Source organism: Mytilus edulis, chromosome 13, assembly GCF_963676685.1.
Source record: "Mytilus edulis chromosome 13, xbMytEdul2.2, whole genome shotgun sequence".
Lineage (NCBI taxonomy): Eukaryota > Metazoa > Mollusca > Bivalvia > Mytilida > Mytilidae > Mytilus > Mytilus edulis.
Genome location: NC_092356.1, coordinates 63,769,639 through 63,841,727, shown reverse-complemented (window position 1 = coordinate 63,841,727; position 72,089 = coordinate 63,769,639). Strand labels below are relative to the sequence as shown.

The window sequence follows — 72,089 nt, the reverse complement described above, 5'->3', positions numbered from 1 at the left end:
ATTTTAATTTAAAAATCCAATACAACGTGACAGCTGGGAACAGTATATCTAACAATATACATGTTCATGGTCACAGTCTAAATTTTCTTTATAAATGATAAATGATGATAATGCATGTGAGATGCTTTTAAAGTGTAAAGTTTACTGCAATTTCGAGGGGTTATTTGTTTTTTCTCAATTTTGAAGGGTCAGTAGCTGAAAGTTTCATTCTTTTTTTTTCACTAATAATGCAAAGTATATATACCTTAATGTAAGTAAATCATATGATATATAGGTGGCATTCTTTGGGCCAATCTACCCCCTCCTGTTTGATAACTTGGAAACGGTCGAGCTCCCCACCCCTAAACCATATGAGGGGGCAGATCCAGGATTTTAGGTTAGGAGGGGCGCAAGCTTAAATTTTCGCTGAGCAGAGCGAGGCTAAAAAAAAATGAGGTAAAATTCTCGGAATATTCTTTATTAAGCTGAGAACAACCCATGCTTTGCAAATTTAAGGGGGGTGCATGCCCGCAACCCTCCCCCGTCTGAGTCTGCCCCTGCGTATATTCAAGTATAGGACAATATAATAAATAAAAAATGAAATATAGGGGGAGTCCCTGGAGTTACCCCACCCCTCCTGTTTGAGAACTTGGAAACGGTCGAGATCCACACCCCTTAACCATATATATTCATGTTTGTGACAATATGAAAAATCAAATGAAATATAGGAAGAGTTGCGAGGGGTCACCCCACCCCTCCTGTTTTAGAATTTAAAAATGGTCGAGATCCCCATCCCTAAACCATATATATTCATGCATGGGGCAATATAACAAATCAGATGAAAGATAGGGGGAGTCCCTGAGGTCACTGTTCACCCTCCTGTTTGAGAACTTGGAAATGGTCAAGATCCTTACCCCTAAACCATATATACTCATGTATGGGACAATGATAACAAATCAAATGAAATATAGGGGAAGTCCCTGTGGTCATCCCAACCCTCCTGTTTGAGAACTTGGAAACGGTCGAGATCCCCACACCAAAACAATACATATTCATGTATGGATCAATATAACTAATTAAATGAAATATAGGGGGAGTCCCTTGGGTCACCCTACCCCTTCTGTTTGAGAACTTGGAAACCAATGAGATCCCCACCCCTAAACCATATATATTCATGTATGGGACAATATAACAAATAAAATGAAATGTAGGGGAAGTCCCTAGGGTCACCCTACCCCCAGTGGCGGATCCAGAAAATTTTATAAGTGGGGCCCACTAACTGACCTAAGAGGGGCCCGCTCCAGTCACGCTTCAGTGATTCCATATATAAGCAACCAAATTTTTTCCAAAAAAGGGGGGGCCGGGCCCCCTGCCCCCTAAATCCTCTGCCTACCCCTACCTGTTTGAGAACTTGAAAACCGTTGAGATCCCCACCCCTAAATTATATATATTCATATGTATGGGACAAAATAACAAATCATTTACATTTACTATGGGCAGGTCAGTCAGACCTCACCTTTGATCCCTGTTGAAGTGAACATTTGTCTGATTCGTGTCTCATAACTTTTGTACTATAGAACACAAACTCAGTTTTCTTTCCAGGGAAACCAGTCCATTTATACTATTACATGTTCATACTAAGTCAAATTGAACTTCTAGCAGTCAAATAAAACCAAGGTTAACTACCAAGTAGAACAACTGCAATCATTGGGAACTTGTACCACTGCAGATTCACCATAAAAAATATACATTGATACCGTATATGCATTGCTTTTGAAACCTTGATAACATATAAATTATTTGCCTTAATAAATAAATCATTAGATAAACATGAATGTACTATATATGAATGTTTAATGTTGAGGCAACATTGCCACAGTTTTCATAATTACGGTTGCCTTGGTTTTTGGTTAACTGCCTTCAGCGCTTACAGCGCTTTGATTGTTGACTTTGGAGGATTGGTATTTCAACAGACAGTCGGGTTTCAAGTGGATACTAATTTTGCATTCGTACTAGACGATTTGTTTTTCTACTAGTATGAAACAAAATTTATCCAGAACCCTCTAAAAGAAAAAGAAAAAGAAAACAATTATCTTAGAAAATTGCGGATGGTGTCATTATACTTGAGGGATTCCGCAGGAAATTGAATACAATGCCATTTAAATAATTAGATAATCACAGGCCTTGATATAACACTATTGAAGACTATTTTGTGGTTGCATGGAACCTTTTTCATAATGGTACAAAGAGATTATGTTTTGTAGATATTTCATCTGCAAAATTGCTCGCACGAGTAACGATATTTATTTTAAATGCAGTGAAACATATCAACTATTGTGTAGTTTGCTTCCCAAATATTTGTTCTTGAAATTATCTGGTGGTCTTTTTTTCTAAAAAAAATGCATTCAATTTGTATCCTCCAATCTTGATTTTTTAGTCTATCTACATTTTACTAAATAAAGGCAACAGTAGTATACCGCTGTTCAAAAGTCATATATCGATTGAGACAAAAACAAATCCGGGTTACAAACTAAAACCGAAGGAATTACATGAATTATCAGAGAAAAACAATGAAACAAGAGAAACAATGAAAAGAACAAAAAACAAACGACCATGCAACACACACAGAAATTAACTATTAGATAACAACTGCCATTTACTAAAACTAGTATTTTTATGGGCGTTATATACTATAACTTGAGTGTACTGTATACATGCGCTTGATGACTAGTTTTGTTTTACTGTTCGTCCTTCTATAATTGTTATTTCACCGGTCGAGACCAAAGGGGAGGAAGGTTATACCAAGGCTTCTGACGTTAGTTTGTCTTTACAGGTTGCACTTTGTAAATACCGCGCCTATTTCTGGCAGATATAGAATATTCATATATATAGTTAATTTTCTTTACATACTTGTTCCCAGTTATGATCTCTATGTTACCACTGAGTATACATATGCATATTGTTTATATTCAAATCTGTGGTAATCCTACAGTTAAGGTAGGGGTAGCTAAGAAATTTAGTGTTAGTTTATACTCTTAGAAGTTCGGAGTATTAACGTTGAAAATATGCTGCATAGCCCTACCTTTTGACCTTTGAAAAAAAATAGTATTGCGTATCAACTTTCCATTCTAAGATATGATTTTTTTCAAAACTTTTTAGTAAAAGTAGTACAGTTTTAACCGTAAAAGGAGATTCTATGGGAAATTGCATTGTCAATATTTACAGAAATGCAACCTTCACTTGTTAATTTTATTTACATTACCCTACCACGATATGACATGGGATAGACACGAATTTTACCCCAGACCGTATGATTTCCAGATAAAGCTCAACGAGTCATTTGTAAAAGCTGTAAGCAAATTTCTACCAAAACCTGAGACACAGCCTATTTACTGAATCTTGACCTTAAATTGATGAGGATTACACCTTATGTAACACGAAAAGGTCATGGATAGGTACATTTATTCCGATAAATGAAAGATAACACGCTTTTATAAAGGAAGTACACACTTTCACAGACTTTTAACTGCATGTCAATGTCTACTTCAGGTAAGAAATTTTTATATAAAATCAACCTTACACTTCGGGAATTTTTTTTTCGTTGCAACAAATGTATAGACAGAATATGCACAACATATGTTCTTAAAGGAAAGGGCCTTCTAAGAACTGTAAGTGTTTCCCTTTGAAGTGTGTACTCACTCTATCCTAGTGCAACTTTAACATGGAAGACATAGGTAATTAAATACAAATGCTCCAATGAAAACATTAAGATACAAAAGTGTAAAATAATACATCAGATCACGAAGTAGACTTAAATGACAGATACATAAGTTTATCACAGTTGTATAATGGATGAGGACGCATTGCATTTGCGCTGTGTCAATTATTGAAAAATACAGTATTTCATTTACGCCAAAAGGATATATTTCATTTGCGTCAAAATAAAATTCTGCTTTGATAACAATTAAGGTAAAATATAACAAAAATGTTTGAATAAAAGGTGTATCTTGAATACTATAAATAGCGTAGGGGATTTCCTCTGAATAAGTAAGTGAGCGCATATTCATCTCTCATACTGCGATTCACTGAAAGTTATTTTATAGTGTTCACATCTATTAGATGATTGGATGGACCTTCGGAAACAAATATTAGAAGCATTATGTCTGTATGTTTTATGACCAGACATACAAGATATCTGATGTATTTAAAAACGCATATAAATCGTGTAGATGGATAAAAAAAATGAAAAGCCAGAATTACAATAGATTTGGACAGCAATAGATTGCATGAAAATATAACGCTTGAGACTAGTAAGAAGTACTATCTCAGCAATACAAACAATAATCAGTGTTATATGTTTTCAATTTGGTTTCGGTTTTAACGATGAATCATATCAAATCAAACCAAATATATTTTATTGTCAATTAAAGACGCCCATTACAGTCAGATTAATTACAAGTTAAATTTGGTACAAATGATTACAAAATGATTACAATTGTTTGAATACAATTAAATCAATGATTACAACGAAGAGAAAAAAAAAACACACTAATGTATATTAATAAAATGTATCATGTTTCAACTTTGACAAATACAGTGTTCCTTAAAAATATAGGAAACTGAATTTAAATATTCTGGTTTTTCCCCTGGTGCTTTTTATGCTCACTTGATTAAAAATGTGACTATCTTTATTGGACATTAGCCAAATAAATGATAGAATGTGTTTTATTATGCGTTCTAAACTATGTTGTAACATTTCTTTAAAATCTTTTTATATATTTATCTTATAATCATGCTATTTACCTGAATAATCTGCTTGATATATATTAATTCACGAGTTTCGTCATGTTTTAGGACATCACACCCCATATACCTATTATAATTTACAGATTTTATTCAGAGATTAAGGAATGGTGAAAACATACTCATCGCAGAAGGTTATCTTTTCGAATTTGGTCGAAGAGGATACCTGAAATATGGTGCTAATACACCGGAAGTAGTCGTCGAAAATCCAGAACTAGTTAAGTGATGCACGAGGAGTTTGTTCATGCAGGATCCGATGTTGTTGAAGCTTTCACTGTAGGTTCAGCCATTTTGTTTTGCTTGTTTCTTTTTTTACTGTCACCCATATCTGTTATCTCCCAATTGATACGATATTCCCGTGCTTGCATTTCCTATCATGATTTTCGTGATAGAGGGTTGCTGCTCACAAGGAAGCTATTAATTAAACCAAGAGTTTCAAATGGTGAAGTTGAAATCATTCCTTCGTAAATTTTACGGACGCCATCACGATTTGGTTGACCGTTATGGAATAACCGTTGCACAAATGATATCGGATATGTTCCTTACGTCGTAACTACAACCCCCTTCCCTTTCATGAATGTGACCTACCGAATTAGACTATTTACCGGATTTGTTATCACATAAGCAACACGACGGGTACCACATGTGGAGCAGGATCTGTTACCCCTCTGGAGCGCCTGAGATCACCCCTAGTTTTTGGTGGGGTTCGTGTTGTTTATTCTTTAGTTTTCTATGTTGTGTCATGTGTACTATTGTTTGTCTGGTTTTTTTTTCATTTTTAGCCATGGCGTTGTCAGTTTATTTATAAGATTTATGAGTTCGACTGTCCCTTGGGTATCTTTCGTCCCTCTTCAATATGACACATATCAAACTCCTTGTGAATGACTTATATTAAACTTAGTTTAGAGGATTTGAAAATCACAGTAAAGGAAAAGTAAAAATATCTGAAAAGCTATGCTGTATAATCGTATATTCTATATTAAATATCATAGCGTGAGAAATTTTCAACTGTCAAACTTCCGAAAAGAAGTGTTTTGATTAAAATGCATCTGTTTATTGTCTTTAGATGTTAAAAAATCTTACTTTGTTTAGTTCTAGCCTTTTTCATACGCCTTTACTATCCATGCAACAAACATTGCGAGCACCTTTTATAATCATTAATTTATCATTGATAAAAACAAATACATGTAATATGCTTAATATTGCAACAGTATTATGGTCACAGAGAAAAACTAAAAATAATAGGAAGAGAAGATGACTTGGAAAAGCTTAATAAAACTGCCCTACGGATATCTAGGAAAGTAGCAAGAAAACACAATAAGCTGTTTGCATTTGGATTGTGTAATTCTACTGTGTTTGTACCGGGAGATGAAAAGGCTAATGCTAAAGTCAGAGATATGTTTAAGGTAAACTGATATGTTTAATATAAAAAAATTGCTTATATCTTTGCTACAAAATACCTTATATATCTTAGTTTACTATATATGACAGTGGATAAGTATATATATTGACTGTAACGCTGAAAATGACTTAAAAATTATTGTTCAGTCTTCTTGGAGCTGCTAAAATCACAATGACCGTTTCAGATCAAAATTAATAACTATTTACCACAGTAAATATGAAAAATAATGACTGAAACGTTGAAAATTACTTAAAAATAATACTTTTCAGTCTTTTTAGAGTTGATTAGATCAAAATGATCGTTTCAAATCAAAACTGGTTTACTAGTGTAAATAATTAAATGGGCCACCTTCTCCTGATTTTTTTAATAACCTATTTGTTTATTTTCTTTGGTTACATCTTCTGACATCAGACTCGGACTTCTCTTGAACTGAATTTTAATGTGCGTATTGTTATGCGTTTACTTTTCTACATTGGTTAAAGTATAGGGGGAGGGTTGAGATCTCACGAACATGTTTAACCCCGCCGCATTTTTGCGCCTGTCCCAAGTCAGGAGCCTCTGACCTTTGTTAGTCTTGTATTATTTTAATTTTAGTTTCTTGTGTACAATTTGGAAATTAGTATGGCGTTCATTATCACTGAACTAGTATATATTTGTTTAGGGGCCAGCTGAAGGACGCCTCCGGGTGCGGGAATTTCTCGCTACATTGAAGACCTGTTGGTGACCTTCTGCTGTTGTTTTTTATTTGGTCGGGTTGTTGTCTCTTTGACACATTCCCCATTTCCATTCTCAATTTTAGTTCTAGTTATGAATATTTTTCATATTTAACATATGCATTTACAACAGGAACAAATAGAATGGGCCGTAGAGGAAGGCGTTGATTATATCATAGGAGAAACTTTCAATGCACTTGGTGAAGCAATGCTTGCATTGGAATGCATTAAAGAGTATGGAAAAGGTATTGTTAATAATCAAATAAAATAATCTTTCTGCAACTCGCGAAATATATAATCTATTTAGTATTTGGTACTGAATAAGAATGTGTCAAAATATACATTATTTTTAATCGAAGTCAAGTTCTCTAGATGAACCGTAACATAATTGATCTTGCTATATCTTTAAGCCTGTCGTATTAGTATGCTGTTACTGTCTTAAGAGTTTCAAGAACTATTTGATGGTTAAAAGTGTTGTTGTTTTTAATTCGATCTAGGGAAACCAGCAGTTATAACAATCGCTGCATATTTCCCGGATATAACCACAGACGATGTACCTATACCAGAGGCATGCAAAATTCTAGAAGAAAACGGAGCGGCTGTTGTAGGCCTTAATTGTGCAAGAGGTCCGGAAACAATGCTTCCTTTACTAAGAGAAATACGAAAAACATGTAAAGTAAGTAATCTGGCACTTCATTAGCTACTGACATTCATTATATATAGTTAATATAATCCGCTCTATGTGAGCTATTATATTTCTGTTGCACGATTCTTCTTGTTCTTGTTCTTCTTTACCGTGAAGGTACACGTAACTGTTGCTTCATTCATCCTGTCACCCCTTTTTATATTTAATGGATCAACATTTATCTGGGTCAACATAATTTCATCATCCAATCAAATTCTGCCTTAAATTGAGGAGTTACAAATCTAAAGTTTTATACAATAAATACAAACATCAGAAATATCTAAATTATATTGAGAACAAATGAGACTACAACGTTTCAAAACAATAAATGCATACCAATTTAACAAATGATGACACAGTGTTCAGATACAAGTAACATTTTGTTTTGTTTATAGTTGTACGCGTTACAGTTTATTCATGTTCCCTAGATATACGCGAAAATATTTGTTCTTACAGCTAATCACAGGAGAAAACATTTCATCCCTTGCATTCATTTGAAAAATCTAAGTCTAAAAAAAACAAATTGAGAAGAAAACGTTTAAAAAAACAAGTGCATTCCAAAATCAAGTCCTTTAAGCAGCAGGGTAATGGGATGCTATCTATAATCTAATGGTCCAATCGACTGTGCTATGAATGTGTCGCCATAATGTCGTGCTATGAATGTGTCGCCATAATGTCGTGCTATGAATGTGTCGCCATAATGTCGTGCTATGAATGTGTCGCCATAATGTTAAAATATTCGATTTCCAGGATGCTTTTCTCAATTTGTAGAGAGAAATCAGATGTCAGTTAGTTGTTATGATATTGTATGCAAATCTGTCCTTCAAATGTTTAACCTTTTATTACTGTACAACTTATTTAATTGGAGTTAAGTTCATATTCTACCACAGTGACTGTATTAAGTGCCATGATTTTATAAAAATGTTTAAAAGGATTAAACTGTCGTTGTTAAAAATCGAATTGCACGAAATTTATTGATAGAAATTGTTTCTCTAATTAATTCAAGAAGATATACAGACAATTGTTTTCCTTTTTTTCGTATCTCTGAATAAAGTTGTATTCATTCTATTTGACGTTTTGTGGAATGTTCGCCCTTGTCCATGACGTCACAATAGAAAATGTAGAGAAGAACAAGAAAATTTGACGTTATAATAGAATCTTGACCAATGAAAAACTGAGATCAAACGAATCACACACTTATTTAATAAAAATATTTACACGTCGGAAAATGATAAACGGGTTAGAATTAGAGAAGTGGATGTAACTTGTAGGAAATAAAAACCTGCTTTATTTGTTCAACTAGTACTCCAAGCAGACGTGTTCATTGCGCATAGGGTATACAGATTATTTCACATACGTGATAAAACGGTTACGTGTATCGCTAGGGTACGTTTATTGTTAGTTATGCTTAACGTTAGGGTACTTGAAGAAATTGTTTCGCATGCCTATAGAGCACATGTACACAATCATTTCATTATGATACTCTTCAAATGTATTAAAGGGTCCAATTGCTGCTTTGCCGGTTCCGTTCCGTTGTACTGATGAATACAGAACATTTCAGTCCCTGAAAGATCCCAAAACAGGTAAGACCATACAAAGAAAGAGGCGTGGTACATTTTTGTTGTATTTTAAACTATTTACCTAATAATTTCATTTTGGATGTAACGCGTCTTCTGATTGGCTGACGTTGTTTTGTTTATCAGCCAATAGACGAAATTTTATCATGTGAGCGTGACTTCAACTACGTGTTTTCATGGTTTACTTTGATTTTAAATTATATTAGTATTAAAATTATGATTGTAATATTTTTTTTCTGTCTATTCGAAATAACATAAAAAAGAGTTGCAAACTTAAAAATAACCTGCTTCGCGTGTTATTCAGTGAGCACTACATTTTTTATGTTATTCCTTCTTAGACAGAAAAAAAATAGTACAGTCATTCCTTAAGGTGGCTTGGGAATTTCCGTATAATTTCACGCATAAATTACCATGCACACGAATAGTATGTGTAGTAAATTCACTATTATTTTTTTAAGTATTTTGATTGATTAAAAACGTTAAGCCTCGGTCACACCTTAACGGATAGCTCGAACGGACGCCTAACGGATAACTCTGCTTCAATCCGTTCATATCCGTTAGACGTCCGTTCTTATTTGTTAAACGTCCGTCCATATCCGTTGCAGTCCGTTTAGCGTACATTTTATCCGTCGACGTCCGTTCTGTCCGGTGAGCATGTTCAAAACTTTAAACGGACGTCCAACGGATAAAAAGTCCGTTGAACGTCCGTTAAGCGTCCGTTTTGTACGATACTCCTCCGTTTCGTTTCCGTTTGTTCTCCGTTACGTGTCCGTTATACATCTGTTGAAGGTCTGTCAGATAAATTCACCAACGGACGTCTACTGGACGTTTAACGGATAAAAAAAATCCGGCACTTCTGATAGAAACTTCGAATAGGCCCGAGCCACATAACACAAAAACTGTTCCAAAATGACTGAAATTGAATATGTTAAATTTTCACTCTTTGACTGTCGATGCTCCATGTCTCTCTTCGTGTGCAGCTCATGCGATTCTGTCAGTTTTTATGTTAACATATAAAAAACTGTCGAACTAGTAAATAACATGGTTCAATTCACAATGCTAGAAAATCCACTGTCAGATTGTGATTTAAAGAAAGAGTAATATTCAAATGTATACACATAGGTGTTGAACAATTAATAAATAGCCTCCCACCATTTATACGATTTTGAAATCATTTCCTTACATGACCTTAGAAATACAGTTTATTAACGTTCGTGGTTTGAGTGAATGGTCAGAAATACAGCACAGTGTCGTTGAACTGTCACAGTAAATTATAGAGTTTAAATAGTCTGAGATTCACAGACCGTTCACAAACAATCCTGCTTGAAAAAAATATTCAATGGTAGTGTCGTCTTTATGTTCTTAAGTAGATATAGGAAGATGTGGTGTGAGTGCCAATGAGACAACTCTCCATACAAATAACAATTTAAAAAGTAAACCATTATAGGTTATAGTACGGCCTTCAACACGGAGCCTTAGCTCACACCGAACAACAAGCTATAAAGGGCCCCAAAATTACTAGTGTAAAACCGTTCAAACGGGTAAACCAACGGTCTAATCTATATAAACAAAACGAGAAACGAGAAACACGTATATATTACATAAACAAACGACAACTACTGTACATCAGATTCCTGACTTAGGACAGGTGCAAACATTTGCAGCGGGATTAAACGTTTTAATGGATCCAAACCTTCTCCCTTTTTCTGAAACAATAGCATAACATCACAACAAAGAAAAACATACGATAAAATATCAATTGGCCTTTCTCAATTTCATTTAATTAGTTAGGGAGGCTTTTATATTTTTTAATCAGAAATTAGAATATATATGAAGGACTCAAAAGTATGGTGGGTTCCAAATCTATGGCAGATTCTTAATCTATGGTAAATGTGACGTTACAAACGCCAAACAACTCAAATCTATGGCAGATTTTTGTTTTCTCAAAATCTATAGCAGATCTTTAAATTGCGTCACATTAGAAAAACGCAATATTACGTTTTTGCGGCCACAAACGATTACATATTTTTTGTTACCATCACAATGTTGTTTAACATTATGGAATGTTTATTTCACACATGTTTATAGACATGTTACGTACATGTCCACTTGTTTAAGACAAGTCAATGGTCTTATATGTGCTGCATTGTTTTCTATTTGCACAAATATTTCCATTGACTTGGAAACAACAAAAATCCACTATAGATTAGGAAGTTAAAAAACTTGCCATATATTAGGATTGTAAAAAATCTGCATTAGACTTGGGACGGCATGACGTCACATTTGCCATAGATTAGGAATCTGCCATAGATTACGAACCCACCATAGATTTGAGTCCTACATATATAAAGCCGAGTAATAGAAAGACTTTAAATGAACTATGAACGATATTTGAACTAGGAATTATATAATAATACTCCTATTGCTTTTATACAGTTTGCAATTACATTGATCTGGTACATTTATATGTTATGAGACAAAACAAATTAATAATTTCTTAGTTGCTAGACATAGAAGGGAATATTGTTACGCTGTTATTACTCCAAATTTCATTGGAACCGTTTTATATGAAAGTGAAACGAAATAAATATGTATTGCAACTAGGAACTTTGTTAATGTATGCACCCTTAACCATGTGAGCAAAACCTGAAATGCTATTTCATGCACGATGACAAATCTTAAAAGGAAATGCATTTCTAACACAAATGATAGACCTCTAAAATTAACTTTGTATACATAGAAAATGTGAAAACAAAACATTACTAGAAATCAAAACCGAAAAATATACTCCTTCTACGAAAACTAAATTAATATCTGAAATTTATCGGTACATTATTATGTTAAATTTGTTATATAACAGTGTAGCGGGTGAACGTTTGTGATATTGTGTTATTTATTTGCAGGTAAACATCTTTACTTAAATGATTTAGAGAGTGTCAGATGTAATTCTGCCGACATACGTCACTTTGCTCATGAGGCCAAACAGATAGGTGTGCAATACATAGGTTTATGCTGTGGAAACTTTGCCTCCTACTTTCGTGAACTAGCAGACGTTTATGGAAGAACGCCCCCTGCATCCCATTATTCACCGGATATGTCTATGAACTCCGTTTTTGGGGATGAGGAAACAGGAGTAACTAATTCCCTAGCTGCTAAGATGAAGGAATTCACGCTAGGTATCAAGAAATAATTGGAAACCAAAGTGTTTCGTCGTTGTTTTTTTTTTTTTTTTTAGAAAAGAATGATTTATATTGGGTGTTCAAATATAACACTATCGACAATATTGATGAGAAGACAGTGAATCAATTGTCTGAAATTAAGACACTAATTCATGGTTTTATGTTAAGGCTAACTAAGTTAACGTTCTTATATGTGTCGGTATACATCTTTAAAAGTGGTGTTCTATGTGAATAGCGCCTGATTGGTGTAAAGTGACGTCGTCATCATGTAAAACGTCAATTTTGTATTTACGTTTTTCACTACCAACTAGCCATGGCGTTGTCAGTTTGTTTTAGACTTACGAGTTTGACTGTCCCTTTGGTATCTTTCGTCCCTCTTTGAGTAATAGATTGTATGAAAAAAATTGTATGACCATATGATTTTATTTTATTATTAAAACAGAAATTAAAGCACAAAACATGATTAAATATTTATCGACAAATACAATAACGTGTTTGCCGATTACATGTACTTTCTATACAACCTTTCACTATTATGGCAAGAATTCAACCAGAAATTATTCAGAAAATAAAAGAGAAAAAGTACATTATCTGCCCTTTTGTGAGTTATACTAGTTCAGGAGCCAACGTTGTGTGAAAAAGTTACCAAAATGTATGACCAAGTTAATTGCTATTAAATATTTTTCCTGAATATATTTTTGATCACTTAGTTCTCCACTGACATGGGTGTACTGATACACTCACAAAATAAACTGTAATTACTATAGAAGAGGAGTTGGCCCACCCCATAGATTCTAAGCTTAAAACAAATAACAAAAACTAATACACAAAGAACCATCTTAATACTTAAAAATATGTTTTAAGCCCAATGTCCATCAATAAACATACAATTTAACATAATTATGTTATAATCTTAAATGTCAATCATTGGAAGACGTGCGTTATTCATTCCATGTTTGAAATTACTAGACTGTTTATTATCGTCCTGAACTGTTCCTGTTGTTGTTGTATGAAATCTTCAATGAAGTACAGCAACTGATATTAAGTGCGAGACGGCATTTAACCGTATCATTGGACCCGAGCGCGACAATCGAGGTTCGGAGTACCATGGCACCTCATCATTGACATTGACAAAATTAGAGAACCCTTGTAAATGTGAAATGCGAAATGAACAGGAGTAGTCTACCCTTGATAAAAGTAGCGAAAGTTTTGCATGAGTAAGACATGAATCATAGGACGTAAGCGATTGAAGATGTTACCTTACATTAAGAGTAGCACATTTTAAACGGGGATTAACTGCTAGATACAAATATATATTTTTGTTTTTGTTTTGTTCAGCCATTAATGAAAATGAAAGTGAAATAATGATATAATTATTCGCTTTTTGCACCCAGTTTAGTTCAATTTTGTCAGAATATTATATGAAATATCGGTGGTGAATTATTCACTTGTAAGAGATTCAACCTCACTGAATCTGTATTCATGTGACATTCAAATAAACACCTTAGCCAAAGATTGGTTAAAAGAAAAAGACTGTCAACAGTGAAAGTAAAACAAAGCTGGACCATTTCGTTGACTGATTCAATTCACAGTCATTATTATATAAGTAAAATGACAACAACCTAAAACATGAAATCTCATAGATGATAAACAAAATCTAATTGCACGCGGTAATTGTCTTCATTTTTGTGTTTATGTTTATATCATGCTATCTGACCTTCTGCCGTCTTCGAAGGTCATTTAGATAATTAATTGGATGCTTCAAGACAATAACAAACCAAAAACATTGAAAGCTAATTTATTTATTATCGAGTAAAATTGAGAATGGAAATGTGGAATGTGTCAAAGAGACAACAACCCGACCATAGACAAAACAACAGCAGAAGGTCACCAACAGGTCTTCAATGTAGCGAGAAATTCCTGCACCCGGAGACGTCCTTCAGATGGCTTCAGTACATGCATTGGTAAAAGTTTGTTTCAGACTTATTGTAATATACGTTTTTGTATATCATAAATCAAATTTTAAAAATGTGAGTCAAATCAGTGAACATGAAAGGGAAAGATAACACCTATTTTAAGTCTCAATCTGCTATTTATTTGATTTAGGAAATTCATGTGGTGCGGTAGCGATCCTTGAAATCCCATATTGAACTTGCTATAAAACATACTAAATCATGACATTTAAAAAAGATAAATCACAAAAAATACTGAATTCCGAGGAAATTCAATCGGAAAGTCCCTAATCACATGGCAAAAATCAAATGGCAAAAACATCAAACGAATGGACAACAACTGTCATATTCCTGACGCGGTATAAATGTAGAAAATGGTGGATTAAACCTGGTTGTATAGCGCTAAACCTTTCACTTGTACTGTACGCCAGTCTCACCAAATTCCGTTATATTCATAACAATGCGTGAACTAAACAGACATACTAATTAAAATAATAAAAATATGGGTACAACAGTCATCTCTGTGTTATAATCTTAAAACAAACAATCATTTACCAGAAAGCACAACAGCATCTATCAAATAAAAAAAAACCTACATTCATTGATTCGCGCGTCTGACGTCAGAAAATGTAAACGTCGCATAGGGGAAAAAAAAGAGTGACATTTAAATCTTTCCATCTGACAACAGTCTTGAGTAATATTTCTAAATTACAAATACAAAAATGGCTTGTTTATTAAGGTTATGATAACCATGTATAACATTTATATAGATATATTTAGCTTTCAAGTTATGTCATTCATTAATTAAATAGAAATATTTCGTTAGTTCAAAGATATACAAAAGCCAGATCAGATTCACAGAAAGCACATTTAATCGGCAAAAAAGTTATTAAATATGTCGTTATCAGACTCAAATCCAAGCAAATGACATTACTTAAGGTCACTTTATGTATTTTTTTTTAAAATCCTGTAATAAAATTGTATATGTGAAAGACCCGACTTTAAATAAAGATGGCTTTACTTTATAAAAATCTAGATAAATAGTGCAAATATGCAATTGACGAAAGTAATGTGGGAGTGTTTGTGTTTTGTATTTTATATATCATGATTGCAATACATTTCTATTAAAGTTCCTTGCTTGTTCTGAATTGTACTTATGTACTTATTTTACTTCAACATTGAAATCTTGTTCATTCAGATTAATAACCGTATACAGGATGACAAAAAAATCATAGAATACGAATAAAGAAATACACAATTCTTATTTTTATTCGGTTCACATATAATAATACAAACATAAGCTCTTGAAATTTTTGTACCGAAAATAAATAACAAATACATAGCATTAAAACACAGAACATGCAGAAATATAAGCAGTAATTATTATTTCAAATTCATATAAAACACAATTTTTTTATTCATTTATATATTTATTTATAAATTTATCATCAAATAACATTGTATATTATGATTTCTATTTTTAAAAGTAAATGATTGTGTCCTGCACAGCTTCTTCTATTGACTGATTTGACTGTAGTGAAATAGAATGTTGTAAAGAAGGACCACTTCTATACGAACCAATACTATGGGTATAGCGATTTGAACTACACACACTCATTGTACTTCTGCCTGAGAAACTTGTATATGAACCGATCGATCCGTCTGCCTTTAGAGAAAGATAAAGATCCGTCGCTTAGTCTGCCTTTAGCGAAAAACAAAGATCCATCACTCAGTCTGCCTTTTGAGAAAGAGGACTTCTCATGTAGTTTTTGTCTTGTACCAAAAGTAGTCGAACCTGTGATGTTCGAGAGAAACAATTCACATCTGTCGTCATACGGGTATCCATTGTAGACGGACAAGGTGTCAATTTCAAGATCTGTTTCAACGAATGGAAAATTATGTGTACAATACAACGGATCGTTTGTAGATAATATGCTTTGTCGACTTATAACTGAACAGTGCTCACTTGTTGGTGTTTTTGTAGGAGGTCTGTTTGAAATATCTTTGGATTTTTTTTTCTCAATGGATATATTTATGTCCTCTGGGACTATTTGTAGTTCTTGCGATTCTGGTATAGGTTCCAGAGATCGTGGTCTCTCTGTTGATATTTGTATTGCTTTCCATAATAATAGTATTGATTTTCTATGTTTCTTTAGAAAAATACCCAATGAGATCGGATTGAGAATAGGTAGAATAATCCAAGAATAATGGTATATATGTTTTTGATTGGTCAAGATGTAACTGTTAGTTAACCAATTACCAATGCATATATCCATTATTACAACATAGCTATATGGCAGTGCCATAAACACAATGTGGTATAGAAGAGAGTAGATAGCTTGTTGCAGAAGTTTTCGTGTTACGCTTTGTTGAGATTTGTGTATACTATTTGTTGTTTCCAAACATTGACCTATCATATTTTGTCTTTTATAGACTACTTTTAAAGTATACAAAACAAGCAAAGTAGTGAGAATCACAAAGCTTAACATTGGTAGTCCAATTATGGCTACTTGCAAAGAGTATAATGTAGCATATCTTGAAAAATCTGGTATTTCCAATGTGATCATTAGTAGAAAGATACAGGAAGCAACTAAAACGATTGGAAACGGCAACCACTGTCGGATCTTTGATCTCCTAACCTTTAGGTTGTTATTTGGAATTTCGATTTTCTTAAGGACGAAATATCGGGCAGTGGATAATGATAGTGACAGCCAGATGTATAGTCCACGGAACAGGGAATCAAATGGTTCTGTAAAAGTTAAAATTATATATTAAAGAGTGACATTTAGATAGTTGAATTACAATTATATCCCTGCGTTACTTTATATACCCGCTGTGAAATTTTTCATATCTTAAATATTGTTGTTGTTAATTTATTATAAAACTACCAGAAATTTGTTTTAATACGACTAGTGGCATATCTATCCAGCCGGCTAGAGGTGTTAGCTTACATGTTTATGTAAACGTTTTAAGTTTCATTTTTATTTTCTGTCTAAATGTTTCTTTTCTCTACGTTTACACTAACAAGGAAAATCACAATAATACTGAACTCCAAAGAAAATTGAAAATGGAAGTCTTCAATCAAATGGCAAAATCAAATGTTACAGCTGTTATATTCTAGATTTGTTACAGGCATCCTTTTTATGTAGAACATGGTGGATTGAACCTTAAGTTATGCTTTTGTGTTTCATTTTGCCCTTTGACACATCATGCATGCTCCAATGTTTCTGCAATTGGATGTTTTAACTCTGATATATTGATTTTAGATCATAAATACATTGAAAAAGAAGATAGTAATACAACAATAAAAAAATTCATATTGTGTCTTGTTGTGTCATGTGTACTATTGTTTGTCTGTTTGTCTTTTTCATTTTTAGCCATGGCGTTGTCATTTTATTTTAGATTTATGAGTTTGACTGTCCCTTTGGTATCTTTCGTCCCTCTTTCATATAAATATAGATGTAGTTAGTGTTTAAATCGTTTGAATACAGTTTATTCTCTTTTTTAAGCACGAACATTTGTTTTTGTAACACTGAAAAGGTCGGGTATACAATAAAGAAAAGAAAGATTACTTACCAAAAATAAAGTACCATTGTAGTGCTGTGTTATCATCGTCGCAAACCAGCACAAATATAAACTTTACAAGCGTAACCAACGCTTGGCCTATCTGTGTACTACAAGTCAGTAACAGTGTAACGTCGGTACGTTTGTCAGTACCCTTACGGGATATGTGGATAAAAGCTGCATTAAATATGACACCGATAACCTGTAGAATAACTATCGTTATATATATAGATATATTGTTGATAGGTGTTGGAATTACAACGGATACGTTTGAAAAGTTTGCCATGTCTGTTCGTCTTAAAACAAACATTGACTTTTATACCGCCACTATCAATATGGTGCTAATTGAACAACGTGCCTTCTTGTTGTTAATTTCAAAAAAAGTCTCTCATTTGCTAAAAGGTCATTTGTTTATATTGTTTATAATAATATAAGATATGAAATTTACAAAACTAATGTTCAGTGTAAGATAACTTGCAACTCTTGCTTTCACCATTTCTGATTGAATTTTGTTCAAACAAGTTTTATATTTATTGAAATATTTAAAAAGCCTTGATTAAATATCTAATATTTAAGTTAATAGTTCTATATACACATAAGATGAAGTATAATGCCCAATGGGTCGACTATCCAGTAGAAAGTAAACAACGAAAATACAAACAATTACAGATCACTTTACGGCTTTCAACAACATCCCAAACCTTATAATGAGGGATTGATTTGATTGATTCAAGACTGTTTCTAGTGGTTGGAACTTTATCAATTTGATATTGTATTTGTATTTATCTAAATATTGGTGAATCAAACTTTTAAATTTCTTAGGCTTGCAGAAGCGGTGTTGATGATCTTGTGTTCTTTAAACAAAAGTATGATCCGGTTTGAAGTGCACATTGAATACTACACATCGGTTTTGTTCCTGTTAAAAGACATATGAGGCTTTGGCTTTTTATAGTTATGTCATAGGAAAAATAATTCTGTTCACTGGTCACCAATGATTGTGGTTTGTTCATACAAAAAGCAAGTACGATCATATAAATCGATTACCTTATTGGATATTGCAAGTATCAACAGCTCGATACCGTGCGAAGTTTTTATAGCTCATTCGTTGTAGTTGCTCAGGCAAAACACTCTATATGGTGACAAACATTTGATTTTTGTTTTCAAAATCAATATGTATAATCCTGATAATTTGTATAGCTATCGTCAGTTAATTTAGGATTGTCACACGTATCTATAATACGTCACATTCAAAGCAAGAAACTTCTTAAATGTTAATGACAGAAAAGTAAATGTCAAAAGTTGGCCTTTGATTCACCTTTATATTTCACAATGTTACAGATAATCCTAAGCATGAGATCAAACAATTCATATTATGCTGTTGAAAGGTTCTTTATATTAAACATATTATCACACGTATCAAAACGTGAGTTAAAACGCGTGTCGTCATTGAGCTGTACTCATTTTCGGTAGGACACTAGTAATGTCGGAAAAGAAGGCCAATAGATACCAGAGAGACAGTCATACTCATAGATCGAAAATAAACTGACAACGCTATGACTAAAAAGAAAAAGACAGACAGACCAATAATAGAACACAAGACACAACATAAAAAGCTAGCTAGATGATTAATATGGATGATAATCTAATTGACCAATCAATAACATCAATCGTATTTTATAAATACAACGTAAGTATCAAGTTAAATTATCATCCATATCGACAGACACATTTAGTTTATACGAAAGTTGTCACAATATATGGTAAATATTGTATTGTGTGACAATCCTAAATAAGCCGACAAAGACAGTCATTTTGAGACTTACTAAACGGAAGTTATATTTTAGTATAACATATTTGGTGGCGGGAGCTCGGGTGTTCAAAGTACAGGTGAGCAGAGCATTAAAATTCACAGAGGTACTTGCGAAAAAAATTTAACAGTTGAAGATTTCTTATCGCTGGGCTGAATATTTGACGAAGCTACGGGTTACCCGATGGAGGAGTTTTTCGTAAAGTTGATATATAAAAGTCAACGATCTTTCTTTTGGAGGCGTCGGATCATTATGATGTGAAATAAATATTATCAATCTATATTTATTTTCAAATTAAAATAAACTTGAATGAAACACAAACTAAAACGCCGAAACATATTTTATTGTTCTGAAATATGGACATTCGTGCATATCAAATATTTACAAATAAGACTGTGTATGTGTGGGTCCAATATTTTTAAACTAATACATTCAACTGCAGTGTTCAGCACTGCACTATTTGGATTTAAGTTTTCATGATCCCGTCAGTGCCATCGTTTATATCATTACCCTAGTAATTCTCTTCTCCTCAGACCAACACGTGTTTGGGTAAATGATAGTAAAAATCAGTCAAATAAGATCTATCATAGTTTAGTCATGATTTCTCCAATGTCGATTAGAGAAAGGTCTGGCTTACATTCATAGTCACTACAATGGCCGGAATTTTTGTTTACCTCATTTAAACTGCACAAGATACACAGTATTTGCAGTTTTTCAGTTAACAATTCAAACTGCGGCTACTTCGTACAATTGGAATGACTGTAAACAATCTAGGTATGCACCTTTTGCTTGCAAGTCAACAATAGTTTGTATCAACAAAAAGTGCTTAAGCCTGCTGACGGAAGAGTATGGCTTTGAAGAGAATTCAGCATTCAACAGATAGTTTTTTTTTTAAAATGCGGAAAGTCATTGACGAGGGTATCGATGGAGATCGTGGATAGTTGATGATTTCAATTGTTTCCAATATTTATGGAAAAGATTTTAAAGATTTTGTCAAATTTAAGATATTTTAAAGTTAAAACAAATGAAACTCTTTTAATGATCATTTTTCTAGATACTGTATAAGTTCGCATCGGCCTATCTTGTTAGCACGACAGTCTGTGACCCCAATTTTTAAGATGACTGAAACAATCTTCTTTTGTTTTGAAACAGTATCATTGGTGGAGAAAACCCGCTTTATTCTGATGGTCTATATGAAGGTAACGATCTTAGTGCATCGATTTAGATGATGACTCGTAATATCTACCAGTTAATTTAATTCCAACCTTTAATTATGTAGTAACATATATTTATAACTTCTTTTTTTTTTTTATAAAATTGTGTACAATATGCAAAGAATTCGCAATTTATGAATATTAAATTTTCCTTACAATAATTAATTAAACAAATAAAGGCAAAAGTTGTATACCGCTGTTATACGAACCAATAATATGTCTAGACAAAGTATAGATGTAAAATAATGAAAACTCTCGTGCACAAATCATGCACATGTAAGGGACACATGCTATGTGTATAAAATAAAGAGGTGTGAACCTGTTTTATTGCCATATTAAAATATATGTTCAAAAGAAAAATGTTTTGTTAAAATTGATCAAAGGCATAGGAATGAGAGAAGAAGGTATTCTGTTAGCGATTCAGTTAAACTACATCTTCTATTATATAGCCAGTTATCGCTTTTTTCGATTTTCTACTCTTGGAAAATATGTCGAAACCTACCAGAATTTATACATCAAGAAGTGTGCATGATTTTCGTTAAGAGACATTAGCATAGTTATATAGAATATCGACAATGGATTAAAATATGATTTTATTTTTGTTTGAAACATTATAATATTGGAACTGTGAAGTAATATATTGTTTCGAGCAGTCAATTCTGTTTAATTTGTAAACCTATGCTCAATACATCGCTTATATATTATTTACATTCAATTCAGTAATTTAACCTCAATTGAAAACGTATTAATTTCTAGTAAACGTTCACATAGGTTGGGCATGTGCTTAGCATGTTGAGTTATTCAAACGGTAAGAATTTCAACATTGAAAATGTAAAACAAGGGAACTATATATATGGAGATGTGGTATGAGTACCAATAAAACAACTGCCTAGAATAAAAATTTTGTCAACGTATCAACCAACAAATCTGTTTTATACATGTAAAACTGAGACTTTTATCTATATCTTGTCTTAGTCACGAACACAAAAAGACTTAAACAATCCACATTTCACGATTCCACATCCATGTTCGTTACTAATGTTATACTGTGTGATTTTAACGATCGGCGTTCTCTGGCTGTTATCTTGATGTTTAATTAGACGGCATTTAGTCATAACTACACACGAAATGATGATACATATTAACGTGCTCATGCATTGTTATTTTATTGATTTGTCGACTCCTTGTGTTATTAATTCAACAATTCGGTATGTTATAAATCAAGTATGAGAATTTGGTCCTAACTGATAAGCCTTTGACAGACAAAGGTCTTTGCAATTATGTATTTGTAATTCTTGATATATCTTTAAAACCCAATTGACGATTTCAAATAATATCCGTTTTTAGTAAAACCTTACATCTACGAACATTTGTGTCTTTATCAAACTGTTAGACTGTCTAAGACTGTCAATTACTAATTTTTTGGAAGAATGATGATGTTCTTGAATTGAAGTTTGAAATTGTATTCAAATTTGCCAAAATTCATCATAATTGCTGTTTGATCGTTTTTGATTTATTATTAGAATTGGACACATACTAAAAAATATATCTATTTTAGAACTCACACATCAATCTGTAGAAACTGTCAATTGAAGAGAAGGTGTGAAACGGAAGTCTTACCTTTATTAATAATCATTCAAAATTAATATGACAATGACCTCAGCTTTCAACAAATAACAGTTAGGGTGATTCAGATTTTCAACCTCCATGATACACATGCTAGACATTTGAAATAATCCACTCCCAACTCAAGTGTTGTCATATTGTAGCATGTTTTTAAATTTACATATTTATAATTTAATATGGTAGTTGAATTAATGCTATATCTACTATTTATTCGGGACATGTGAAATAAAATTAATAACAAATTGCAGATCACACAATTTGTATTTTGTTTCTGTCAAAATACTTTCTGTCTTTTCTTGATTGCATTTTAGTTTTGGTCTTTTGGGCATTCTAACGATAAGTAAATATTTTTGTTTGTTACAGTCAAACTTGAGTAAACCAGACCCTGAATAAACCGGTTTCCTGTCCATTCCGGCCGAAAATTAACGTCCCATTTTCCCCCTTCAAATTCTTTGTTAAAATACCCTTTGTAAACCAGACCATGTGTATTCCAAATTCCGGTTTTATGATGCAGTCCCAATACTCTTAACTACATAAGTTATTTCCTGTCAAAACCGGTTTGTCTAATTAATTTCAAATGATCGATATGCGTATTCTGGCGTATTAAATTATAAGCCTGGTACCTGGTACCAGGTACCTGGTACTATTATGACAGGTGCAAACCATGATAGTTGCAATGTAGCAGCTTCACCTGCATATGAGATTTTCCACCTTATTCGGCATTCAAGAACTTGCAGCTCCTACTCAGACTTTGTTGAATATCAACAGCGTCTGTGCAGAAAGTTAATGGACTACAAGTAGGTGAAAGACGTCATACACGTTAGAGGTTTAACTAGGTATAAACAAGGTTCAATCCACTATTTTCTACATGTGAAAATACCTATACCAAGTCAGGAATATGACGGTTGTTATCCATGTTTGCGCTTTTGGTTTTTCATTTCAGATAATGTTTTTCCATTATGAACTTTCCTCGAAATTCGGGGTTTTTTTTTACTTTTTCTTGAGAAACAAAAAGGTTCCTGTAATATTTCATTACCACATTTTATTTATTTTTTCATAGAAGCTTAATTACCAATATTATATTTTTTTTTCTTTCAATCGTAACAGCTGATTTTATTTAAAAAGTAGAGTTGAATTCATTTTTTTTATTTTTTTTTTAAATAATAATATCTTTATTGCCCTTTTCTTTGCTGTTGTAACAACTTACTCGACCTACAGCAGTTGGCCGAGTATCCCTGTGAATTAGTCACTGGATAACCACGGAATTTATTCAGTGAATTCATATTTGTAGATACTTTGTTAGTTTTACAGTTCATGGTTATTACATACATTTTACAAATTTGAAGTTGAATTCATAACCATTTAGACATTGTCTACACGGAAGACAGAAGCAATTGTAAGGTAGAGATATTTTGAATTACTTTTGCCGAAGAAATTTTGAAAAGAACGAAAGAAAAAAGTAAAATAACAAAAATACTAAACTTAGAGGAAAATCAATTCGGAAAGTCCATAATCACCTGGCAAAATCAAATAACAAAACGCATAAAAAAACGAATGGACAAGAACTGTCATATTCCTGATTTGGTACAGACATTTTCAAATGTAGAAAATGGTGGATTAAAATGTTTTTGTTTACTTTTTAGCAGTAAACATTATATGACCGGACACTGCATTTTTCGGGATAAAGTGTTAATCTACCTCATACAGAGAATAGATGAAATGTAATATGTCTCATGTCGTGTGAGTGGACTAAACAACATATACCATTTTTCAAGTGTCAGACATTTGCCATTTGGCTTATGTGCATTCGACATAGAGATGTTAAATCGTTAGACATTTGCAATATCTTATGCATACAAACAACCATACGATGATTTAGGAAATATAGGAATTTCTAGTGGTTTTCAAGGTGAATGTAGTCATTCAACACTAAAGTCTCTCTAAAAAAATGTAAGTCTGATACCATTATATACGATTAAGAAATGTAGTTCGGTTCAACATTCTGTGATGTTCAAAATCGACAAAGTTTATCATCTGTCGGTTCGCAAAAATATCACGGTTTCGGTAATATGACCCGCTTTAACTGAACTATAATATATATCATAGTTCGCTATACATAAGACTAAGTTTACATATAATGTTGTTTTGTTGATCTTTGTCTGTGTACGTAAATATATAATGAAGATGTAGAATCATGGGATGGATTAACGGTATTGTTATCTATGTTACCTTGTGAAAACAAAAAAATCAATATTATATTATGTTTCCGTTAACTGTTTTTTTTTTAAAGTGAAAATTATTCTTTTTTCATATTGATAAAGGAATCTTTCCTCACACAAAACAGTTATTACGTATAATTTGTTTAAAAGATTTCAAATCGGCGATTGCGTACTAACATTTGTATAGTATTGGTAGTATACGTATTGGTGCCATTTTGGACATTGATACATAAATGTACAAAGTGTAATATCTTTGCTATGTAATAATACAATCCAGTTTCTATAACTAATTTATTAACAAGTACATCGTTTGATGGTCAGACTACAGAATGACAACATGTGTATAAGAACTTCAATTGATCTATTTAATTGCATGTTTATTTAAGAACGTGCAGACATGTGAGAGTTGCTGATCTGTCAATTATAATTACTGTAACAGATGATACGGTAATAAAGTGAGGTGAACATTATAACACTTCTCCGGCCTTAGAAAAAAACAAATTAAAAACAAATTAACTCAATTACAGAAAATTAATGTCTTTTCACGGCTACTGATTGATAAGTCCATATCAGTTTGAAACAAATAAAAATGTCAGATCACAATGATTCATTCGTTAAAGGTTGTCTGCACTGAAACTATAATGTCCTACTATGAAAATAAAAATAAAAATGTTCGCACTGGTCTTGTTGTTATTTCTTACACTAATTGATATGTACACACATGCACTGCGAAGCACTTCAAACGGTTGTGAGGATTATTATGCCTCTTTATAAATCAACCATTTATTTTAACACAAAATCCTTTAAATGCGATGGTTCTTTTCTTATTTTCTTTGGATAGCGTTGTTCCATTTGTTCAGTCATGTTTGACGGTTTCTCAATTTGCGGTTGTTCGGTCACAGGAGTACTTATCGGTATAGTTATTTCTGGCTCAAACAAATCACTGTCATTGTCATATTTTTCTTCTTTTTCGTTGTTTGTGCAATCCAAGTTTCGTACTCTGATGTGGTCAATATGTCTCCGAATGACACGTCCATCTTGCAATTTAATATGAAATGAAAGTGGTCCTGATTGTTTTATAACTTCTCCCGCAATCCATTTAATCTTCGAACCAATTGCGACATTTCGGGCAAATACTCCCTGTCCTACATTAATTTGTCTGTTCACAGATTTCTTATCGTGATAATGTTTTTGTTTTTGTTGTCTCTCCTGAACTCGCTTCTCGATATTTTGAAAAACTAAATCTAGACGTGACTTGAGTTTCCTTTTCAAAAGCAATTCTGATGGTGCCAATCCTGTCGTTGTTTGTGGCGTTATACGGTAGTTGAAAAGAAAACGGTTCAACTTTTCTTGGACAGTTCCTTCTTTGATTTTCGTCATACCTTCTTCGAAACTCTGAACTGCTCGTTCAGCACAACCATTACTAGCTGGATGCCACGGCGCGGACGTACGATGTTCAATTCCATTTGATTTCACATAATCGGCGAATTCCTTACTAGTAAATGCGGCTCCATTATCACTAATAATGAGATTACATAATGCATGTGTTGCAAACGTTTGTTCAAGTTTTGCAATCGTAGCTTCGGATGTTGTAGAATTCATTACGTGTATGTCTATCCATTTTAAATACGCATCAACCATAATTAGAAATGATTTGTTCATTTATGGTCCTGCAAAGTCTATGTGTATTCTTGACCACGGATGGCTCGGATATTCCCACGGATGTAACGGTGCTTCTGCTGGTAACTTGCGGTTTTCCTGACAACTATAACAATTAACTACAGTTAATTCCAAGTCATTGTCCATTCCTGGCCACCATATGTAGCTTCTTGCTAGACTTTTCATTCTAGTAATCCCTGGATGTCCTTGGTGTAATTCATTTAACATGGCTTCACGTCCTGGTTGTGGTATAATTACTCTTCCTCCCCACAATATGCATCCGTCCTGACTACTGAGTTCATTTTTCCTACTATAATACGGTCTTATTTCTTCATTTGGACATTTTGACGGCCATCCATTCAAAATGTATCTAAGCACCATAGATAGTATTGTGTCCTTGCGTGTCCACTTTTGAATTTGTTTAGCATCAACTGGCGTAGTGGCTAAATGTTAATAATATAGTATCACCTGGCGTTGGTGTCTTTTCAATGTTTGTTTTCAGCGGTAGTCTACTTAGTCCAAAAATCTATTGTAATAGTTCAGCATTCAAAGATAAGCTTTCAGTTCTGTCACGTTTGTCGGACTTGGTGCTTTATCGATCGCCTCAACTTTACTCTCCACTGGATAGATTCCGTGTTTGTTTATTTTAAATCCCAAATAAACAACTTCTTCGGCCATGAACACACACTTCTGTTTCTTTAACCGAATTCCGATTCTCTTAAATCTAGAAAAAACCTCAGAAAGAGTATTTAGATGTTCCTCTCTTCTACGGTAGTTGAAAAGAAAACGGTTCAACTTTTCTTGGACAGTTCCTTCTTTGATTTTCGTCATACCTTCTTCGAAACTCTGAACTGCTCGTTCAGCACAACCATTACTAGCTGGATGCCACGGCGCGGACGTACGATGTTCAATTCCATTTGATTTCACATAATCGGCGAATTCCTTACTAGTAAATGCGGCTCCATTATCACTAATAATGAGATTACATAATGCATGTGTTGCAAACGTTTGTTCAAGTTTTGCAATCGTAGCTTCGGATGTTGTAGAATTCATTACGTGTATGTCTATCCATTTTAAATACGCATCAACCATAATTAGAAATGATTTGTTCATTTATGGTCCTGCGAAATCTATGTGTATTCTTGACCACGGATGGCTCGGATATTCCCACGGATGTAACGGTGCTTCTGCTGGTAACTTGCGGTTTTCCTGACAACTATAACAATTAACTACAGTTAATTCCAAGTCATTGTCCATTCCTGGCCACCATATGTAGCTTCTTGCTAGACTTTTCATTCTAGTAATCCCTGGATGTCCTTGGTGTAATTCATTTAACATGGCTTCACGTCCTGGTTGTGGTATAATTACTCTTCCTCCCCACAATATGCATCCGTCCTGACTACTGAGTTCATTTTTCCTACTATAATACGGTCTTATTTCTTCATTTGGACATTTTGACGGCCATCCATTCAAAATGTATCTAAGCACCATAGATAGTATTGTGTCCTTGCGTGTCCACTTTTGAATTTGTTTAGCATCAACTGGCGTAGTGGCTAAATGTTAATAATATAGTATCACCTGGCGTTGGTGTCTTTTCAATGTTTGTTTTCAGCGGTAGTCTACTTAGTCCATCCGCATTACCATTCAAACTCCCTTCTTTGTATACAATCGTGTACTCATATGCAGCTAACTTCAGTGCGCACCTTTGAATTCGAGATGCGGCCATTGCCGGTATAGGTTTATCTTCTCGAAATAAACCTATGAGGGGCTTGTGATCGGTTATGATTGTAACGGGGTGTTCATACAAATATTGATGAAATTTCTTGATACCAAATATTATGGCCAGACTCTCCTTTTCAAGAACGGAATAATTCTTCTCTGCTGATGTAAGTGTTCGAGATGTATAAGCTATTGGTTTGTCACTGCCGTCGTCCATTTTATGCGACAGTACGGCGCCTAATCCATACGGAGATGCATCACATGCTAAGATTAATTTCTTTTTCGGATCGAAATGTACAAGTACTGATGCGGATTTCAACAGCTGTTTTGACTCTATGAACGCTTTTTCCTGTTCTTTTCCCCAACTCCATTTTGTGTCTTTCTGTAGAAGTACATGTAGCGGCTTTAACAAGTGAGACAAATTCGCTAAAAATCTATTGTAATAGTTCAGCATTCAAAGATAAGCTTTCAGTTCTATCACGTTTGTCGGACTTGGTGCTTTATCGATCGCCTCAACTTTGCTCTCCACTGGATAGATTCCGTGTTTGTTTATTTTAAATCCCAAATAAACAACTTCTTCGGCCATGAACACACACTTCTGTTTCTTTAACCGAATTCCGATTCTCTTAAATCTAGAAAAAACCTCAGAAAGAGTATTTAGATGTTCCTCTCTTCTACGGTAGTTGAAAAGAAAACGGTTCAACTTTTCTTGGACAGTTCCTTCTTTGATTTTCGTCATACCTTCTTCGAAACTCTGAACTGCTCGTTCAGCACAACCATTACTAGCTGGATGCCACGGCGCGGACGTACGATGTTCAATTCCATTTGATTTCACATAATCGGCGAATTCCTTACTAGTAAATGCGGCTCCATTATCACTAATAATGAGATTACATAATGCATGTGTTGCAAACGTTTGTTCAAGTTTTGCAATCGTAGCTTCGGATGTTGTAGAATTCATTACGTGTATGTCTATCCATTTTAAATACGCATCAACCATAATTAGAAATGATTTGTTCATTTATGGTCCTGCAAAGTCTATGTGTATTCTTGACCACGGATGGCTCGGATATTCCCACGGATGTAACGGTGCTTCTGCTGGTAACTTGCGGTTTTCCTGACAACTATAACAATTAACTACAGTTAATTCCAAGTCATTGTCCATTCCTGGCCACCATATGTAGCTTCTTACTAGACTTTTCATTCTAGTAATCCCTGGATGTCCTTGGTGTAATTCATTTAACATGGCTTCACGTCCTGGTTGTGGTATAATTACTCTTCCTCCCCACAATATGCATCCGTCCTGACTACTGAGTTCATTTTTCCTACTATAATACGGTCTTATTTCTTCATTTGGACATTTTGACGGCCATCCATTCAAAATGTATCTAAGCACCATAGATAGTATTGTGTCCTTGCGTGTCCACTTTTGAATTTGTTTAGCATCAACTGGCGTAGTGGCTAAATGTTAATAATATAGTATCACCTGGCGTTGGTGTCTTTTCAATGTTTGTTTTCAGCGGTAGTCTACTTAGTCCATCCGCATTACCATTCAAACTCCCTTCTTTGTATACAATCGTGTACTCATATGCAGCTAACTTCAGTGCCCACCTTTAAATTCGAGATGCGGCCATTGCCGGTATAGGTTTATCTTCTCGAAATAAACCTATGAGCGGCTTGTGATCGGTTATGATTGTAACGGGGTGTCCATACAAATATTGATGAAATTTCTTGATACCAAATATTATGGCCAGACTCTCCTTTTCAAGAACGGAATAATTCTTCTCTGCTGATGTAAGTGTTCGAGATGTATAAGCTATTGGTTTGTCACTGCCGTCGTCCATTTTATGCGACAGTACGGCGCCTAATCCATACGGAGATGCATCACATGCTAAGATTAATTTCTTTTTCGGATCGAAATGTACAAGTACTGATGCGGATTTCAACAGCTGTTTTGACTCTATGAACGCTTTTTCCTGTTCTTTTCCCCAACTCCATTTTGTGTCTTTCTGTAGAAGTACATGTAGCGGCTTTAACAAGTGAGACAAATTCGCTAAAAATCTATTGTAATAGTTCAGCATTCAAAGATAAGCTTTCAGTTCTGTCACGTTTGTCGGACTTGGTGCTTTATCGATCGCCTCAACTTTACTCTCCACTGGATAGATTCCGTGTTTGTTTATTTTAAATCCCAAATAAACAACTTCTTCGGCCATGAACACACACTTCTGTTTCTTTAACCGAATTCCGATTCTCTTAAATCTAGAAAAAACCTCAGAAAGAGTATTTAGATGTTCCTCTCTTGTTTTACCCGTTATCAGTATATCATCTACTTGAACCAAAACATTAGCTATACCTTGAGCTACATTTTTAAGTGTTCTTTGAAAAATACCTGGGCTGGACGCTACACCATAAGGAAGTCTATTGTATCTGAATAAACCCTTGTGCGTGTTTATAGTCACATACCTTTTACTGTCCTCATCAAGTTAAATGTGTTGATATGCTTGGTTTAAATCCAATTTTGTATATTCTTGTCCTCCTCCAAGCGTTGCGTATAAATCCTCTGTTTTAGGAATCGGATAATTGTCTAACTTTGAAACGGCATTAACAGTTACCTTGTAGTAACCACAAATTCTAACAGATCCGTTCTCTTTAACTACGGGTACTATCAGAGCGGCCCAGTCGGAAAATTCCACTTGCTGAATCTGACCCTCCTTCTCAAGACGTTCAAGTTCCTTCTCCACTTTATCCTTCAACCCATACGGCAAAGGTCGAGCCTTGAAATATTTTGGTACGGCACTCTCATCGACATAAATCTTGGCTTTCATGCCTTTTACAGTTCCAAGTTCATCTTTGAAAACCTCCTTATTTGCTTCCAAGATCACATTTAAATCCCTCGATTGATTATCACTTCCAACGACGGAGAAAATATCCTTCCAATCCAGTTGGAGTTTGTTCAACCAGTCTCTGCCAAGTAAATTCGGACCTTTACGCTTCACAATCAGTAATGGCAGTTTTGCGCTTTCCTTCTTGTAGATGACATTGACGATTGCACGTCCTATTACAGGAATCTGCTCTCCCATGTATGTTCGGAGTTTAGCACTTGTCGGTTCGATTCTGAATTTCGACTTCTATTCTTTGTAAGTATCCTCGCTAATGATAGAAACTGACGCTCCGGTATCTATTTCCATGGCTATTTCACATTCATTCACATTGATTTGCACTTTATATGCCTCATTAGATTTATTTCCAAAATGAAAAACTGAGTAAACTTCATTTTCACTTTCACTTTCGCTAGTTTCATCCTGCTCCATGAAATGAGCACGTGGTTTAAAACGTGATTTAAACTCTCTGTGATTTTCACTTAACTTCCCATTGTCAGATTTGCTACGGCATTTCTTTGCGATATGTCCTTTCTTTTTACAGCTGTGGCATTTTGCATCCTTAAACCTGCATTCAGCGGCTAAGTGATTTCCTCCACACCGGTAACAATCTCCTTGTTTCGAATTTCCAGAGTTGTTTCTTGTATATGATTTTGAAACTTTATTGATTTGTTTCTGAAATGTTCCAATTGTCCCACTCGCTTGGATGTCCTGTGCATTCTTCTCTGCAGTCTCCATAGCGGTAGCAATTTCCAATGCCTTATCAAATGTTAAATTCGGCTCTGCTGATGGTACTGGATCTCGGTGGTCTTTCACTAGTTTTGTTAAATCGGCCAATGATTTCGTTCCTGGTTTGGCTGGTGCCAATAAATCCCTTATCAATTTGTAGGTATTCTTCCCACATACACTTAAGACAATATCCCTTTTCTGGTCTTCTTCGTCTATCTCATTAGCATTAAAATAATGTTCCATACGTTCTACATATTGTGTCCAATCTTCGGATTCATCAAAGGAGTCTAATTTCCCGTAAGTCGGCATTCTCACTTGTAGAAATTCACATTTATTTTAATATTCAGTTTTTTCCTCGTCGCCAAAATGTGTAATATCTTTGCTATGTAATAATACAATCCAGTTTCTATAACTAATTTATTAAAAAGTACATCGTTTGATGGTCAGACTACAGAATGACAACATGTGTATAAGAACTTGAATTGATCTATTTAATTGCATGTTTATTTAAGAACGTGCAGACATGTGAGAGTTGCTGATCTGTCAATTATAATTACTGTAATAGATGATACGGTAATAAAGTGAGGTGAACTTTATAACTAACTACAAGCGGAAACACACACTCCAGTTCGACATCTTAATTAAACTGGATTGAAAAAAATCCAAGACTTACAAGTCCGGATTTTTCTAGATTGTTTCACCTCGAGCACTTCCAACATCTTTTACAGTATCTGTTTTGCCTTTTGCCTTTTTTTTTTTACAATAGAGATATTTAGCTAGTTTAATATTATTCACAGATTTCAAAACGGCTTTGGAAAATGGAGATATAATTCTGGTTGTGGAGGGATATGTTAGAGAATTCGGACGAAAGGGCTATCTTAAGATAGAACCTTTTATACCCGAACTTGTATTAGATTCGATAATAAGTCTCATTCGGTGATGTCAGAATCGAGAAAAAAAAGACGGGGATGTAGTTACAATAATTCAAACATATCCGTAATCATCTGTGCATCATACATACAAAATTGGTCAACCATCTCTACGTATCGTCCATGAAACTTCTGAAGGGATGTCAACAAATTAACTACTCGAAACCATTGGTTCAATGTGGTTCAATTCTTTCTTTCTATCCTCTATCAAGTTAATGGTACAGTCTTGCCTATCGTATCAACTGGGATATATATACTCTTCATACAGGCGTGACTAGCATGTAGCGTCATGAAAACTGAAAGTTCACACTTAGGAAGGTGAAATTATATCAAGAACTTTTGTCGTAAAATTATATTGATATCAACTGACATTCCTAGTCAAGTTCTTGCTGTTAGTCAAAATGTGATACAGACTGTATTTGTAGTATTTTTAACTAATATTTCGATTGGAAAGATACGTTTAAGATAAAGCATCAATGTTATCGTATGCATAATTAGTAAGAGACTTGGGTGGGGTGGGCGGGGGGTATTTGTTTGTTTGTTCTGCCTTTACATGTCAGTTCGACTTTTACAAATGCATTTGATTATACTTTGTTATCTTTTGCGTTCTTTTCAATGCAAACTTGCATTAAATCATACAGCATCTTCACCAACTCGGACTTGCTTCATCATTGATGAATATTTTTTGTCTAGCTATCTAGTAAAGTGAATGCACATCTGATAATTTCCTAAAATATCAAACGTATGCAATTTTTCAGAATACCTGTTTCGTTTGCACTGACAAAAATTGATATGAAACTTTGGTAAAGTTCATTCATAAATTTACTATCTGCAATTGTTGAACAAACTAGTCTTTTAACATAATAATAAAATTACCGAACTTTTTAATTTTTCATCTTCATCTTCGTTTTTTTTGTTTTTATATATTCGAACAGTATTTAGCGTAACTAGTTTGCGTCGCTGAATTCTATGTTTTCTCCTTTCAACAAAAGTTTGGTTTGCAGTGCTCAGAAAACAAAAAAATAACATTTCTTTATCAGGGTCTGATTTCTGCTTTAACTGTTTCCTTCAGAACGAGCTATAAATGTAAAACATTTCAATCTCTTAAAGACCAAGAAACTGGTATGTATGGTTTAACTTTCTTTCAAATCTATCAAATAAATTGCACAATTCATAATTTGTTTCCGAGATCAAATATACATTAAATGATATATGGAACTGGAGAAAAGAGAAACACTAACTCAAAATGATTTTGTAAGCTCATGCTCACATTCGTTTATTTTGATTTATATTTTTTGGTGCAGTATAATACTTATGTTTTCTGGCAATGTTGATTATAAATTTAGTAACTCTATCAAACAGTTGATAGGATTAACTAAAAACAACCATTATAGCGAAAACTTTTAATTTATTTTATGATACTTTATGGACATTTCTTGTATATACATTCATTTCATTGCACACGCAGCATTTGTTATTTGTTAAATATAACAAACCTTTTATAAGACCCTCACACCGATAGCAACATGCAGGCATTAACACCCGCTACGGCGACTTAATTTCTACATCATTTCCATCGTTTTGTGGTTAATAAAATACTATCTTGCCTGGACTTATTTTTTTATCACCCGTTTCTGCCGAGGTTTACCGATTCTTATTTCTACATTATTTCCGTCGTTTTGAGTTTATAGAAAAATGTCTTGATTTATGACTTTTTTTTACAGACACCACCATCATAGTTAGTTTGACCATTATTGAATACTAGTATATATGTCTTTCCTAGATAACAAAAATGTGTTGCATATGTCGTATCCACATGCATTGTTCTTTTTCCAAATCATTATAAACACTATCTGCATGATATGGACAGTACGGTGGGTACTAATAGTACCTTTAAACCCGTCACAGCTGCCATTGTTTCGTGTTGCTCAATTGTTATATTATTTGTTTTATTTGTATTTTGCCTTTGAAACATGTTTCAATTTTTTCCCGACTTGTTTTGGATGCTTGTTTGGCATTTCAAACTTCTCTCATATGTGAACAAAAAAACTTGACTTCACTTGATAATATTAAACAAACAGTCACTTATCTAAAATTTAAATAGAGTTAGTTCTCTTTAGATGACAATGTAAATCATTTTAGGTATAAAGTATCAAGTTAAGTCTGTCTTTAACGCATTCAATAATCAACCCATTTATATGTTATAATCATCTTAAAAAAACACTTGTTATTGAAATCTCAAATGAGATGGTGAATATGAAAAGACATTAAAATGTTAAAACATATCAAATTTCGAAAATCGAAAGTAACAAACAAAAAAGCAAAAAGGAGCGACAGCGGTTGCATCGACGGAGTATGCATAAAAATCGCATTAAAAGTAAAATTTCTTACAGATGACTTTGGCTTCTATATGAAAACATGTTACTAGTAATTGGAATGTTACGAAACCAACAACGAAGTTTGAAGCATAAAGCATTTTCTTTCCTTATTAATACCTGTCATGAAAATCCTTATATGCCTCAGTTGTATAACGTGATGGTACCCAAATTGCATTTATTTTGATAGTTTTTTTTAACCTCCGTTTATTTATGCTTCAAACAAAAGTCTTCACTATCTGCTTTTTTGTAGATGTATCATTACTTACTTTATGGTTTTGCCAATTTAATTTTGAATCCATATGGAATCATAAAATATTCTGTTTAAACTGATCTCTAAAACCACCAATGATTATGTATGAGTAGTACCCAAATTGCATCCATGCTTAAATTCGCATCGTCAAAAGCCGAATAAATAAATGCAACAGTAGTATAATGCTGTTCAAAACTCGTAAATCTATGGACAAAAAACAAAATAGCATTTGTTTAATTTCTTCAAATATTTTGAACAATTGGATATTAGTCCATGCTTAATATTAATTTTTGAAGAAATGGATACATGTAAGATATAGTATTTGCTTATTTTAAAAATTACGTTTTGATGACGTCGCAAGGCGACGTTTCCGTACATTTTGCTTTTTCAGTAAACACTTATTCTGTTGTATTTGTTGACAAATACTGTGAACGTTTTGTGTATATCTAAATATGTTTACCTATGTTAAAGACGTGCATAGTATTTAATCATAAAAATACAAATTGATTAGTCTATAGAAAATCTTGTAAGATTTCCACTGCTATTTTTGCTAAATAGGTGCAATTTGGGTACTCGGTGCAATTTGGGTACCTTGACGTTAAAATGCTACCTCTTTTGTCAAATGAAATGAACCTCGAAATAGTATCGTCCTCTTTTTCTCAAACGAATTTATATCATTGATTTATCATTGCTTATAAAGAATAAATTAAACAATTACTGATTTCTTGTTTCAATTATCAATTACAATCAATTTATAGAAAACCTACATTTATACAAGTAGGATGTATAAATAGCCGCAGATATATTTTTTACGCTGAATAAAAAGGTTCATGACCGGATATCACTTCCTGGACTTAAAAATTAAAATGTGTATTTGATGACAGAGTATACAGGGGGAACTACCCTATGTTCACCTTGGTATAATGACAGTTTTTAGATAAATGTTTCTTTTGTATAAAATGTGTAATATGATTTAATAATTATTACAAAATGAATACGCTGTCACTGTAATAATTTTTAAATTTCTTAACATTAAAGGCTGCAATTATTGACATTTAAACACAAACATTTAGATCTTTGCATTACTTTATGAAATATTCTTGAATATGGATAAAAAATACAATCAACTATTTTAAAATGGTATTGATATATCTCTTTGAAAGAGCTTTTGAAAGTTTTTAAAAATCTGAGTAAAAGCTGAAAATTCAAAAGACTATAACAAAACTTTCAATATAAGCTTTGTTTATTTACTTTTCTTTATTAGGTCTTTCCACTTTTCTGTGGAAAGCCTATTGTATTTGTTCTGATTATTATTATTATTATTTTTTTTTTTCCGCCAAATTTTGTTCTTGCGATAAATGTTTGTTTCGCAATATGTCGCTTAGATTTTTTTCATATTGTATCGTATAGTTTATGCGCTTTTAAATTTCACCCTGCTAAGACGAACAATTTTCTCTGTAAGAGTTATCTCCCTATTCACTGTTTATCATGTGTGTGCATCTCCTTCGTAACAAAAAAAGATAGCGACAAAATTCTTTTTACAAATTGTTCGTTACATCCTCAGAAAATTTTGGCTAATTTGGATCGAAGCGATTCGATGAAATTTTATAGGAGTTATCTATCTTTACGGAATAAATTTGTCGGTATGTTTTTTTAACTCATAAACCGTTAACCGTATAACCCTGGAATGTTTTTATTTGAGTCCCCTGATTCCTAACTTAGAAAATTAGGTCAAGGTCAAAGGTCAAGGTCATATTTTAGATTTTCATATGTCTTTGATTTCCCTATAATTCTTGAATGGTTATAGATACAGAAAATTTAAGCAGTGAAAAATGTTAAGTACTTCAAGGGGCAACTTTTTTACATTATGACTATATTGATTTTACCATCATGTAAGGGACATAACTCCCATCGATGGTTTTTAAAAAGCCATATTTAGGCAAAACTCTTAAACAAAGGTCCTTGACCCATAGGGTCTTTTGCAATGACCTTGTGGAGCAATGACCTTGACGAAGGTCACAAGGTCAAAGGTCAAGGTCATCAAATTATGTGGTTTTGGCACTATTTAACCAACCAACCAACCAACCAATCAATCAACCAACCAACCAACCAACCAACCAACCAACCAACCAACCAACCAACCAACCAACCAACCAACCAACCAATCAATCAATCAATCAATCAATCAATCAATGTTTCCGTTTCATGTGTTTGATACGGGATTCAACGTCTCTTTTTTTTTCGCTTGTTTTAATTGAGCCTATCAAACGTGTTTAACCAACATGTTTAACAAATATGTTTAACTAACGTGTTTAACCAACGTGTTTAACCAACCAACCAACCAACCAACCAACCAACCAACCAACCAATCAATCAACCAACCAACCAACCAACCAACCAACCAACCAACCAATCAATCAATCAATCAATGCATGTTTCCGTTTCATGTGTTAAATACGGGATCCAAGATGGTTTTTTTCGCTCGTTTAAATTGAGCCTATCTAACGTGTTAACCAGCCAACGTGTTTAACCAACGTGTTAAACCAACATGTTTAACCAACGTGTTTAACCAACCTACCAACCAACCAACCAACCAACCAACCAACCAACCAATCAATGCATGTTTGCGTTTCATGTGTTAAATACGGGATCCAAGATGGTTTTTTTTCGCTTGTTTAAATTGAGCCTATCTAACGTGTTTAACCAGCCAACGTGTTTAACCAACGTGTTTAACCAACATGTTTAACCAACCAACCACCCAACCAACCAACCAATCAATCAATCAATCAATCAATGCATGTTTCCGTTTCATGTGTTAAATACGGGATCCGAGATGGTTTTTTTTCGCTTGTTTAAATTGAGCCTATCCAACGTGTTTAACCAGCCAACGTGTTTAACCAATATGTTTAACCAAGGTGTTAAACCAATATGTTTAACCAACGTGTTTAACCAACGTGTTTAACCAACCAACCAACCAATCAATCAATCAATGCATGTTTCCGTTTCATGTGTTAAATACGGGATCCGAGATGGTTTTTTTTCGTTTGTTAAAATTGAGCCTATCAAACGTGTTTAACCAGCCAACGTGTTTAAACTACGTGTTTAACCGACATGTTTAACCAACCAACCAACCAACCAACCAACCAATAAATAAATCAATGCATGTTTCCGTTTCATGTGTTAAATACGGGATCCAAGATGGTTTTTTTTCGCTTGTTTAAATTGAGCCCATCAAACGTGTTTAACCAGCCAACGTGTTTAACCAACGTGTTAAACCAACATGTTTAACCAATGTGTTTAACCAACCAACCAACCAACCAACCAATCAATCACTTAATGTATGTTTTCGTGTCATGCGTTTAATACGGGATGATAGGTCTCTTGAGGTCTTTTCCCCTTGTTCTAAGTGACCCTATCAAACGTGTTTAATCAACCAACCAACAAACCAACCAACCAACCAATCAATCAACCAACTAATCAATCAATCAATATGTATGACTGTTTATTTATGACAGTTTATTGAAGGAACAAACTCTCAATTATTCAAGAAAATTTTTATTTTATTATTGTTCTTACGTCTCTTCTGAAAAAAAATCCACATATTCTCTGAAACTACAAGTCCAATCGACCTGAAAATTTGCAGTCAGCAGGGCATACATGTACTGAAGGTTCATAAAAAAACCTTTTGCAGATATCTCTCAAGACTTTTCCTAGAAAAAAGAAATCGCAATGCCGTAAAAATCGCTTGCTAGGTCCGTCAATCTCAGTAAAAACCTACAATAAAATGTCCGCTCCGAGATTGAAATACTAATCTGTGTTACAAACAGGTGCTGAAAAATGGACATTATCAAAAAATAATCATTAAATGTGTATTAAAGTTACACCGGAACAATTAAATCCAAAACATGCACTGCTGGTGAACTGTGATCAAAATGTCAAATTCCTACAATGACAAAAGAAATTACATTGTGTACATTCCATCTCTAGACATGTTGTCTGTTCAAAGTCCCCACCTAAAAAGGAATAAAAAGACTATCTTTTCGTTATTATAAACCCGTGTCACGTGATGTGGCGCGCGCGCTGTACCTAAAATAAAAGAAAAACTTTCCAAACTAAACATGAAACTTCTCCGGTAACAATAATATAGACCCCATACAGAAACAAACAAACAAACAAACAAACAAACACCCCCCCCCCCCCAATTCAATTAATTTTAAAGGGGGAAAGACCCCCTACAATTGCTTTTTTAAAGCAATTGATTTATATTTTCTATAGTTATTCAAGTCTTACATAGGCGTTTTTTGAAAATATAAATTTCTGATTAATCTCATGTGAAATTCACGTCAAAAATGTCTCATGAGATTTAAATCAAACGAGCGTATATATGAAACTCAATTTATACGAAGAAGAGAAAGTTGCAAGGTTTTGAAAAGTCAGTTAAATCTATATTTCGTATAATTGAAATTTTCAACCGAATTCCTGAAGGTTTATTAATAATGTCAATTGATTAAAAAGTCAAAGTATATGCAGACAGACGTAGATATATAAATATATATATCGGAATAACATGGCTCACATATGAGCAGAGGGTGATAACGTGCGTCCATACGTTGAAGTATCTAACACATATCCAACTGAATGAGTCAGAGTTAAAAAAAAAGTTAAAATAGAACGGCAATAAAGCAAACATTAATATAAGGATATACGACAATTACACAGAAGTTATCAACTTTAGGTCACCGTATGGCATTCAACCATGAGCATATCCCATACTGCATAGTCAGATATAAAAGACCCCGAAATGACCAATGTAAACAAATTCATACGAGAAAACTAACGATCTAAACCTCTAGTATTTGGTGGGGTTCGTGTTGTTTATTCTTTAGTTTTCTATCTTTTGTCATGTGTACTATTGTTTGTCTGTTTGTCTTTTTTCATTTTTAGCCATGGCGGTGTCAGTTTATTTTAGATTTATGAGTTTGACTGTCTCTTTGGTATCTTTCGTCCCTCTTTTATGTACGACAAAATAAATATGTAACATATCCATCGAATTCCAGGCTCCTGGCTTTGGACAGGCATATACATGCATAATGTGGCGAGGTTGAACATGAAAGCAAGATTCCAACCCTCCTTAAACCTAGGACAGTGATGCGATGTACAATATAAGAACGAACTACTAGTATATAAATCAGTTAAAAAAGGCTTAACTCATCAGATAAATACAAATAGAAGTACTTCTAACGAAAACACAAAGTGAATCACTACATTTGCTGTGTTAGACCTCCATTTAAGGCAACCATGAAATAAGGAATCCTAAGTTAGACCGGTATTCAATGAGACGGTGCATTAAGAATATTGCTGTACAAGTCCGAAGTAGACAATGCCTTTTGATTTGTTGTTGAACACTAGTATAGTTTAGTGTAAGACTTGAAAAAAAAAATTGACTTATGTATCACTTGAAGTCAAAGTATATTTGTAATTTTATAATCAACATGTAATTGGTTATATAATCCTTTACCAAAAACTGAAAACGAAAGTAAAATAGTATTCAGAAGTGACGGCTCCATTTCATCTCCCACTATCTCTTTCATTTAATAGGTTTATGACGTATTTTAAAAGATCAGGTACATATATAAATAGCTATTCGTATTTTCCAAAAGTGTGTCCTTGGATTATATCTAGGTCGGAAATGAAATTATAGTGTTTACTATCTCAAAATATTTGATTGCACTTTAAAAATTGCATTCAAGCACTGATAGATAACTACGTACATACCAATTAACTCCTTATTAAAAAAATACATGAGAGATGCAGTTATAAACAAGGTTTATGAAAGTCATATGCTTTGGTGTAATTTAGAATTGATGTTATAAAATGTTATGTAACTTAGTAGAGGATTTCCCACAAAACTGAAGACGTGTACATCAAAGACAATACATTACAAATATTACATCAACAGGTAAAATATCTGTCTTCAACACCAAATAACTCACATTACAACACAATAAGGGAAAATACTGATTTGGTTGTGCATAATTTTGTAATATTCGTCTGTTTTTATTTAAAAAGCTGTAGTTTTGTCCTAAATAAAAATAATTCTTAAAAGGAATATAAAAATGCGAGTTATACAGCTATCGCACGGTCGGTACCTAAGCTGCCCTCCTCCGTAATTGTTTTGGCGTAGCAAATGAAATCGGTCTAGTCTTGATGAAATATTTTAAGAGTAGTGTGTAATTGGTGTAAGACTGTTCGCATTAATATAGAAAATTATATGTTTTATCATATTTACAGCTGTATATTTAAAAAAAATAAAATTTGTTTGACTTTTTTCTTCTACTTACCCAAATAAGGGATGATAGCTCAGAAAGTAGGGGAGATAACTCAGATAAAGTTATTTTCATAACAGAAAGTGAGATAAAATTTCCTTTTTTTAATATGTAGCAAGAAAACAAGTCCGGTGACCAGGTTTTTTTTCTTTTTCTTTTTTTAAATCTAAAAGCAGAGTATAAGACGATGTGTCTGTTTCTGACCTAATTAATGACATTTGTACCACGTCGTTTAACATATATTTCGTCTGTCTGCTAAGTACCAATACCGAATATAACTATTAGACAGAGTGTGAAATTGTACTGCTATTTATCGTGTCTCGGTATATCTAACCTCCAACATTTGTGTATCTATTTTTACTGTTATGGTATCGGGTGAATTATGTGTTATATCTTATTAATTGTTAGTTGTCCAAAAATGATAGATTTCTTTTCCATAACATCATTTCCTTGAAAATGTTTAGACGACTATTGTGAAAATAATTCTAAAAAGTTCGGGAACTTGTTAGTTACATAAGCTCATCATTTTTTTTGATATCCTGCGGGGTCTGTCGTTGATGTAGTCTGTTCGTTGTTGTTCTGCAGTTTTTTGTGCGTTTCTGTGATAAATCTTCTTGCTTGTGATTGTGATGTGTTTCTGGCACGTACGTAGTGTTGTCATTTTAAACGATATATTTTTTAACATTGTAATGAAGCGGAAGGTTGTGCTAGCCGTTAAACCATGTTAAACTAAATTATTATAATATCCTGCCTGTATCTTAGTCGTAATTGTCATAACTTTTTGGAATTTTTATCATTAATGCTCTTCAACATTGTACATGTTTGGCTTTATAACTATTTTGATATGAGCGTAACTGATGAGTCTAATGTAGACGAAACGCGCGTCTGGCGTACTAAATTATAATCCTGTTACCTTTGATAACTATTTACACCACTGGGTCGATGCCACTGATGGTGGACGTTTCGTCACGGGGGTATCCCCAGCACTTCGATGTTGACATGAATATCAGCTATAAAGGGCCCCAAAATTACTAGTGTATAACCTTTCAAACGGGAAAACAAACTGTCTAATCTTTATAAAAAAACGAGAAACGAGTAACACGTATAAATTACATAAACAAACGACAACTACTGTACATCAGATTCCTGATAGGACAGGTGCAAACAATTGCTGCGGGATTAAACGTTTTAATGGTACAAAACCTTCTCCTGTTTTCGGAATCAATATTATAACATCACAACCTAGAAAAAACACACGATAAAATATCAATTGGAAGGCTTAACTCAATAAAAAACGTAAATTAACACACTATGAATAAATTTGATCTGCGATCCCTGAATGCAAATACATAGTTAATAAAATTATTAGGGACAATATGCAAGGCCAATAAGCAAACAAACAAGTTCAAACAAAGCCATGGCAAGACACCACCGCGAAATAATTATCAACCTTTAGAAATAATCACTTTTGAAATATATACGGAAGTGTTTAACGACCTTGACTGGCTATACAGCCCATGCACGGTCGGCTCGGTGCCCGAAGGCGTTTGGTGAACATTTAAATATTTTTTGCCGGCATCGGTCAGGAACAGGTGGTGATCGCCGTTTTGAAGGTCGCCATCTTGGTTTTGTGAGTTGTTTTGGTTTGGTTTCTTTACTATTTTGGTGTTATTCTTCACAACACTACTTTCAGGGCAAGTTTGATCAGCTTGGCAGCCCGCTAATCTCGATGTTGGAGTACTGGTAGAGGTGTCGTGAACGTAGTTCTAAAGATTACAGGAAGCAATATCAGGACCAAAGCGTACACGGTGAAATGAAGGTCAATCACCCAACACCTAGGATACAGCCCTCGGACGTTATTCGGCATAACACTCCCTATGATACAATGGTTTTGGAGTGCATGTTAACGCGAGAACGCCAACTACTACGTCTAACTGTACGGCTTGGATTGGTGTCTGTCATCTTAAGTAGTAAGTCGTTGATCATCTAACTGTAAACCCTCATCGAAGATAGCGGGTAAAGGAGAGCTGGCACAGTTCGTCCGTTCAGCTGTAATGACTGAGACGTGACTGTTGGATTGTGGTAATGATAGATTGATGATTGATGACTTTTGAAAAAAACGGTTTCTCATAATATATATACGTAAATGAAAAATAATTTTGTCGTTTGAGGTATTCTTCTGTAGTTTTTTCTATGGTCGGGTTGTTGTCTCTTTGATACATTCCCCATTTCCATTCTCAATTTTATTCTGTGTATATAAAATCTTCCCATAAGGAATACCAAGAAAGTTCTGTAATATAAATACCTAATTTAACACTAGATAGTATATGTGGTGAATATCAACAATAAAACTATACAATTAGAGCTAGATGAAACTTCCTGTACATATTTAAGGAGAATAATTTTGATGTTCATAGTACGAAGAAGTTAAAATTGTTATAAATGTCCGGTTCACAAAACTTTGAATTTTGACTTTGAATACTGGCGTACTAAATTTTAATCCTGCTACCTTTGATAACAACTATAACAAGTAAGGGATATGGCAGTTGTTATCAAATATTTCGTTTCTATTTATGTTGGCGTTTGTTTTTGTTGCACTTTAGTGTTCCTGTTCTTCCTTTGTTTTCCTCTTATAATTGATGTGTTTCCCTTGGTTTTTCTTTATAAGCCAGATTCGTTTTTTCTTAATCAATCTATGACTTTTGGTATCGGTATACTACTGTTGCCTTCTTATTTTATTTTAAATTCTATGGAGTAGTTTTCTTGTTTTTTTCTTTATAACATCAACTTGAATTTGCCTCGCATAATGTACACGAATTCGATAAAAAAAAACTTTGCACATTCTTTAGCAAAAGAACGTCCGGCGACCCATACTTACAAATAATTAGATTTTGAAAAAAGCATAATAGAAACTTTATTTTGACAACTCAGTAAAAGATTGTATGAATTTAATGGTATAACATACATTCATCAAGATGTCAGAATAATCATCACAGGATTAATCTTATTCCGCCAAGATTTTATAAACAAATATACTCCTTAATATTTATCAAAGGTACCAGAATTAAAATTTCATCGGCAGTGTGTTTCCGCTTTAAATCAACAAAGAAATAACTAAATAGTTAACAGAAGTCGACATGGGACGAGGACGGGAACCCATAAAAAAACAACCGAAATTTAAAGTACACAATATACAGTCTTAGTTCACCATTGCCACTTTTAGCTGTTCAGAAGAGCAATATCCTTTAGAGTACAATCATTAATAATATTCAATTGAATCTGTTTTGTGGTAATTCTAAACCATAATGTCAACAAGTTAGTGTCGGAGATCAAAATACTTTTAAACCATTTTCATTTCTATATAATAAGGTTTATTTACTACTTTATTCAGGGCCACGTACGACTAATATGACTAATATATTATACTATATCAAGATAAGAAGATATTATATTTCGGGTTAAAACAATGGTAAGAAAGACGAGTTGCCAAGAGATTGAAATCAAACCTGAAGACATATACTTATCATCATGACAATTTAATATCTTGTCTAACAGTGTAATTGACTAATGATATATATTACATTATTGAACTTAATTTAGTACACGACAAACAAACAGTGTAAGGGGATTGTTGGAAACCTATAAGGAACTCGCTAGAAAATGTATTTTCCTTCTGCATATCAAGCCAAGCAATGCTTGTCTAAAATAAAGCAATTTATTATATAACTAGAAAAATACAATTTCCTCTTACAGATTTTAGGACGGTAACTTTGATGATTTTTTTTAACCATTTTATGATTGCGAAACTGGGAAATTTTGTAAACACTAGAATTTTTATAATGCACTTAGTAATTCCTGGTAAAAAAAATGAAATATCATACACAACATGGCATTGGTTAGTTAAAATACATTGATTGGAAGTTGGAAATCAATTTAAAGTTTATGGTTTTGAAAGTATTCTACAGGATCGCCAGGATTCCTAAAACTTGATTTCAATTCTATTGTGGTCAGTTTACCAGTTGTTCCTTTTCGCTAACCATTGTGATATAGTCTGTGAGACGATACTCAAATGTACTTTTATCAAACAGATAATTAAAAAAACCGGATAGGTGCATGCAATAACAAACTAACGTCTTTTTACCCCGACCTAGGAATGTAAATCTCCCTGTGAGTTAAGTTCTATTTATTGGCTTTCCTTCAAACAAATTAAAATACGAATTTTGTACGTTCTTAGCTAGTGAAAAACTATTCATATTAAAGATGATAATCATTGAGAAAACTGCTTTAAAATAGCTATAATCTATTAGATATCAAAGTTACGATAGTTATGCGTTGACAAATTGGTCTATATGATCACAAGCTTTTGAAAAATGTCTCTAAAAAGCTCTAAAAAGTCATTCGCGCTTTCGTGCAATAGCATAAGTAACTTTCTCCTATCGTATTGTTTAAGTTTTTTTCAGTCAAGTACAAAAGATTGCTGTACATTTCGCTTTGACATATGCATTCGATTTGCCACTAGACGTTAAAAAACATTATTCATCCGTATCATACTAACAAAATAGTTGTTATGAAGTATATATTTAGTTTTCAACAACAAAAAGTTTTTTTTAGTTAATTGTTGTTTGCTTTCTGTCCAGTGGCAAATATTTTTGCATATTAATGACAAAAAAAAATGAGCAATACATACTTTATGTAGTGTATGCACTGTATCGGAATGAAGGGTGGGAAATTTGGAATTTAGGGAGACGGATTAATATAAGGGAAACCTTGTTTCCGAATCCTTTTGTAACATGTTATCACTGTATTTATATGTGTATGCCATGTACATGATTTTTTGAAATAAAATATGTTTAAAGTAAATTTGGAATGCGTACGGGAAATCATGGTATGTAAGAACAAAAAAGACCTTTCACGTAAGCAAAGGTTTTACTAACGGGAAACGTGCACGTTTGACTATATTTCCATCCTAGTTCAAATTTTGAACAAATACATCTGGGAACAGTATATCAATATACATGTATATGTTTCTGAATACATCAAGTAGAAAAGAAACATTCAAAAAAAGTAATTGACTTAAGGATAGGAGTTAAAATTTAACTAAAACAAAGATGATACGTTGGTCAAGTGTACCTGTTAATTTATAATCTTTCGACGTTTTAAGGAAACTTGCTATCTCATTATCTTGTAGTCATTTCGTGAAACATTTTATAAGTTAAATGTATTAAATATAAAATTACAATCTGTTAATGTAAAAATAACATCAAAACGATATTCACAAGACAGTATGCAACAATCTGTTTCATCCCAATATGGATGTTAGATTCTACAATGTGGCCGATGCAACATAATTTGACCAATATTCATATATGTTAGAGATAAAATGTCATTGTAATTATTAAATTAGTTTTTTTGTATACGAACGGCCTAGGTGTAGTATTTTTATTCGATCTTTGTTTTTTTTGCGACATATGAGTTTGAACGTACCTCAGTAACACTTCGCCTCTCTTTTACTTTTTATATAACCGGTGTTTCTAGATTTTAAACCCCTTAGCTAGTGAAGGATAGTACATGCATTGTGCGTGTTCAATATTAATGGAAAATAATGTTAACACTGAAAGTGAAACAAAGGCAAATCATTTTATTAACTGAAACGATCCACAAAAAAAAAACCATTATCATAAGGTAAAAACGATGATTATTATATTTTTAATCTATTATACTATGAAATTGAACAGACATACAAAAATCCAAATGCACGAGTCTGATATCTATTATTATCTATCTTTATGTTAATATCGCTTATATGGCATTAGGCGGTCTTTGGGGTCAACTACTAAAACAAACACGAAACAAAGCTACATATTATCGAGCCCATGCGCGGTACATTTTAGACTTTTTATAATTTGGATACATCTGTTACATTGTTATTAATCACATATAAGAGTTTGAGTCAACTAGATGAACATGAATTTGACAGCTAGTGCCTCTTTACGAATTTTTTTTTAATAAAAAGAGACGTTGCTATAATGATTGCTGTGTAACCACTGAATACGTTGTCGATTATGATGTCTTAGTAACTTCTGTGTTTGATCTAAATATCAGAAGATAATATCCTAACGATTGATGTGTTGTTATACAAGGAGATGATACCTGACGGTAACCCCTAAATACAAGAGACGATGGTTCAATGATTGTTCTGCAAGACCTAAATACTATATGGGGATGCCTTAAGGACTTCTGTGTAATATAGAGAGGCGTTGCATTAATTTCATTAATTTGAAAGAAAATACAATGAAGTTATTGTTATAACTTATATGATAAAGTGTATATGTATATTTATAATTAGTATATTGGTTGTATAATCACTTTCAACCAGCTGAAAATGAAAGTGAAATATATACATAGATAAGAGTTAAATGTGATCCCCCACTGTGAAATTGAATCCAATATTTTTGACACATATATAAAAGATCAAGAAAGAGGTGTATATAAAATAAATATAAACTTATATACGTATTTTCCGAAAGTACGTCCTTCACTTTTAAAATGATTTATCTAGGTCGGAAAGGATAGTGTTTACAGTCTAACGATACAGTAAAACCTGGCTTAACGAACACATCGGCCCAGCTGTCATATGTCTCTACGGGTATCTTTCAGACCGTCCCAAACGTTTTCTCTATATATTTTAACTATTTTCAGCGGTCAACGGTCATTTGAATATTTAAACTAACAATATATACATTGCAAAGTCAAAAAGATAACCGAACCATTTGCAACCGCAAACGCGCAATAGTATGGGACTTGTGAAATCCTAATGTTTCACTTTTCATTATCGATATCAACTAGACTCTTACAAAAAAAAACCATAACAGGCAAAATAGCAGTTATCGAAGCATCAAATGAATTATCATAGATACCAGCATTGAAATTTTGTATTTGCGCCAGACACACGTTTCGTCTACAACAGACTCATCAGTGACGCTCGAATAACAAAAATGTCAAAAAGGCTAAATACATTTCGAAGTTGAAAAGCATTGGGGACCACAAATTCCTAAAAGTTTACCAAATACAACTAAGGTAATCTATTCCTTGGGTAGAAAAGCCTCAGTACTTAAAACATTATAAGTTTTGTAAACAGTTTATGTATAATTAAATTTATGAAATATCAATGATTACTCAAGTCAACACAGAAGTGCTGACTACTGGGCCGGTGATACCCTCGGAGAATTAAAACTCCATCAGCAGTGCTTGATCCATTGACTTTTGCACAAGAGCATTAGCCTTTAGAGTAAAATAAATTTTGGAGTTTGCTGAAATGTATTCTATAGAAATGTTTTAATCAAATATCAACAAGTAAACGTCGAGAACAAAACAATTAAAGACCCTGTCTAATTGTGTTTATACTTGAAAGGTTTATTTAAAACTTTATTCAGGGTCATATATGACTAATAGCACTAATATAGTATACTCTATCAAGATAAATAGATATATGATATCGGATAAAACAATGGCATCGGATTATAAACGTAGTAGACTTGCCAGGAGATCATATCTTAAAGAAATTATGATTATCATCATGACTACTTTACAATATCTTGTCTAACACCATAAAAGACTAATGAAATATATTGTATCATTAAATTAGCATAGACACTCGTCGAATAATCAGCAGGTCAGGCAAGTGCTGGCAATACAAAACAAGGAAGCAACAAACCAGGCATTTTCGGTCTCAATTTGAAGCTACGACCGTCATGTATTAAAAGAAGAAAGTTGCATGGGTCATTTTCAGTATTCGTCTGTATCGACAAGATATTAATTTTGTTTTTTCTAATATTTTAAGAGTGTTACTTATGTGAATACATTTGGTGATGATAGCAACTCATATATTTTGTAACAAAATGTTTTGATTTTTGTAGACACTTTGGATAGTTCCTTTTCCCTGAATTAAAATAGCATAACATCACTGTCGAATTGATAGGGAGTTTGTTATCCAATTGCAGCTAATAAGCTGTATGCATTTGAAACTATTCTTTCAGATTGACATGGATTCTAAAAAAATAAATCTCCTCAAAATTTGGGAATCTTATAACTTGATGAAAACACTACAAATGTATCAATTTATTATTTTATTTATTTCGCATATAACACATATATCTACAAATGTTCCTCGTGGGAATATGTTACAGATATGTAGTTAAACATTTGAGCAACAATTCATTTGAATTCATACTGTAAAAGCATTATTATAATACAATATTCTACGACAACCAATTGAGTACAAATCGTTTTAGCTTGTTTTATTTTCACTTTGAACCCGCACGTGTCCCTGTATTTTGTTAGCAGAATGTATTCAACAACAACAATCTGCCTATTCAAGACTATGCGTTTCTGTTCGTACAAGATAAGGATGTGTATTCAAAAACATTTTCTACCACAGGTCCACCACCCCCTCCTAATCATATGGTCGTCCCCTTATGTATAAAAACGTGATACCCACAATTTAAACATCGTTTGTCACATTCTACAATGTTCAACATTGACTAGTTCCATCAGAGATCAAAATGAAGTATAGATAATTACAACATATTATCAAATGATGTCCATATTGTTTTAAATGAGGACATCTTTATATATATATATAATTTGTATATGGCACAAGTGAACACAATATCATAAGATTATCACAGATATGACGTTTATACTGGCACATAGAGCAAATGCTTCCTTGCTGATATAAGACGTAAATGAGTTAAACTCAATGAACAATGTTAAATATCTACAGGACATTACGTTTTTGTACACGTATATTATTTCAATAAGATATTTACATTTGTACAGCTATTTCGATGAAGTGATTTCATATATCACAAATGTCATTTTTCATGCTCCAATTCGATGCATAATGAAAGATCTTTGTGTCATTTTAACCTTAGTTTCGAACGTCTAGATGACCAAACGACTTTATTTTGAATATCTCTCGAGAAGATAGTACTCGTAAGTAAAATTTGACTGTTATAGTAATTATTGAAAGAGTCGGTCTGTCAGACCCTTGAGTATGTCTCTTTTCTATCATACACGGACCCGTATACCGTAAATATTATATAAACACAGCTCTAGTGTAAGATACATGGCCTAAGTCAAATTTATACGAATCCACCGAATGTAATCATTGTCGTCATCAGATCTTTGTTACTCTTAATATCAACAGTTTATCAACATCGGCTAAATCTGTTAAAGCTGGAACATTCCGAACGAGCTGGAGCTCTGAATAGACGCATTTCTTTGTGATGGTGTTTTAAGCGCAACCTTTATTTCATCGCCTATAGTGAAGTGATGAACCTTTTCGATATAACTGACATGATGGAATACACCGTTTGTTGATACACATGCGATTTTGCTTGATTCAATATTTTGGAAGTCACTACCACTATTGCTGTGACGCAAACTGTGCTCAATATCACCAATAACAGTTGCATTCTTTACATTCATCATAATGGTTACTCTGTTGTAAATAAAATATATTCCTGTTTTAGGCACGATTATGGCCTCATCATTAACATCTATTTTACTTGTACCCCACTTTTCTTCCCAATTTTTCAAACATCGAAGTAATTCTGCAATAGAAAACAAACCTAATATATTTGTTTGTACATTGTATATACTACGAAGAAAGGGAATTAAATTAAGAATTTCAGCGAATAGAACATAAGATAAATGTTTCTAGTTGTAGTGATAGATAAAAAAAGGTCGACAAAAAAATGTTTTCTGGTGGTAGATATCCCTTCGGGTTTTTACACCTAAATATTACATTCAAGTATATAGAAGCACTTTTCTTTTTAGATGAGCTGAGTTACGTAATGAGACAATTCACCAGATTCCATGTTAATTTTCCAAAAGATAATCAAACTAGGTCAGTTGTTACCGAGCACTTGTGTAATCACTTACTTGAATCTCGTTTGCATGTTGTTAGATCTGTGGTATCTGATGTAAAATGAAAAGCCTCTGTAATGAAAGAATATATATATATATATATCGTCTTTTTACAAAACCTTACGTCGGTACAATTAGAATATTTAACGTTTCCAAGCTGAATTATCAACCATTAGCCCGTTTCATTATCAAGGCTATTATTTAGTGGAATGCAATTTAAAAAAAAAGATATTTGATAAAATGAATGATATAATAACAATGAATAAATACAATAGAGAAAATAGAAGAGTCTAGTATATAATAAGTAATCACAATAAAGAATGCAGGTGCGTACCTTTGAGTCTTTTAACATCTTCTACATTATCTATGTACTGAAAAAGAAAAAAAGAAACGTAAACAGCTGTACATTAGTATATATATTAATATCATTTCTGTCATTTACTTATATCTAACAGATAATGTTTTCTCTGCAAAGAATTAATTAATGACATGTACCATATGAAAATATATTTCGGAAAAGAAATCGCACCACTATTTTTGTTTTACGACACACACTGATCTAATCATGTCAACTTAAAGATATAAAAAAACATTGTATTCACAAGCTGGTTTTACCTTCTTCAAAGAATCTAATAAATCCTCGATAGTACACATTTTCCCATTAACTTCATCCACCTTTTGACCATTGATGTAGACTTTACCAAGAACGTCTTTAATATATTGACAAGGAATAATATTTGATTTCTCTGTTGGAGGAGTAACTGTAGATTGTGGCTCCTTTGATTCACCAGTTCTTGGAAGGTTTGTTGGCTGGTCTGGTTTAAGGTTGTCATTCGAGTTAGTCACCTTGTTTGGTGATATGTGAGGGATGATGAACACCATACATGTGATAACAACCACCAGTAATATTGCATTCAGGATCAGCATCACGGTGAAACTTATTTTTAGTTTGTGATATGAAAGCATTATTTCGGTATATTGTTTGTGAAGCTCGTGGTATTGAGACGGACCCAACAAACTTTCTGAAATACTCTGTTTTGTCATTCTTCTGGGTCCTAAATCTGACACTTGGTCTGTAACTTCACAATATTCGTTCTCACAATTTTGACACATTGATATTTGTGAAGATTCTGATGTTAGTCGAGGTTTCCCACGTGATCCCATCTTAATTTTTATTAAAATACTACTAAGTATTATATTTTACTAGTAGAAAAAGTCTATATTAAGTTTTCCAGAAATTATGACATGCGGGTGTTCCGGAGTATATTTTTGTGTCAAGTGTTCATTGGTCTGTATATCGTTCTTGTATCAAGTGTCTTATTGTAACGTCAATTGATCAAGTTATTATTTCTTCCGGAGACACATATATATTTCCCTTCCGTATTTGACTGAAAAGATTAAAGATTCGATGTAATTACTAATTATTTTATTTTTAGTATCTATTTTTTTTAAAGATTATAAGTATATAGCTGAAATACGAATAACTATTTAAATATATGCCTGATTTAGTATCATAATACAGTTTTGATGCTTTAAACGCCGAATGACTAATATTACGTAAACAGTTTAGATTGTCATTAAGATAAACATTTTGTAAAAAATGATACTGATACTAATGATTAAGTAACAATTCAAAATAATCTAACAACATGGAACAATTTTGATTGATTAATACCAATTTCCCCAAAAATTTAATTTGTATCCAAAAGACGTGTATATTTGTGTCTTTTAAGGTAGAATTTTGGTCATGGAATATTCTTTATTCATAAGTCTTTTCTATCGTAGGTTGGTCCCCTCCATCAAATATCCAGTATACCTTCGGAATATACAAATAGTATTGTCAAGAATTTCTATAACGGCTGGGAAACAGACTATTTTTATCGATACTCTAAATATGGCATTAAATATATCAAAATAATGTTACAATTTGTGTACTCTTTTTCATATAGATACAGGAACTACTATTTTAAGACCAATACTGAACCCTCATGAAACAAGGATTTTTTTTAGAAAGGACGCAATATAGTTTTAAAAATTTTCTTTAAAAGAAATGAATTCAAGGAAAATTGATCTTGTCCTAATTTTATATATCCGAGATAATTTATAAAGAATGATAAATATGTATTGTAAAATGAGAATGTAACAAAGTAAGGTGAATAGACATATTGTGTCGTTATAAAACAAATGAAATGCTGCACATTGAAATATTTAACTTTTCTTTTTCTTGTTTTGCATTTATAAGTTTTGATTTTAATATACATACGATTTAAATGAATAGAAGTCTGGAGTACAAAATGTACCTGAAGTGTACCAACTTTATCAGCTGTTTAACCACAATTTTCACCTGATTTAATATGTAAACATAAATCAGTCAAAATAGTAAACACGGGAACAACTGAGAAAAAAACCTTACTTGCTATAGGGGGTAATTCCTACACTCAAATCAAATAACTCAAAGTTAACCAGTGCTTCTGCAGTTAGTAATGTTTTGAAATTAAAAGCATAAGCCGTCCCTTGATTTTCTGAAATCGTTACGACCTGCTAAGCAGCCGCATATTATTATAAACGTAAACAGTAATGTAAGCCAAGGACGTTTGGTTTATCCGGGTATATATATATAGTTAAATTTCATTTCAATTTAATCATTAGACATACGAGTGTTATCTACAGGTAATATTATCCACCCTTGCTTGATATACGTGACGCAATATACATTTAATGTAAAATTAATATTATGTCCCCTTGAACGTTATTCTTTTTAGAATCAAGCCAAAAAGTTAATTTTGATGAGTAGCACCCCCCCCCCCCCCCCCCCCCCGAATTTACAGATACATATTAAAAGAGTTTGGGACATTCCCCTGAATGTATTTCACACTAGCGTGACTGTCCGAACTCGTTTTTGTTTATATAACGTTTTCTTTTAATTCAGTTTTGTCTTTACCGTAAAGTGAATTAATTAATAATTTGACATGTTGATATGTTTATAGCTGCGGAACCGTAACTCCTATGGTCCTTTTTTGTGTCCGCAAATAGTCAAAAGATAACATAAGGACCTAAGAGCTAAGCTTCCGCAGCTCATATATTTATTGAAGCAAATCTTCATTTTATGTTTAATTCATTGTGTTGTTTATAGTAGATTAAATACGTAAATGAGACAAAAACTATCAAAACATAATTACTAGAAATACTTAGTTTGATTGGCTGATTTTTTTTTGCAAGATGATCACCAGTGGCAAATATTTCTTGGATATCCAGGGCAAAATAACTCTTAAAGCAATGGGCAAATCAACCCCATAAAAAGGGGTATCGAACGTGCAGAAGTAGGCACTCTCCATGCAAGAGGCATTGGATTTAAAGTCCGATATCCCAACCTGATTAATATTTTGAGAATATGACCTTTATATACCGAAGTACAGAAGATAAAAACTGAAAAATATCAAATATTCCACGTTGTAGTTTTCTCCAATACAAAACTCTTGGGTGTATATCCATATTAAATTCTATCGAATATCAATACCAGGACAAATTAAGAACCTTTTAATAAAATTATGCTTCCGTTTGTCGAAAATAAACCAACTATTGCAAAATTCGAAAATAATAAATTATTAAAATATTATAAAATATAAAATAAATAATAAATTCAAAATTATATGGTTCTTGCGCATTGAGGAAATTCTGATTTTGTTTAGTTGCTAGCAGTTTCTTTGACATCTATTCCATATGTGTCTAAGTTTATTCAATGAATAATAACCACGAAGGTCTTTTATAATGACTTTAGAATATATAAATATATTTATTTAAAGCTGTTGTACATATTTGTGTACATCAAAGTCGAATGTTTATAATGCCATCTATTTGACTTTCTCGTACTGATAATAACTATATTCTATTATGAATTACTTAAAACAGTTAGTACTCTTTGTTACCAAATCAAAAATCATTTTCTAATAGGCATTTTGAGGTTGTTTTGCATTGTACAAAAAAAATAGTGATGTAACAACATATGGAGATATGGATTGATTACAAATGAAACAACTGTCCACAAACAACAAAAAAAAAAGGGAAAAAACTTTACGTCGCCGAATGGGCTGAACAATGAGTAAAATCCATGTAAAATCGTTTAGTGCATCGGATAAAAATCGGGAAACAGTGAAAGGGAGGAAATTCGGTCAGATTGAGACGTATGACATGAATCAAACTTGCTTTCACAACGCATGGTGTATTGATGGTCTACACAAAATTTCGAATTAAGCTTTTAAAATTATTCTGTGTTTTCAATATTAGTTAAAAAAAAAACACCTAAATAATGATATAATAAATGTCTTTACTTACTCTGTTCTATATATTTGTGTGTTTTTAACATACATTTAAGCACTTGGATATTCCTATTTCAAAAAATTTCTATGATTTTAACTATGACAGATTTTATAACTACATCTAAAGTGACAGGTTGAATACATAGAATAAATAACATTTTCTTAAAACTAACATACAATTCAAATTAATTTTAGTACACCTTAGGCTTATTTAGTACAACAAAAAACCAAGTACATTATCGTTAGTAAAATTATGATATTATTAGTTTACTTACATAACTAATGCAATGTTCTAATCACTTTTCAATCCTTATTCTTTAATCTGCATTCTTAATGTCAGTTTGAGATTATTATTTCGAATTCCAATTTATTTGTTATATTTAGCAATAATACGAGACATTTTGCTTATTATAAAACATCTCTTATATTAGATTTGATGTAACGGAATGAAATCACAACGATATATATGAAAATATTATAGGTTACCGCGTATTCAGACAAAGATAAGTCTAACTAAACCACAGAATAACGACCGAGATATCTGAATTCCAGTCATTGCACTTTATATCAACATAACCTCATTTTCTCATTACACATACATATTCTTGGCAGCAATTCTGACACAGTACCTTATTCTAATCGTTTACAAAAACATAACACCTTGTAGTGCTTTAATAGTTTCTGACAGTGTGAATGTTTGAAAAAGTAGTTAAGTATAAAACATTATTGTATAAAGTTAATGTAATAGCAGATTATATTCCACTTATTGTAGTTATTAATTTTCTTTCTAAAATTCAGACCCAAAAATAACTTCCATGTCGTACGGTGACCTATAGTTGTTAATTTCTCTGTCATTTGGTCTCTAGTCGAGAGTTGTCTCATTGCAAACATACCACATTTTCTCTTTTTACTAATTCATCTTTCAGCTAGTACATTTAGCTATACTAATACTTTAAAATTAATAAAGGATATTGTTGTAAATCGGTAAATATTGCATTTTTATTCAACAAAGAAATCTACATAAAATATTTATTTCTATTCTGTACATTATTTTATCTTATTTAATACTGATAAAAACGGCGTATTATAATAACCTTATAAGATGGCTTTATAAAACCTTTAGTGATGGAAGTACACATAAATCTTTCGTCGCCACAAACCACACCGGAATAGGTATAACAGTTTTCACGTCAAACCACAATGTCTCTCTGAATCATAATCTTCAGGTAATTAGTGTGTTTTTTCTTTGTTTTCTACATAGAAAGCTGCTGTTACAGGTAGTTCAAACAGATTTAAAGCACCAAGATAAGATTACAGTACGTGTCACTCGGTGCAGTACAACTTGAATGTGCGGCAGAAAGATATATGACATAATAGATTCATAGGAATATATATTATAGTAATACATAACACACGTCGTTGAATTAATTTGCACTTAGTTATGTACTTGAACCAGAAGCAAGTTTTCATCACAGACCTTTATTTACCTTCTCAGGGAAAAATCATATGCTTACAGAGATTTCCCGAGATAAAGTTGTCTGGTTTTATTTTAAGTACTGCAACTATATATAGTAACAGGTTCTAATTACAAACAATCATTGGCTGTTAGTTTTGTGAATTTTAAAAGTACTATAGAAAATTCAACTAAATACATACATGTATATCAAGGAATTAAAGTCAACTTGAAAAGCATACGACACATGAATTATAGAGTTAATAATTGTAAAAAACATATATTTACATGATATAGTAACCTAGTAATATATTAATCTCATGTGGTACTTTACGCCCGTACACAAGTATGATTGGACTCTTTAAAAATACAAACTTCTCAGTACGAGTACATCTAAGTAAAACTTTTCCGGTGAGTCATTTTAAATTTGTTTCGATATTATCTGTCCCAGTGGTCTGATTATTGGAACAGACACAGGTAATGTTACTCCAGGTATTAATATTTTGATCTCATTTTAGAATACACAAAAGGAATTGTCTATTTATATACAGATTCAACGAAAACATCATTCATAGGGAAATTACCTTTTTTGATACAAGAGAAATGAAGGAATCTACAATTTATGAATAAAATATATTATGCAATAATGTACATAAAAAAATCATTGAAATGCACCTTAATCTATGCAGATAATATAAATCCAAAAATACTGTCAACTATAACTTATAAAATGCCTCATTGAACATAACATTTGTTGTACGTCTAAAAATAAACATTCACTTCAAATTGCGTTTTCTAAAAAATCCATCTACAGAGAACGATTAAAAGTATTAAGATTATTAAGTTCTTGCTAGCTACAGTTACGGTTCAATGATACGAAAATAAGAGCAGTCGGTGCATTCCGTTTTTCAGTAGCAACCAACAAGGGTTAACATGAAGCGTTGATAGAGATCCAAGACGACAAAATAAACGTTGTGACGGCTTCATGCTGGATTTTGTTTCTTATATTTTTCTTCATATCCATCACTTTATATAATTAAGATACCGTTAAAGGACATGTTTATTGAGCAAGATCTGTTTAATTGACTTCATTTCTGAAAATATGATGAAAGCTACATATGTAATTTTTCGATATTCGGATGGAGGATATGTGGGGTATCATTGGTCAATGAAACATGCTCATATTGGACTAAAACAACCGACATCAGAGTTTTAGAGGTTATCAATGTTATCCAATCTGTTGTGAGCTATTATAAACAAGTTTTACTCGTGTACAATATACAATATATGGTAACTATTTTATACCAACACAACTAAAACGTTATCCAGCTTTATCAACAATGCCAGCAAGTCCTGATTTTAACTCTCTAAATACTTTCTTTAGTAACCTGTTGATACAAAGTCCTAGTCTTGATAACTGCGACTGCATAGCAGTAAAACAAATACCTCACAATAAAACCAATATGTACAAAGTGTTATCGCATCACACAAATTTAAATACACGATAGTCTCATGCTGTTGTGATAAAAAAAAGTACATGATGTTATGTCAGCTGCCTGCAAAAGCTTTACGTACAAATGTCATATATCTTATTTACACAATATAACTTGTTTCAAACGATTTCGGCAAACATTCTTTTTTTTTTTTTTTTTTTTTATTCAACAACAATATATCACATGCTGTTAACAGATTTCTTCACTGGTACAGCTATTTCAGTAAAGATCCCTGTTTGTTAGTACCTTAAAAGACCAGGGTATCTTCAGGTAGTATTTTTATAATTTTGTTAGTTTATATATTATTTGTCATTATACATTGTTTATCATTAAATACATTAATTCTCTATAATTTTACAATTATAACTTTGAATATGAACTTTATATTTATATATTGTAACTATCTGATAGATGTTGGGGATAAAAACAGAATCACGGGTTATTTAAGCGTGTTCCGAATTTGATTTGTGGTTAAATGTATTTCTCTGTTGTCCGGTATAACGGTAAATTCATTTGTCATTTTTTGTGTGGATTATAATTACTTTCACCACGTGCTTGCCAAATTTAAATGGATTAGCCACGGAAGGTAGGTTTACATAAGAATCTTGTTCTCATAATGTATTAAGCATAATTTGCATATCTTATGTATAATATAAAGTTACAGTATATAGATTTAAGGAAAAAGTACATTTGTACTTTCACTTTCAAAACTCATTGAAAAAAAACCCATCTATCAAACAATTGAAGTACAAGGAGCTCTGTAAAATACATAAAATATTGCAATACTGACAATAATGCTGTCAAATATAAGAATATATCTTTTCTAGTATCCCTTTACCTTCAATATTAATATATTTTTTTTGTAATAATAATCCTATTTTAAATTCTGACCTAAAAACATTGTATATGTTGATATTTTGTGTTCTATATTCTGACAAGTAATGTATTTTGTGAATAGTAAATACAATAACTGTAAGTAGAAAGTTTATTTCATAATAATGTTCATCATTAATTTTATATCCCCAGATTAAATTTTTTTCAGTGAGAATGTGTCTACCAATCTTAACTAATTCAAGTATCTTATATATTTCTCCCCAAAACTCATCTAAAAAGTGGCATGTTACAAAAAAATGTTTATAGTCTTCTGTAACGTTACAAAAATTACAAGTAGAGTTATGGCTTATTTTCCATTGTTTTAATAAGACTTTGTTTGGAAGAATAAAGTGTAATAATTTCCATCTGCACATTTTCAGTTTATTATCTTTTAAGTAATTATGAATAAATTTTTGCACATATTGAGCTTCAATTTGTATGTTTTCACATTTCAAAATTCTATTCCACTTATGATATCCTATTGGAACTTCTTTATCATATTCTATTAAAATTGAATAAATTTTCTTTGAATCTAATTTTTCTAGTTTATGTTGGCAATTATTTTTTTCACTTATATATAGTGAGTTATTTATTAAAACACTAGTTTTTATTGAACATTCTTCATTTAATATTTTTAACCATTCTTTTGGAATTGCTTTTCTCAATCTTGAAAATTCAGCTATCCAGTTTGATTTATTTTTTAACTTTAAACTTATAATTTTTTCTGAAAAAAACTCCATTTTCATCAATGATATCATTTATATGAATGATATTACTGTCTATCCAATTTTGAAAAAGGAGTGTTTTCTTTTGAAATTTAATTAATTGATTTCCCCAAATAACTTCTTGACGGATAAGTCTGTAATTATTTGGATTTTTAGTTTTATTATTTTTATTTTTTAACCATACTTTAATCATATCAAGATAAAATTCTGGTAGCTCTTTAGTACCCGGTATAGAATATATATTATTAGTATTCATCCTTAAGATAAGTAGATTGCTACCAAATTTATTAAGATAAAACTTTGGTATAACCATCCAATTAAGAAATTTATCAGCAGTTAATCTTTTTATCCAACCTATCTTTATAGATTCTATATATTTATCTATATTTACCATTTTTAATCCACCAGCTAGTTGGTTATAGCTTTTAACTTTTTCTGTCTTATTGTTCCATAAAAATTCATATATGATTTTTTTAAATTTGTCCAAGTATTCTTTGCTTAAGGTTGACACTGTAGCCAAATAAGTGATTATAGGAATAATTAAAGATTTAATAACTGTTATTCTTCCTATCATGGTTAAGTTTCTTTTTTTCCAGTTTGATATAATTTTTACAGTCTTTTCTAGCTGTTTATCAGAATTTAGTTTTTGACACTCTTTTTTATTATGCCCAAAATATATCCCGAGACTCTTAATTGGTTTTTCTGTAAAGTTAATATTTTCATATTTTTCTTTACAATGTTTTTGCTTCCCGTGCCAAATACCCTCTGTTTTAGATCTGTTAAGTTTTAATCCTGAAAGTGATCCAAATTTTTCAATCATGTTAAGAGCTTTTGAAATATCTTGTTTTGATTTGAGAAAAAGAGTAGTGTCATCTGCTAATTGACTTATTTTTAAAGTGTGGGTTTTTCCATCTATCTTGATTTCAAATCCTTTTAGGTTATGGTCTTGCCTAATTTTACAAGCAAGGATCTCAACAGCAATAACAAAAATTATCGCACTGCAAGGGCAGCCTTGACGTATACCACGATATATACTCATGGGTTTAGAGATCCACCCATTGTTTAAAACTGAACTTTTTATGTCAGTGTATAAAAGTTTTATCCATCTCATCATAGAATTTTTAAATCCAAATTTTTGTAAAGCAAAGAACATAAAGTCCCATTCTAATGAATCAAATGCTTTCTAAAAATCTAAAAATAATAAGGCACCCTCTATATTAAATTTATCTGCATAATCTATGACATCTTGAATTTGTCTAATATTATATCCTATGTATCTGTTTTTAACATACCCATTTTGGTCTCCATGAATAATTTGTGGTAATACTTTAATTATCCTTTGAGCAAGTGAATAAGCAACTAATTTTGTGTCAACATTCAATAATGTTATAGGTCTATAATTGTCTAAACTGAGAGGATCATTTTTTTTTATGTAAAAGGGAAATAACTCCTAATTTTTGTGAATTTGTTAACTCCCCTTTATCAAATGAAAGATTAAAAGTTTTGACTGCAAACTCTTTAAGATGTTCCCAAAAAGTTCTATAAAATTCGACACTTAACCCATCAATTCCAGGGGCTTTATTAAGTTTCATTTTAAATAAAGAATCTGTGCATTCTTGAGTGCTTAATAAACCTTCCATACTATCGCTTTCTTTATCTGTTAGGACATGATCACTTTCTGTATTCATAACATAATCTTTAATAGAATTTTTATCGGGATTTGAACTTTTATAGATTTCTTCATAAAACTCTTTTTCAATATTAAGTATTTCTGTAGGATGTGTATGTATCACCCCTTCTTTGTCTCTGAGCGCTGTAATGGTTTTTCTTGTTTGCCTAGCTTTTTCTAGTCCCAAGAAGAATTTAGTGTTTTTTTCGCCTTCTTCTACCCATTTAATTCTGGATCTTATTTGTGCTCCTTTTGTTTTTGAATCATATAATTTACCAAGTTTTTCTTCTATAATATTAATTTCCTCTTTAAGAGAGTTAATATCATCTATTTTACATTTTTTGTTTATACCCTTATTTAATTTCTTCAATTTGTTTTCTAAAATATGTATATCTTTAACATTATTTTGTGCTTTTCTTTTACAGAATGCTATGGTATGGTCTCTTACCTCAGTTTTAAAAAGATCCCACTTGACCCCAATATCATTGGTGAGTAAAATTTTCTTTTCATATTGTTTGATCAGAATTTTAATAAGGTTTTGATATTCTTCATTTTCTAAAATACTATTATTAATTTTAAAGTATCCTTTACCTTTTTGGTCTGATCGACCTTTTATTTTTATAGAAATTGCCTGATGGTCTGTATGAGTTATAATAGCTGGCCTAATATCAGTAGATTCTATTTTAGTTCTTATTTCAGGACAGGTTAAGAAAAAATCTATTCTAGATGCTTCATTTAAATTATTTTTACGTCGCCAAGTGAATTGTATTTCCTTGCCATGAATCTCTCTCCAAATATCACTTAGCTTTTGAGTTTTAATTAAAGATTTAAGGCTAAAAACTGGTTTTGTTTGTTTTAATTTTTGTGTTGACCCTATTTTTTTTATCTATTTTTGTTAAAGTATCATTCATATCTCCTCCAATTATAACCATTCCTAAACTATTTTTTGTAATTATTTCTTTAACTTTTTTGAAGAAAATATTTCAATGACACGTAAAACGAAATTATATATGTAGAAGTCATTGATTAGAATGCAATTTAGAGTTTTAATCAAACGGTCGTGAATTTGACATAACCCGCTCTGGCTGCGCGGAATGTTTCAGTACGCAGCCATGACGACTGTTTGGAATAGGGACGATACACCCGATGTTAAAGGGCACTTTTCTAAATGATAATATCTATCCCTGAGAAACATACCCTCATTTTTTCAGTAAAAGAAGAGGGACGAAAGATACCAAAGGGACAGTCAAACTCATAAATCCAAAACAAACTGACAACGCCATGGCTAAAAATGAAAAAGACAAACAGAAAAACAATAGTACACACGACACAACATAGAAAACTAAAGAATAAACAACACGAACCCCACCAAAAACTAGGGGTGATCTCAGGTGCTCCGGAAGGGTAAGCAGATCCTGCACAGTAACAGTGCATACTTCTCGGCCTCTATCCTGGTCGAGAGACACTTTTCACTCCCCACATATTGTATCCATTGTTTATGTGTTCTCGACCTGAAAATGCTTGAACTATTTTCCGGTGAACGTTTAGCAAACTAACACTTATCAACCCATCTGATCACGGTATTATTACCGATCATCATGTTTTCAAGTCATAAATGTTATGGAAAAGCTATATTGACAAAATTGTCAATTTTGATGTCACACAATAATACCTTACCCTAAAAATTATATTGTGTCCCCGTATTCATTCTCATACAATATAAATATGAAAAGTACGTATTTGGGGTAAGACTTTGGCTCATATTTAAATGTTAATGGTATAAAATCTCTTTGTGGAACATTACGTAGATCTTCTAGCTTTATACAAGCAATAGTTTTCTCGAATTCAATGGGTTATATAGGAGCTCTTCTTAACATTCTCCCTGCTTTCAAATAGTTTCAAAGTTTAAACATTCCAAACGCACCTGAATTAACCGAGGGTTGCATTATAATGTCTTTTGGAAAGTCTAGAGCTACTTTAATTTGAGTGCCTTGCTCTAGGTACTGTATCTTCTCAATGTAACTGATATGGCTCATTGTATTCTTTATGACACCACATTTAACCATACTTGTTTCGACGTCAGAGAAATGGTGTCCTGTGTTACTAGATCGGATGGAATGGGTGATTGTTTCCATATCATTCACATGACTGTTAACCTTGGCATTAATTACAACACGACTGTACAAGAAATATGGCCCACTGGAAGGTACTTCTATAATTTCATCTTTCACGGAGATTTTAGTTGTGTTCATTGATAGTTTCCAATTCTTCAAGCAATGTAATGTTTCTGTTAAACGTAAAAAGTAAAAGATCTATACATAAACTCATACTGAGATGTTCACGAAAGCTTACAGATACAGATTGAAATGTTTTTTCAAGCTTGTGAATATGTCAACATAGACACGAATGTACGGCTGATTTAGTGAATTACATTTATATTCATTAAGACCCATAATTGCATTATTGGGTCCTTGGTTGATACTTATTTAGCCCTGTAAATGCATCATTTGGTCCTTGGTTGATACTTATTTAGACCTATAAATGCATCATTTGGTCCTTGGTTGATACTTATTTAGACCTATAATTGCATCATTTGGTCCTTGGTTGATACTTATTTAGACCTATAATTGCATCATTTGGTCCTTGGTTGATACTTATTTAGACCTAAAAATGCATTATTTGGTCCTTGGTTGATACTTATTTAGACCTATAATTGCATCATTTGGTCCTTGGTTGATACTTATTTAGACCTAAAAATGCATTATTTGGTCCTTGGTTGATACTTATTTAGACCTATAATTGCATCATTTGGTCCTTGGTTGATACTTATTTAGACCTATAATTGCATCATTTGGTCCTTGGTTGATACTTATTTAGACCTAAAAATGCATTATTTGGTCCTTGGTTGATACTTATTTAGACCTATAATTGCATCATTTGGTCCTTGGTTGATACTTATTTAGACCTATAATTGCATCATTTGGTCCTTGGTTGATACTTATTTAGACCTATAATTGCATCATTTGGTCCTTGGTTGATACTTATGTAGCCCTGTAAACGCACCATTTGGTCCTCGGTTGTAACTGTTTAGACCTATAATTGCATCATTTTGTCCCTGGTTGATAGTTGTCTCATTAGCAATCAAACTACATCTTCTTATTTTTATATGATTGTATCCTATAATACCAGCAACTGTATGGTGTATGGCCTTGTCGTTCTTAAAGAAGCCGTACGAACTTGACATAAATATATGATGTCTATTATCATGTACACAAAAAAAGCAACTTACTGCTGTCTTGGCATCTGTCCGTATAGGTGTTATTTGTCACTAAATGGAATGCAGCAGAATCTGTAACAGATAAACACTCAATTTGTAAATTGAAATTTAGAAAACAATGTTGTGTTTGAATTTATTATTGTATTTATTGCAGTTTGGTCTACTTCATTTTACTTTAGAGTTTTTTAAATTTAAATTCTGTATTATTTTCTAAAGATTATGTATAAGAGTTTTTACAGCCAATAAAATGGTCCTCTTATTTCATGGATCAAGAATTCAATTGATCCCTAGTCTGGTGTACATTATTAGTGTTTTTGTGGTGATTTGTTTTCAGATAATCTAGTGCGTACATACAATGCATGTATTGTTCCTTTAATCCTAATCACCTCTTTTACGTGTATTGTGTGTAGTGTTGTTGTAGTTCTATCTTGGTGAAACCATGCAACGGAACACAATGTTTGATAAGCGATGATTAACCTAGACGACAGCAGATAGCTATTTAGCAAGAAGTACAAACTTCAAATAATATGAAACATAGTCATAGAGCGGCTACGTCAATGTGTTGAACTTACCCAGTGATTTATTCTTTTGCATTACATCTTCGACATGCTAAAATAGAAATAAAATCATAGCTAGACTTATAGTAACTTTTTCTATACGATTATCTCTGCGCATGAAGTAAAGGTTTGGAGGAACCAGGCCAAAGAGCAATCAAAAAGGATGTAGGACAACAACATGACTGAACGAATAGACAGAAGACAAAAACAGCCCAAAAATGCACAACAATGAAATTTAATATGAGAAATACCACCCCAACAACTACAATTGCGATTTACTAATGATGTATTAACAGTTTCCTTTTATGTTTAATATTACATAGAAAATCGAAACCTTATATATAAGTTATAAAGACAGTTATTATTACTTTTATCATAACATGTATGTTAATCAATGACTGGGTCATTTACCTGTAAAAAAGAGTATGATAGATCTTCCACATTAAAAAATAAAATATGTGATATAATTGGTAATAAGACAGTTCACAAGGGACCGCATGATGTAGATGTTAACAACTGGCCACTGTATATTAACGAATAGTTACTAACTTGAACAAAGGAGTAATGTAAATCTACCAATGGAAGTTTATACACATCATATCTTCATACTTTTTTTCTTCATTAAGCATGTTTACAACCACTGGTATACTTACTTGGATGAAGGAGTCTATGAGATCTGCCATAGAACATTTATCGCCACTGAAATACTTACTTGAATGAATGAGTCCATGATATCTGCCATAAAAAATTTTATCGCCACTGACATACTTACTTGAACGAATGAGTCCATGAGATCTTCCATAGAACGTTTACAACTACTGACATACTTACTTGGACGAATGAGTCCATCAGATCTTCCATAGAACATTTATCGTCATCTTTCACATTCTCTACCATTTGACCGTTTCTGTACAGTCTGTTAAGCTTATTCTTTATTGATAGACATTTCACGTGATCCTGTAATTTATCTGAAGTATGTAGCGGTGTTTTATCGTCCATTGTTGAGATATTTGGTACAATCATCAGCATACAGATTACCACAACCACTAACAGTAAGGCATTCAGGATCAACATACACATGAAACTTATCTTCAGTTTGTGATAGGATAGAATGGTTTTATGGTGATCTTTGGTTGAGAACGGTAATGGTAAAAGTTTGTCTCTAGCATATTCGTTTGTATCCATATTCGTTTTACAATTTACAACTGTACAATAAGCAGAATTCTCTGAATATTGATTGGAGCATTTTTCTTCACTTGAGGACATATTAAATACACAGGACTTTAACAAGGAAGAATTTTGTCAAATTATTCAAAAACGAAAAGAATAGAACAGAAGACAGACTTTTTCCTTTTCCTTCTTCCTGTGATAAATAAAAATAGAGGTATAAGATTATGTTTAGATATGGAAACAGCACATATAGGAAATATTTTACAGAGGACTATATTGATTAACAACAGGAAAATCTTTGTTTTTTTTTTATTCTATACTTTTTATTCATATTGCCTTGCATGCATGCAAAAGCAGTTATTTACCAATTTGCATTTAAATTGAAAGGTTATAAATAGATACACACAATCGTGCATCTATTTCCGTCCTGCATGATAAAGTGCTTAGTATTCATTTCAATTTAAAAAAAAAATGCTTTGCTTCATTAAAACTTCATTGTGATTGTAAACAGAACAATAAATGCTTTGTTTTATAAAAACGTCATTCTGAACAGAATAATAATTGCTATGTTTAAATTTATAAAAACTTTATTGTGGTAGAAATAAAATCATTCAACCGGATAACTAAGTATTTTTTTTATATACTAAAAAGTAAAATCACAATAATACTGAACTTAGATGAAAATCTAATCGGAAATTCCATAATCACATGGCAAAATCAAATAATAAAACACATCAAAACCGAATGGACAAGAACTGTCATATTCTTGACTAGGTACAGGCATTTTCAAATGTAAAAAATGGTAGATTAAACCTGGGTTAATAGCATTAACCCTCTCACTTTGATGACAGTCTCATCTTCTGTTGATAAGAGAATGAGAATAACGCTATACATGATTTTGTACGTGTATAATGTTGGTCCCTTTAAAAAAAATAATAAGTAAATGATCATATTGTAGTAAAAAGTAAAATCTCAAAAATGCTGAACTTCGAAAAAAGTATAAACGGAAATGCACTTATCAAACGGCAAAATCAAAAGCTCCAACACTTCAAACGAATGGACAACAACTGTTATATTGCTGACTTGGACAGGTATTTTCGTATGTAGAAAATAGTGGATTGAACCTAGTTTGTATTGCTAGCTAAACCTCTCATTTGTATGACAGTAGTTACGGTTGTCCTTTAAAACAAACATTAAGAAGAGAACCATCACATTAAAATAATAAACCTTGGTTTCCTAGATAAAAATGAATATTCCACAATATCAAAAGAATCGTCATCAAACATGTCGTCAGAAAAGGTCTGATTTTATTTTATATTATCCTAAAATTATTATTATCACTTTGGACAACACATCGGTGGATATTTTATCAAACATGAAAGTTTGTGAAACAATGATTAACTGAAAATTCTCAAACAAAGAAATATTCAATATTGACCAATACAAAAGAGTAAATACTCTTTTGTGGTTATGACATGTTTTAATTACTGTTATAATAATTTTTGTTATTATTACTATTATTACTGTTATTATTTTATCATTATAATTATTATTATATTAATTAACATGTAGTGATAATATGATTGAATAATTTACTTACGGATCCTTTTCTTTCTAACAGTATTACATTTGTCCTATTTCAAATTTTGCCGGATGAATTGTACATGACATACATCTAAAAATAGCTATCAATATTGGATAGTCCAACGATTTAAATTTGTCATACATTTAAAGAGAAAACATTTATAAAAAATTGTAATACAGGTAGACAGAAGACATTCTTTATTTTACCATTAATATTAAACTTGCTAAATATTCCAACTTAACAAACGTGACTACGTGGTACATGTAAGTGGGCATTATATTTTGAACTATTATTCGTTTACATGTGTGTACATGATTCGAAAAAGGACATATAGATCATATTTTGAAGGGATAATCCTTGAAACGAATGATGAAAAGTTCTGGAGTGTATTATTTTGTTCGTTTATATATTATGCGTTCGTTGAAAAAACTAGTATTATCTTTACACTTAATCGATTGGAAATGAAAGAAGCATAATAATAACACATATGTGAAATGCTGGATTTTAATTAATGATTAATAGTAAAAATAAACAAACTTAACTTGTGTATTTATATTAAATCGAATGTACTACTAGGAAATTCATATTCGCTTATTCATGAATTATCAAAAAAATATTCCCGTGTTTCAAAATATTTATTGTAAATATACAAACTGTAGTTTATCATACACAATAAAACATATACACTAATATAAAGCCTAAGTATAATCCTGTTATATGTAGAGGTAAAGATAAACGTTGACAACCTGAGTTAAGTAGACAAAAGGGAAACCTTCTGCCTGAAAAATAAAATGATACTATTTTCCTTATCAGATTAGTCCCAACACTAGGAAAATAGTCATCACTATCTTTCGTTCAGAAGAAAATATATATATATTGCATACGAATAAGAATAATAACAAGTGCGAGTTGAAAGGGCCTTGTAAGGATATATTTGAACCAGATTGCAGACTACAAAACATTTAAGTGTAGCCATGCATGCAATAACACAATGCGACTTTTCAGTATACAGTATTTAATTTTGAAAAGAACTATTAATAGTAGTAAAGTGGTTTGAATCGTACTTAACATACATCGGTTTTTATTTTGATATGACACATGGATATATTTATATTTTTCGGAATACCCAAGCTACGTATGATTTACATATTGTTTCCAAAATATAGAAAAAGATATGAAAAAGAATTAAACTTAAGCTTTAAATTAGTACTTGACAACAATGTTTTACTTCTCAGATTTGTCATCGTCCCTACGTTTCTATTTTGGTAAAAAAAAAAGTTGATTTCGGAGGCCTCTTTTGTTTTGGTTTGTTTTAATTTCATTTTAAACATGGATTATATATGATCCTCAGACACTACTACTAATAGATACTTTAAATTCGAATAAACAGTAGATATAAACAACTATTGATTGATCAATAAGGTTAAAATTATAACATGTATAAAGAGGTTATATTTTACGCTATTAATATTTTCTTCTCTAGTACTAATAAATCACCATTCTCTTGGTATGGTACAAAACATGTTTCCTTCTGACTGTTGTTGACGACTTTACACTTTATTCATTTGATTTTGGATGGTTGTTAATGTTTTTGTCTTTAGCTAGATACATGCTTTTTTTAAATTTATTATTGGCTTCGAAATACAAAGTCTCATTTGGTCGTGTCGCTGTCGAAAAAAATCAGGACAAGAAAAGGCTTTCTACAATTGTAACTTATTCATGCGAATCTGTAACAAAGATATGTAATGGCTGTCAACCCATGCACGATAACACCCTCCAAAGTGATAAGTCTAAATTTTCAACTAGTAATCATGGTTTTAACAGCTACCCATAAACAGAAATCATCTTTGAAAGAAATCACGACAGGAAACGCAAGAACTAAAATGTCGTATCGACAAAATATAAAATGTGTTACATAGACAAATGAAAAGTGCACTATTGAAAGGCAACAATCATTTCTTTTGTCTTTAATTGTGAATTTTTAGATGTCTGTCAAAATTTAAGACAGACTTCTGTATATGTAGCATCCTTTTATAAAGCGTGGTGTCTGTTTATCGAAACTGTCCTTAGTTCCGTTCTTAGAATTTTTTAGGACAAAATTTGGGATAACGTTAGGACCGACTTACTTACGACACATCTCAGCATGAACATCGAAGCTATCTTAGAAATATCTTAGCTAGGACGTCCTAACCGATGTCCTAAGTATTAACGGAAAAGAAAATACAAACTAGATATGAAAAAATAAAATATGATATTTATAGATTATCGTTCATCATCTCAACGAAATCGATTTTCTCGCTTGAGCCGGGACTCTGTTTATCGCTATTTTACCTATGACGACGTTGTCAATTTCATGTCAATTTCGTTAGCAACGCCACGTGCTTACTTAATTTCTAGCCATAACTTTCCATCTCAAGCTAGAAGCATGATATGAAAAATTTATCACAAAAAAAAAGTTCAAATGAAAAATGCACAAAATAGCGATAACATATTTCATCAATATTGGTTTTTTAAATATAGTTAATTATAATCTAGTTATTAGTATTACATTAAAGATATTAAATGATTGTTGTATAATATCTAAAAATTTAAACTGTATAAAACAAAACAGAATACAAACATAATAACTACGTATTATATAAGAAAAACAGTAAACTAGATATATAATCGGTAACAATCATTACATGTTTTTGAGTAAATTGAATTCTAAGTGTCAAGGTTTCAATATTTAACAGTTCAAAGTCAAAGAGAATTTCAACTATTTTACTACTGGTAAATAATACTACGTGTGAACAGAACAAAAGACGAAAGTTAGGACCATCCTAATACCATCTTTAGTCACCTAAATTGGTATCATAAAGTAAGGAGAATTCCTAGGAATTTCCTAAGTTGAGACATGTGTGATAAAACCACTAAGGACTAAGATGTGTCCTAATTTGGTCTTAGGACACGTCCTAAACCTAAGAGAGCTTCGATAAACAGGCCCCTGGAGTCAATTTAAAAAAAAAACCTTAAGACTAAGATTTGTCATTAACAATTCAGTATACTTACGATCAATCTTAGTCTAAAGTTTTTTTGTGTAATCGACTTCTGGTTTCTATTTAACAGGTCGAGAACTCTAGATTTTCTGACGTCAGAATATATTTGCATAGTAATTTCCAAAACACAAGGCCAATATGGCCTTGCAAAAACCGACCAATCGACTCAATGAACCACAATGCATTGTGGACTACTACGAGTAAACTACTACTTAAAACACGTGGAATTAGTGGGAAAACAGTCAACTAATATATTGTCTGGGACTCTCATTACCAAAGTTTTTATTCTGCAAACATATTTAATGTAAAATATATAACGTAATCTTCAATTTGCATGCTCAGATTAAAAAAATATTGTTTATTGGCTTCACGACTCGACTTTCTTTTTCGCCTTGCAAAAGTAGTTGAACCGG

General features: G+C 32.3%; 3 protein-coding genes and 1 pseudogene across 7 annotated transcripts; 1 reads left to right on the top strand and 3 right to left on the bottom strand.

Annotated features, from left to right (window-relative positions):
• The first annotated feature begins 3,441 nt into the window (after positions 1-3,441).
• On the top strand, positions 3,442-13,029 carry LOC139499919 (betaine--homocysteine S-methyltransferase 1-like; annotated as a pseudogene).
• Positions 13,030-31,227: 18,198 nt separating this feature from the next.
• On the bottom strand, positions 31,228-32,016 carry LOC139500459 (uncharacterized). The gene has a single exon (XM_071289196.1). It carries the CDS (start codon positions 32,014-32,016, stop codon positions 31,228-31,230), a length of 789 nt encoding a protein of 262 aa, XP_071145297.1.
• Positions 32,017-49,703: 17,687 nt separating this feature from the next.
• Positions 49,704-57,104, bottom strand: LOC139499916 (uncharacterized). 3 transcript variants are annotated; one of them, XM_071288554.1, is made up of 6 exons: positions 56,931-57,104; positions 55,853-55,905; positions 52,136-52,908; positions 51,855-51,891; positions 51,536-51,592; positions 49,704-51,204 (listed from the first exon to the last, which is right to left on the bottom strand). In XM_071288554.1, exons 3-6 carry the CDS (start codon positions 52,682-52,684, stop codon positions 50,822-50,824), a joined length of 1,026 nt encoding a protein of 341 aa, XP_071144655.1. In that variant the 5' UTR covers positions 52,685-52,908; positions 55,853-55,905; positions 56,931-57,104; the 3' UTR covers positions 49,704-50,821. The 3 variants fall into 3 exon arrangements, with proteins under 3 accessions (XP_071144655.1, XP_071144654.1, XP_071144653.1); XM_071288553.1 differs by lacking the exons at positions 55,853-55,905; positions 56,931-57,104 and adding an exon at positions 56,112-56,543; XM_071288552.1 differs by lacking the exons at positions 55,853-55,905; positions 56,931-57,104 and adding an exon at positions 53,934-54,186.
• A 6,365-nt stretch (positions 57,105-63,469) lies between these two features.
• LOC139499917 (uncharacterized) lies at positions 63,470-69,628 on the bottom strand. Of its 3 annotated transcripts, none has more exons than XM_071288556.1 (5): positions 67,958-69,628; positions 66,715-67,888; positions 65,899-65,935; positions 65,339-65,398; positions 63,470-64,336 (listed from the first exon to the last, which is right to left on the bottom strand). In XM_071288556.1, exons 2-5 carry the CDS (start codon positions 67,147-67,149, stop codon positions 63,948-63,950), a joined length of 921 nt encoding a protein of 306 aa, XP_071144657.1. In that variant the 5' UTR covers positions 67,150-67,888; positions 67,958-69,628; the 3' UTR covers positions 63,470-63,947. The 3 variants fall into 3 exon arrangements, with proteins under 3 accessions (XP_071144657.1, XP_071144656.1, XP_071144658.1); XM_071288555.1 differs by having other exon boundaries at positions 66,715-67,246; positions 68,654-68,763; XM_071288557.1 differs by lacking the exon at positions 67,958-69,628 and having other exon boundaries at positions 63,719-64,336; positions 66,656-66,718.
• Between the last annotated feature and the right edge of the window lie 2,461 nt (positions 69,629-72,089).

Bases quoted from the DNA above. Each gene is read 5' to 3' on its own strand.
- LOC139500459 (XM_071289196.1), bottom strand. From the start codon at position 32,016: ATGCCGACTTACGGGAAATTAGACTCCTTTGATGAATCCGAAGATTGG.
- LOC139499916 (XM_071288554.1), bottom strand. From the start codon at position 52,684: ATGGGATCACGTGGGAAACCTCGACTAACATCAGAATCTTCACAAATA. The intron at 51,892-52,135 runs GTAAAACCAGCT...TTTCTTTTTCAG, and splicing joins TATTAGATTCTTTGAAGAAG to TACATAGATAATGTAGAAGA. The intron at 51,205-51,535 runs GTAAGTGATTAC...TTTCTATTGCAG, and splicing joins AACATGCAAACGAGATTCAA to AATTACTTCGATGTTTGAAA.
- LOC139499917 (XM_071288556.1), bottom strand. From the start codon at position 67,149: ATGTCCTCAAGTGAAGAAAAATGCTCCAATCAATATTCAGAGAATTCT. The intron at 65,936-66,714 runs GTAAGTATGTCA...TTTCTATTTTAG, and splicing joins TGATGGACTCATTCGTCCAA to CATGTCGAAGATGTAATGCA. The intron at 64,337-65,338 runs GTAAGTTGCTTT...TACGTTTAACAG, and splicing joins GGACAGATGCCAAGACAGCA to AAACATTACATTGCTTGAAG.